The 71,696-nt window shown below is 44.8% G+C and overlaps 2 protein-coding genes across 2 annotated transcripts; both read right to left on the reverse strand.

The window, feature by feature from the left end:
- Positions 1-21,113: 21,113 nt before the first annotated feature.
- On the reverse strand, positions 21,114-54,550 carry GCC2 (GRIP and coiled-coil domain containing 2). The gene is made up of 21 exons (XM_052648939.1): positions 54,499-54,550; positions 53,360-53,424; positions 47,764-47,868; positions 44,285-46,759; positions 43,521-43,590; positions 41,277-41,377; positions 41,084-41,182; positions 36,053-36,172; positions 35,232-35,396; positions 34,809-34,913; positions 33,842-34,004; positions 30,863-30,963; positions 30,698-30,775; positions 30,073-30,210; positions 29,174-29,295; positions 25,863-26,039; positions 24,747-24,964; positions 22,810-23,004; positions 22,122-22,261; positions 21,766-21,967; positions 21,114-21,430 (listed from the first exon to the last, which is right to left on the reverse strand). The coding sequence occupies exons 1-21, from the start codon at positions 54,533-54,535 to the stop codon at positions 21,360-21,362; spliced, it is 4,947 nt and encodes a 1,648-aa protein (XP_052504899.1). The 5' UTR covers positions 54,536-54,550; the 3' UTR covers positions 21,114-21,359.
- A 5,197-nt stretch (positions 54,551-59,747) lies between these two features.
- SULT1C4 (sulfotransferase family 1C member 4) lies at positions 59,748-68,382 on the reverse strand. Its single transcript, XM_052648959.1, has 7 exons — positions 68,038-68,382; positions 65,391-65,516; positions 64,355-64,452; positions 63,939-64,065; positions 63,309-63,403; positions 61,852-62,032; positions 59,748-60,966 (listed from the first exon to the last, which is right to left on the reverse strand). Exons 1-7 carry the CDS (start codon positions 68,189-68,191, stop codon positions 60,851-60,853), a joined length of 897 nt encoding a protein of 298 aa, XP_052504919.1. The 5' UTR covers positions 68,192-68,382; the 3' UTR covers positions 59,748-60,850.
- Positions 68,383-71,696: the final 3,314 nt, after the last annotated feature.

The raw sequence follows: 71,696 nt of genomic DNA on the forward strand, positions 1-71,696 counted from the left end.
TTCTGTGTATGGGAAGATGGGAGAGTCTGGGTTCAATGAAGTCATTCCTTCGACAGTACGCTCTCTGGGGCCAGTATCCTGTGTTTTCCTCTCTTTTTTTCAAAGTCTTTATTGAATTTGTTACACTATTGTGTCTGTTTTATGTTTATGTTTTGGTTTTTTGGCTGCTAGGCATGTGGGATCTTGGCTCCCTGACCAGACATGGAACCCACCCCATCCTTCCCCTCCCCTCTTGGAAGGTGAAGTCCTAACCACTGGGCTGCCAGGGAAGTCCCTATCCTGTGTGTTCATGTCCTGAGTGTCCTCAGGGCTCACCATGGAGAGTGGCTACAGTCTGATGGCTGATGGACGGCAGGTGTTCCTTCCTTCCTGGGTGCCCTCAGGGCTCACCGGCTCACCATCCGTGATGGCTGCAATCCCTGATGACTGTGACATCCTTGTTTACTGATATGGCAGGAGACATTCCATTTCTCACTAAGGTGCACACATGCGCACTCATGCACACACGTGCACACACACACACACATGCAGATGTACATATGCACACACATGTACACATGTGCGTCCACACACGTCCACACACATGCACACACAGCTCACAAGCACGTGCAGAAGGGGATTCCAGATGCTGCAGCAAGCGCTTCACAGAATGAGTGAGCTCCACTCCACAGACGCACTTGAGGGTGGAGGGTGACAGGCTAGGTTAAAAGCAAAGTGATTTTAAATGTCAAGAGTGGAATTCCTCCTCAGAGGTCAGCACCACCATACCCTCTCACAATCTGGAGGTCAAGTCTAACTGAATACCATCCAACACTCTGCTGCAAAATAAGAGTAATGGTTGGGAAGTTATTAATAATCAATCATTCTGTGGAACAGAAGCTAATACTGATCACAGCCAATTACAATCAACTCATATTTAAAGACTGAGAAACCAGAAGGAGCTTCTTTGACTGTGCACACGAGCCCCCGGGGACCACACATTGGGTATCTCAGACACTTGGAAGCTGCCAGGGGCACTTAGCAACTCTCAGGACCAATGTCCACATTGTCCAGGAGGGTATTCATCATGGCCACGAAGGAGGGGTTTCCACCTGCACAGACTCTTAGCTGGGGCCAGTCTGGGTGTGGAGGCCAAACCACACAGGATAGCTCCCACAGGAGATGGAGCTCAGCCTCCCCAAGGGCGGGACGCAAGCACTGCGTCAGGCACCCTGGCAGCTCATTTTCCTACCGTTAAACGTGTTCCTAACAGTCTCCTCGCAGCTGATGTCAAAGGGTGTTTGCCTCAATTACCTGCTGGAGACTAAGCCCGTTTGTCACATTAAAAAAAAAAGAGAGAGAGAGAAATGCCAGAACAACAGAGGCGGTGAGGACTGTGCAAACCCAGTGGGCTCTGCTGGGCTGTCAGCAGGGAGCCCACAGCCCCAGGACAGGAAGGGCGATCACTAAGTCTGGATTACCTGCCCTGCTGGTAGGGGTCAAGAAGGCTGCAGCAAGATGTCCTCCTGCTCCTGCACGTTTCTGAGGTGTCTAACAGCCCGAGGTTACTCCTCTTTGCTGGGAAGTGTTAACAGAACAGTAAGATCTTGTATTTTACATCTCTATTTCATTAAACATTCAGCCCTTTGTTCTGTATGGGTCATTAAGAAATCGTGCTTACTGACAGAAATAAACCAGTTCTTTTTCAAACACACACAAAGTTGGGGCCCTGGACACTGGCAATCTCTTGAAGCATTTTACACTTCAAACTTGGAAACTTTAACTTACAGAAACTACCTACTCCCTGATTTTGATGAAAGAGAATAATATATATGAAACTGACAGGGTTAACTTGTATACTCCAAGTGGATAGTGTCGGAACTGAATTAAACAGCAGGGCAAACTAGTACAAATTAGGCCGCATTTCACGTCACATTCTCTTCTCATTTAGAATTACTTTCTTGGGTTTGATTTACAGAAGTGGAAGTTCTGAATTACAAGTTATAAATCATTTCAGACTTGATACATACTGCCAAATTGTCTTCCTAACAAATTTTACCCATTTATTTTCACACCTGTGATATAAGGTAACTATGTGACTAACTTTACCAGTGATACAAGGTACCTATGTTTTTAACAAGATCTGCTAATACTGTAAAACTGATAGTATCTATTTTAGTATGCATCTCTTTGATGAATCACTAATCACGCTGCAACACGTTTTGTATTTTTGTACATTAATTTTATTTCCCTGTTTCTATTTTGTTACATATTCTCCGTCCATGTTCTTTCCCCTACACACATATGAGGTGCTCATATTCTGATCAATTCATAATACTAATGCTTTCTATCTTGTTTTGTTGCAAATGTTTTTCCCAATCTTTTTTTTGTTTTTAATTTTCAGAAATTTATTCTCCTTCCAATAAACCTTTCCTTTTGGTTCTTAAAACTTCTGAATTTAAAAAGTACTTCTCATTCTAGGAATCTGGGAAACATTCCTATTACATTTTCATGTTTATCTGGCTGGGTTTTATATGTAAGTATCAAATATTATCCATCTGGAATTTCTGCTGATGTAAAATGAGACTCTAAGGCAATAAACTGGCTTTTCCCCCTAACTGCTAACAAAGGATCTCACCGTTTTATGGCCCTTTAAGGAATAAGTTTCCTCTTTTCCCCTGAAAACCTGGTCACCCCAGACTCTGTGTGATGAGCCGTGATGGGTATAGACAGACAACATGGCTCCCCCACCCTCACTTTCCTCCCTTCAGGAAGCAGCTCTCTGCTGTTCTTGCCTCTTTATTCCTCCAATGAAAGAAACATCGGGACAATTCTACCAATTTCACCAAAAGGCTCCACCTGGAATTCTGATTAACAGTACTGAAATTAAACATTAATATGGAAACTGCAGAAGTTCACAGGAAAAACTATTAACGTTTCACCCGGAAAATTTCACCTCTACCCCTGGAAGCCTCACTGGTGCGGAGTGGCACCTCCTCAGGTCAGAGAACTGTTCCTGTGCTAACCCCAAGAAGAGAGGGAGTACTGAAACACCGCACAGAGTTACTGAAATCACATGGAGTTAAAATAAGCCTTCAAATTGATCTTAACGCCTACTGAAGCCATCTTTATTAGCATTTACTCAGGAATGACATTATGGCAACATTTAAAGAGCTCTATTTCACTAAGCCAAAAAGAATACACACCAAATAAAACATGACACCATCATTTATTCATTTGACAAGTACTTCCTGAGTGCTTCCTAGAGCTCCGCACTGTCCATGGGCGCGGCATACCAGGGCTCCCTACAGCACCGGCAGCCTTTGTGGACAATGCTGCATTGTTAGAATGTAAGCTCTTTATCAAAATGCATCTAACAGACCCAACCTCAGACTTTGACTTTCATCCCCCCATTTGTTCAGCTAATCTCCAAGAATGCTTCCTCCTGGGAAGCTCAATTAGCCTGACTGTGCAGAAGAAAGCTTGACTGCTAAAAAGTTCCCAAGCCTTGTGTCCCTGGAGCTCCATCACCCACTTAATCTGCATCTGCCGAAGCCCCACATTCCAAAAACTGTCACCACAACTTCCTTCATAGAAAGTGTCTCAATGACTGAACACATCATCAGAAAGAGATTCGGGTGTAAGTTTATTTTAAAAGTCAAAAGGGCTCAAGATGGGAAAATGCTTCTTTTTAAGTCTGGTCTCACGGTCTCCAGATGACCTCTGTGGGAAAACTGAGACCTCTGAAATTTTGAGGAATTGTTGGAACTTTTTTGTCTTTTGTCACATTCAACGGACAGCTATGTAACACAGGTAAAGCATCACTTTCCACATTTCACTGCTGTCCTTTGTCATCACCAGTAAACCGGGAGGGGAAAGCATCTGAGCCATGCTGGGAGGCCCAGGTCTGAAGCAGAGAAGCAGAAGTCTCGTAGCCTGTGTACAAGTACCCATGCATACACTGTTAACAGCATCCAGAAACTGCCTCCAGCAGACATCTGCAGATGCCTTGAGCTTTGGGCAGATCTGGCAAATACCCAAAGACAAAAAGTGCTTTCATTTCCTGGTGTGAGCAGGCCAGCACTGGAAAAAAAAAAAAGGACATTAAGTCCAGAATCAGCATTAAATTATTTCAGACACTAGCCTGGCACCCAGTTCAAAGTTACGTCACTGCAATTCTGGTCTGGCCTATGAGACAGATAACCTAGTGTCCTATACGCATATATTTTCTAAGGTTTTTATATTTTTTTCATCATTATCCTCAAACATGTAAGTATAGTCAGTTGCCCGAAATGGGCTAAGTGCTAACAGAACCTTCCAGATTCTAGTCAGAGCTGAAGCTTTCTCAGACTCATTTTTGAAAACAGAGAACCAGTCTCAGCTATGTTTACAAAGAATCCACGGCTGTTACAAAAACATCACTGCCCACACTCGGAAAACAGAGTCTGCTGGTGTGCTGGGTGAGTTACTCCAGCTCAAGATTCTAATGAAGACTGCACTCCGTTCCCTCACACACGTCCCACTGTGACAAGCCCACGCCGCGTGCCAAAGAGACAGCAATTCTGGCCACAGAGCGTAAGCACCCGAGGGAAGTGTATTCCGGTGTGGGCCCCAACTAAACGGCGATGTTCCAACGCCACTTTCCCACACACTCTCTGAATGAGAAAATTAGAAAGCAGTGAGTGAATATTTACTTTGTTCTAAAATTTCCTGTTAGAACATCGGACAGAGGCATTCAACTCAAGCCTGAGGAATAAGGCTCAGTTTTTAACCTAAATTCAAACATTCGAAGAATAAACGCAATCTGGAAGGAAACCATAAGTCAGAGGCCCGAGGTCCCTTCTGTAATCCCATGCTTATTAGCAGGCTCATCTTCATCTATATCTGCATCTGCCTCCAGAAGCCCAAGGCTGAGAACTGCTTTTCGCAAGGGTGTGAGGCATGGGTGGGGGTGGGGGGCCCACAGCACCGATCTCTCACCATCGTGTTCCAAAGACGTGAGGAAGATTCGCGGGGTCATCACATCCTGCCCCGCTGTCCTCCGAGGGTGACAGGAGGATGCTGGCACCTGCCCCTGAGGGTCATCACCTGGACCTGGCCTGGCTGGGCTCAGGGTTCATGGTGGGCCTGGTCCCCACCGAGCCACTGTGGAACAGGGGAGTGGGGCTCACGTGTGACACGGACAACGTGCTTCTCCGAGCTCAGGTCTCCCATCCAGCAGGAGGCAAAGGGGCCAGGTGCTCAAGATGAAACACACACCCCAAGTTCAAGTGAAGAAGGTAACCTGACACATCTTCCAGCTGGGCCTCGAGTGTGAGATCTACAACCTCCACATTCAGAAGGAAGGACCATCTGGCAGTGAGACAATGCAGTCCCTCGTGACAGCCACACTTGGGGCGCGACTACCTACCACGTGAAGAGGACAGCCTGATAGCCAGGAGAAGCAGAAGCCTCGGCCTCATCTGAACAGGAGGGGACACGGGGGGGAGGGGACACCGGGGGAGGGGACGCAGGAAGGGGACGAGGCTGGGCATCAACCTCGGCTCATCTCACCCCAGTCCTGTGAAGCGTGGCTTGCCTGTCTCCTGCCCTGTTTCCATCTGTAAAGTGGGCATAAAAGCCCTGCCTCGAAGTGCAGCCATGTAAGATTTGTGAAATACATGTTTAACACCTTAAAGTACTTGTGTAACCACAGGTTATTAATAAAAGGTAGTTATTAGTATGAAAGTTTCCAAAAAGGCAGCCCAGTCATGAGAAGAAATAATCTAACAGGGATGGCTGAGCATCTCTGAATTTCTCTCCAGAGGTCCCTGGACGCCAAGTCTCTGCCACTGGGACGTCACACTGCAGAGTTCAGCTAAACCACGTGTGCAGGCCAGCTCCTCTCACCCCAAGTCTTATGACTTTATTGAAAGCTTGTCACAGGCATCCAGCAGAGCCGGCTGTGGACTTGTCAGTTCACTGATGACTGAAGAAAAGGAGAAATGAAGCCCATCTAAATCCAATTCATTCTTCCTTGGACATCTAACAAACCCGATGAAGATGTTCCTTTACTTCTAGAGACTATGATTTGGCAGAAAAGATTAGACACAGACACAAGTAATTACGAGGCTTCCCAAGTGGCACCAGTGGTAAAGAGCCCACCTGCTGATGCAGAAGACATAAGAGATGCGGGTTCAATCCCTGAGGCAGGAAGATCCCCTGGAGGAGGGCAGGGCAACCCACTCCAGTATTCTTGCCTGAAGAATCCCATGGACGGAGGAGCCTGGTGGGTGACTGTCCATAGGGTCACAAAGAGCTGGACATGACTGAAGTGCCTGAGCATGCACACACAAGTAACCACAACATAAAACACGAGATGGTAGTCACCCGAAGGAGGTCAAAGTGTTCTAGGAGGAAGGACATGAGCTCTGAGCCCTGAGGCTCCAGCACAACCTCAATCCATGTTTCAGGAACTCAGCATCCAAGGGCCAAGCAGCCACTCTGCTGCAATGGCCAAGAAGACACAGGAGAAGGTTTTCCAGCCACGTGAGCAGAGGCCCTGAGGTTGGGGCTGTGCAGAGTGCCTTCAGAGACAAGGGGCTGAGGGAGCCAACAACCAGCCAGAAGGCGACAAACAGCCTGAGTGCCAGGCGCGGGAGTCCGGACCTTATCTGACAGGCAGTCAGGAATCTTCTTAACAATCTGAAATGGGAGTGCTCAATGTGGTGCTCCAGGAAAACGTGGAACTGACATGAAGGAGAACACACTGAAAGATTCAGTGGGCCACGTCCCATCCCCCTTGAATCTCTGTGGCTGCACCCACCCGGCACCTAAGAACCCGCTGCTGAGTCCTCCATGTTGAGGACAACAAGGACCGGCTAGCGGCCCAGACAGCACCGTGTCCACGTGCCCACATGCCCGCTGCCCACACTCCCCAGGTGGGCCTATGCAGACAGCAACGCGCCCGGCCTCAGGAGCAAAACCAAACACATGAAACCCAACATAAGCACTACCACTCTTCCCCACAGAAGTAACCTACAATCTGTCTAAGCAGCTGCTCAGACTCGTCCCCAGACGGATGCGCCAGAAGAGGAGCCCCCCAACAGGAAGGACTGTCAGGCTGGCCCTGTGAGCACAGCGTGTGGGGTGGGAGGAGACCCTGACCTCCGGGAGAAAGTACCATGATCACTGGCACAGGGGCCTCGGAACAGCAAGTCCCCAAGGACGCACTTCACAAGTGGAATTGACTTGAAAGAGACTGACATCCAGGATTCTGTGACACAACAGCTCTGTGGTGACATAGAATAATCCATCCAGAAATATCCAGAGTTATCCTGTTAATGTGGCTCGGATACATCAAAGTCTCACCTGGGTGGGGTGTCCCAGAGCCATGACCGCAGGTACACCTGGGAAATTTGAGTGAGACCCAGGGACTGCATGGCCATTGACACTGTGACTGGGATCACGTACCACAGCTTTGCAAAATGCTGCTGCTGCTGCTAAGTCACTTCAGTCGTGTCCGACTCTGTGTGACCCCATAGACGGCAGCCCACCAGGCTCCCCCGTCCCTGGGATTCTCCAGGCAAGAACACTGGAGTGGGTTGCCATTTCCTTCTCCAATGCATGAAAGTGAAAAGTGAAAGGGAAGTCACTCAGTCGTGTCCGACTGTTAGCGACTATTGATGGGGAAACTGGGTAACGAATACACTGGTTCTTTGTATATTATTTCTTGCACCCGTGTAGGACCTTACCTGACCTCAGGCAAGTTACTTCAGTCCGGTGTGTCCCACCCCAAGCTCCCTTAAGGGCATTCATGCTTGCCCCTCCACCCTCTGCTTCCTCCCACAGGACACACTGTGCATAACCCACTGTGTTTGCAGCCTCCCAACCTGCACATCAAAAGTCACTGTGGACTCGCCAAGGCAAATAAGCTTCGACATGAAAAAGATACAGGAAAATGAACCCCCTCCCACGAGCTCCTGTGTGGAAACATCTGACGAAACAAGAGAGGAGGGGACATCTCACGAGGCGTAAGGCTGCTGGAGGGTCCACGGAATGTGGCAATGGGCACCCCAGCTCATGTTTCTCAAATAACTTACAACCTGGCCACAGGCCAGCGTGTAATGCAGAGGACATTCCTGTGGGTGGGAAACCACAGCTTAAAGCACAATTAGGAGAAATGTAAAATCGACGAATGGTTTGAGATGCTTCTCCTTCTATTTTAGTGCAGCCCTAGCTGAGAACATGACCTACACTGAGGTTTACTTAAACGACTGTCTGAAGAACAGACACAGGACTATTGAATACAGAGGCTTCCAGGGGAAAGCTTGGAGCTTCCATCATCAGCCTGGATCCGCCTCCCCCAACCTGTAGCCCCTGGGGCCTCAGGAGGGCAGGAAGATACTCCCCGCTTTGGGGAAGAAAGGGAAAGCCACCCACGTTCAGCAGGAGAAAGACCGTCCAGGAACTAGTTCAAGGCCGTCCCAAATGAAAGAGGGGTGATGACCGTGGTCCTCACATCCTAAGCCTGCAGGGCACACGACATCCTAATGGAGCCATCTTCCCTACTGCCAACTTCTCACCAGTTAAACTAAGAGCATGGTTTCCTCACACGCACACAGGCACAGGGCAGTGAAGATCTAGAAGAAACCCCACCAGGGCATCACCCCTTCATGACATACTGGCATTGTGCCCTAGAAAAATCCTTCAAAGCAAAAGCTGCTGTTCCCATAGCGGTTCTTCAAGTCCCACTAAAACTCCTCCCAAACAGAAAGCACTCACTACAACAAGGACTCGACACTCATTTCTAAGGGAACTCTTTGTAGATACTTCTTTTTAAATATCCCAAGAATCTCTACTTTCCTCCTGATTTCAGATGATGTTAACAGTGGTTCTCAAAGGGTGGTCTGGAAACCCTGGAAGGTTCCCAAGACCTTTTTAAGAAGCCTGGGGATCAAAACCGTTTTCATAATAATGCCAAGAAGCTCCTGCTTCCACTGCAGGGGTTTGATCCTTGGTTGGGGAACTAAGATCCTGTGTGCCACATGAAGCAGCCATAAATAAATGAATACATAAAAAATTAATAAAATAAAAAAACTGTTGTTGTTCTTTAGTCGCTAAGCCATGTCCAACTCTTTTGGGACCCCCTGGACTGTAGTCCACCAAGCTCCTCTGTCCATGGGATTTCCCAGGTGAGAATACTGGAGTGGGTTATCATTTCCTTCTCCAAGGGATCTGCATGGCTAAGAGATCAAACTTGTATCTCCTGCATCGCAGGGAGGATTCTTTACTGCTGAGCCACCAGGGAAACCCCGCCCCCCCAATACAATTATCTCAATAAAAGTTTCAAATAAAAAAGTACACCCATTTTCAAAGCAGCATTATTCACAATAACCAAAAGGTGGAAACAACCCAAGTGTCCACTGGAGGATGAGTAAATAAACAAATAAATGGTATAAACATACAATGGAGTATTACTCAATCTTAAAAGAAAGGAAATTCTGACACACAATACAACATGGATGAACACTGAGGATGATATGCTGTGTGAAATAAGCCAGTCACAAAAAGCAAAGACAGGATGATCCATTTACACGAGGTCCCTGGAACTGTCAAAATCAGAGACAGAAAACACAACGAGGGTGATGAGGGGCTGGAGGGAGAGGGAAATGGGAAGTTGTTTAATGGGAAGTAGTTTCACTCTTGCAAGAAAAAAGAGTTCTGGAGATAGATACTGGCAATGGTCACACAACACTACGAATGTACTTAGCACTAAAAAAAAAGAAAAGAAAAAGTAAGGGACTGCTAAAGGAAAATTCAGGATAGCAATGTGATGGGATCAGAAGATAAGCAAGGCTCTTAAAAGGACCTGCTTAGGGACTTCCCTGGTGGTCCAGTGGTTAAAACTCTGCACTTTCAATGCAGGAATGCAGAGGTGCAGTTTCGATCCCTGGTTGTGGAACTAAGATCCTACATGCTATGTGGTGCAGCCAAAGAAAATAAAGGGAGATGGTTATACTCAAGTCATATTGTATCCATTGTACTGCCATTCTTCATACCTTACATACATGTTAAATTTTGTATCCATTTAATTTTCAATAAATTTTTCTAGAAACAAAAAATTGTCCTTAATGAAGCAGTAACAATTATTGACGTTATTAAATCTCTACCTCTGACCTTCTGTTCTGTTTCTTGTGATGAATGAAGCACTTGGGTCGCTCAGCACAGTAGGACAATTGTCTGCAGGGCAAGCAAGAGGGTGACCCAGGGACCACTCAATCAGACGGTTTTTTTCATGGTCTACCGTTCTTACCAGAAAGAATAACAAACTATGGTTTTTAGACTAGTATTTGGCAGACATTTCTTGAAACTAAACAAAGCGAGTCTGTTACTTTGAAGAAAACAATTGACAAGAGTTTCCTACCAATAATAAAAATCAAGCTTCCAACTGAGAATGAGAATGTTGGAAAACTTCTTTCCACTGCCTGGAGCTTGAGAGACAGTTTCAAACCTAAAGATCTTCTAAGGAGAGGATGACAAGTGATATTAACAAATGTTACTTAGTGACACTGTATAAAGAGATGTGTCAACATTTGGAAGATCTGCCTAACTCAGTGAATCAACACTTCCAAACAAGGAACATGCCTGTTACAATCAGGAGCAAGCAGCCCCTTTGAACTTCAGGGCCCGCTGAGAATTTCAGCGTCACCGCGAGTGAAAAGCTCCCGGTGAGACTGAGGACTCCACAGCGAACTCACGTTTAAGAAACATTAAGTTACTCAGTTTTGGAGTAATAACAGAAAATACCGCAACTACGTGAAAAGCTCCCTCTTCCAACCGCATCTCTGCGTAGGAGACGGTTTTCTTCGGATTTCAAGCAAAATGGGCCGCAGCGGACTGAAGGCAGAACAGGCAGGGAAATGCACACATTTAGGAGGTTTGCAAAATGTACAAGCACGGCTCTCGTCGCACTGAATTTTTTGTTAGGAAAACGCTATTTTCATGAAGCATGCGTTACACACGTTGAGATCACAGACTCATTTTACATTTAATGAATGAGTAAATATCCTTTAAGGTCTGTTCCGTTTCTAACCCGGTAAATCTCTAGCCTTGAGCCGTCCTCGCCCTCACGGACGCCTCCTGCAACCCGAGCAGGGCTAGAAGCGCCGGGCCGGGTCGCGGTCCACTCGGGCCCCGGGCTCTGCAGGCCTGTCCGCCCGCGCCGCAGGGAGGGGCCGCCCCGGCGGCAGCACCGCCGACGTGGCTGTGGCTCCGGCTCCAGCCTCGAGCTCACCACCCGCGCGATATTACCTGTTGGTCATTCCTGACGCCACGCCCAGCATCTCCGCGGCCCCGCGAACCAGCACCGCGTCCTCGCGCCGCTCCGGTCGCTGCCGCCGAGCCGCCGCCGCTCCTCTTCGCTGCGCGCCCGGGCAGGAAGGGGCGGGCCGGGGCCGCGAAGGCTACGCCCACCAAGAAGCGGTCCCGCCCAGCCTGGCCCGCCCCCGGAACCGCCCTCCCGGATGTCGGCCCCCGCCTCCATCTAGGCCCGGGCCCTGTCCGCCTCGCTCCCGGAACTGGCGCACCTCCAGCCCGGCCCTCCGGAACCGCCCGCTCGAATCTCGACCCTGCCTCCAGATAGGCCCCGCCCCGCGCACCGAGGCCCCGCCCTCCCGGTGCAGGACACTGGCCTGGAGACCAGGGGTCCCATGCAGCAAGCCGGTTCTGGATTCGGGGTCGGTTCACCCTCCCTCGTGCTCCGCCGTCCCCACACCCCAATCTGTGGGCCGCGGAGGTGGCCGGTGTTGGTGCTGAGAAGTCAACTCTGACCAGGTCCTGGCGATGGAGTCACTCCTGGAGTCTCAGCAGCGCTGCAGACCCCTATTCTAGGATGGTTCTCAGGAAAGGCTAAAGCCCAGCGGGTAAAGCTGCTCCTTAAGGAGGAATGGGGTGGGGCAAAGCGGGCATGCCGCAGTGGTACAGAAATGGCCACAACAGTAGTACCAGGAGGGCCAATGCAGTTTTGCTTTTAAGAGCAATTCAGAAAGTTTGTTTAACCAGGACATTAAATAATTAAATAGTTTCTACCTGCAACACCTCTGTTAAAAAAAAAAAAGTCAATAAGCACATGAAAATATGCTCAACATCACTAGTCATTCAGTTCAGTGCAGTTCAGTTGCTCAGTCGTGTCCGACTCTTTGCGACCCCATGAATTGCACCACGCCAGGCTTCCCTGTCCATCACCATCTCCCGGAATTCACTCAAACTCACGTCCATTGAGTCGGTGATGCCATCCAGCCATCTCATCCTCTGTCATCCCTTTTCCTCCTGCCCCCAATCCCTCCCAGCATCAGAGTCTTTTCCAATGAGTCAACTCTTCGCATGAGGTGGCCAAAGTACTGGAGTTTCAGCTTTAGCATCATTCCTGCCAAAGAAATCCCAGGGTTGATCTCCTTCAGAATGGACTGGTTGGATCTCCTTGCAGTCCAAGGGACTCTCAAGTCTTCTCCAACACCACAGTTCAAAAGCATCAATTCTTCGGTGCTCAGCCTTCTTCACAGTCCAACTCTCACATCCATACATGACCACTGGAAAAACCATAGCCTTGACTAGACGGACCTTTGTTGGCAAAATAATGTCTCTGCTTTTGAATATGCTATCTAGGTTGGTCATAACTTATCTTCCAAGGAGTAAGTGTCTTTTAATTTCATGGCTGCAATCACCATCTGCAGTGATTTTTGGAGCCCAGAAAAATAAAGTCTGACAGTTTCCACATCTATTTCCCATGAAGTGATGGGACCAGATGCCATGATCTTCGTTTTCTGAATGTTGAGCTTTAAGCCAACTTTTTCACTCTCCTCTTTCACTTTCATCAACAGGCTTTTTAGTTCCTCTTCACTTTCTGCCATAAGGGTGGTGTCATCTGCATATCTGAGGTGATTGATATTTCTCCCATCAATCTTGATTCCAGCTTGTGCTTCTTCCAGCCCAGTGTTTCTCATGATGTATTCTGCATATAAGTTAAATAAGCAGGGTGACAATATACAGCCTTGACGTACTCCTTTTCCTATTTGGAACCAGTCTGTTGTTCCATGTCCAGTTCTAACTGTTGCTTCCTGACCTGCATACAGGTTTCTCAAGAGGCAGGTCAGGTGGTCTGGTATTCCCATCTCTTTCAGAATTTTCCACAGTTTATTGTGATCCACACAGTCAAAGGCTTTGGCATAGTCAATAAAGCAGAAATAGATGTTTTTCTGGAACTCTCTTGCTTTTTCCATGATCCAGCGGATGTTGGCAATTTGATCTCTGGTTCCTCTGCCTTTTCTAAAACCAGCTTGAACTAGTCATTAGGGAAATGCAAATCAGAACCACCTTATTGTCCAGGAGGAAAGTGAAGTGAAAGCATTAGTTATTCAGTGGTGCCCAACTCTGCAAACCCATGGACTGTAATCCACCAGGCTCCTCTGTCCATGGGATTCTCCAGCTAAGAATACTGGAGCGGGTTGCCATTCCCTCCTCCAGGGAATCTTCCCCACCCAGGGATCAAACTCAGGTCTCCTGCATTGCAGGTGGATTCTTTACTGTATGAGCCACCAGGGAAACCTGTCCAGGGCGATGCTGCTGTCAACATGTGCTGACCAAGATGTTGTTTTGGTGGAGAAATTGAGGCCCTCGTGTACTTTTGGTGGCAGTGTAAGTTGCTGCAGCCACTGTGGCAAAGGGTATGAAAGCTCAAGAAAACTAAAAATGGAACTACTATATGATCCAGCAGTCCCATTCCTGAGTATATATCCAAAAAAACTGAAAGCAGACATCTGAAGAGTTGGAGAGATATTTGTACATCCATGTTCATTCCCAACATTGTTCACAATAGCCAAAAGTGGAGACAGGTCCATGGATGGAGAAATGGATACACAAAATGGAGTCCATCCACAGAAGGGAATATCATGCAGCCTTAAAAAGCAAGGAAATTCTGATGTATGCTACAACACAGATGAACCTTGAGGACACTATGCTGAGCGAAATAAGTCAGATGAAAAAGGACAAATACTGGGTCCCCACAGGCGTCAAACTCAGAGACAGAAAGTAGATGGTGGGGGTCAGGGGCTGGGGGTAGGGGAAGTCAGGAGTTCTAATTGACAGATACACTTGTAGTTTTGCAAGATGAAAAAGCCCTGGAGGTTGTACAACAATGTGAATATACTTGATGCTACTGAACTGCACACTTGAAAATGTTTAAGGTCAATTTTATGTATATGTCACAACAGTTAAATAAGACAGATGATTTGTAGTAATAAAGAATGACTTCTATGACTTTAGCAACTGAACAACCACCTCCAAGATATATTTTAAGTTAGGAAATAAAACAAGGGGGGAAGTTTGTTTAGTATGCTGCCATTTGAGGGAAGAGAAAAGCTTATCAGGGCTTATGCTGGTCTCCTAGAATAATTTGGAGAACATTTCCTTTCTTATTGCCTGAGTAAACCAATAGGGACAGTTATTACTTCAAAGTTTGACGGAACATGACTGCAAACCCATTTGGACTTTGTGTTTTCTTCTTGAGAAGATTTTAAGCACCATTTCAATTTCTATTCCAGTTACAGGATTTTTCAAGCTTTTAAATTCTACACAATTATCATAGGTTAACAGTATATCGAGTAAATGTCAAGTTTTAAAGAAATTAGTTTATCTCCAAAGTTTCAAAATCATTTCACATAATTGTTTAGTCTATCTTTTAAAGTTTTACTTTATCTGTTATATATGTGCCTGCCCAGTACCTCAGTTGTGTCTCACTGTTTGCAACACCGTGGACTGTGGCCCGCTAGGGTCCCCTGTCCGTGGGATTTCCCAGGGAAGGATACTGGAGTGGGTTGCCATTTCCTCCTCCAGGGTGTCTTCTGCATTGGCAGGCAGGTTCTCTACCAACTGCGCCACCTGGGAAGCCTCCATCTGTTATATGTCTCCTGTTTATTAATGAGATTATTTATATATGTGTCATCTTTCTCCTACTCTTGGTCACTCCTGCCAGAACTTTTCTGGTTTTTTTAGCTGTCTCAAAGAAACAAGTTATTTTCCTATGCCTTTAAAATCTGGTGTGTATTTTATACTTACAATATATCCCAGTTTGGAATAACTACAGTTCAGTCTTTCAATATCCACATGTGAATAGTGACTACTCTATTAGAGCAGTTCTAGAATAGAGGAGCTCCTTTTAAAATATTTCAAAGTTGTCGTCTGTAAGGTAGTTTGAAAGCTGATCTGAATGATTTCTTTTCCAGGAAAGGAAGCAGAAATAGTACAGTCATGAAATTAAGTTAGTTGCACATTTTATGGGTCCCAGGAGAAACGTGCAAGGCCAGAGAGTGATCTCAGTCAGAAACTCAGAATGAATCATAGGAATTAAACATTGGACACCATCCAGTGCTGAACATGAGTTTTCAGCTTACAATAGGATCACTTTATATCACAAAATGTAGAGCTTTACTAATTATGCTTGATGTAGAAAGTATATTGATTGTTCCACAGACTGCTACAGATTCAAACTTTGTGAAAACCTGTATTTCACTCTTTGGAAAGAGTGTCTTATAATCTTAAACTGCACTGAAATAAACTGTTAGACTGCTCAGAATGGGTCTTAATTCTAATCTCTACTTTGGTCATAAGAGAAATAATAAAAAGCATGCTTCTGTGTACAAATAAGATATTGAAGGCAATATCTTAACTGTGATTAACAAACAATGCTCTTAGCAGATGCGACTCTTTGTAGAACCTGACATGGTACAGGTACTATTTTTCATATTTATAAATTTTAATTAAAAAAAAAAATCCCTTTCTCTGAAAGCCTGTGGTGTCTTGTTTTCTTCTGTCTGCTCCACCAGACTTTCGTCCTCATCCTCCCCTCCTCGGTGCAGTGAGTCACACAATTACACCTAAGCTCAAACAAAGCAACCGGAAAATACATTCCAAGATAATGGAGATTTTTCTGAAGCCTGGTAGGTCAGGCTTCATGCACAGACCCATTCCCTCAGGGAAGTTAGTGAGAATAAAGACTGAAGTTGAAACAGAAGGGTTGTCCAGGGAGTGTGGCCTTCTGGTAGCCAGGTGGGGTGAAAAAAAAGGAACAGGAAGCCATGGCCAGTTCTCAAGAGCCCCTCAAGGAAAGCACACCCTGTATCTATAGCAAACAGGTTAAGAAACAGCATCAACTCTTTAAAGTTGATAAAAAACCAAATGCCTGTTTTCTTCTAAGTTACCAAGAAAGATACAAGAAATATGGCTAGCTGAAACTGTAATATTCTGGATAAAAGTGAAAGCATTAGTCACTCAGTTGTGTCTGCCTCTGTGACCCCGTGAACTGTAGCCCGCCAGGCTCCTCTGTCCATTGGATTTCCAGGGAGAGATACTGAAGTGTGTTGCTGTTACCTTCTCCAGGGGATTTTCCCAACTCAGGGATCGAACCTGGGTCTCCTGCATTGCAGGCAGATTCTTAATCATCTGAGCCACCAGGGAAGCCTGAATTACACATGTGAAGTGGAAAATAAAACCATCTAACACTTATTGTATATGTCTTACATTTTTAATTGCTTTAAAAAATAAAAGATGGCTTTTGCTAATTAGGAAAGGAGTAGCCAGAATGACCCAAATGTCATTGATGTTAGCATATTTAATTTTGCATTTAGAATTCAGTACATCCCTCAGAAAAAGATTTATAGCCATGACGACTTCACTGGTAACAGTGATGTTAATCTCCTTGGTAGTGACAGCAACCAGAATGCACTGAAACTGGTTGGTGATTACACATGTGATGTGTGTATATGTGCTCAGCTGTATCTGATTCTCTGCGACTCTATGGGCTGTAGCCCACCAGGCTCCTCTGCCCATGGGATTTCCCAGCAAAACTACTGGAGTGGGTTGCCATTTTCTACTGCAGGGGATGTTGCTGACCCAGGGATTGAACCTGCATCTTTTGTGTCTCTTGCACTGCCAGGCAGATTCTTTTACCACTGCACTACCTGGGAAGCTTTAATTATACATGTGAAGTAGGAATTAAAACCATCTAACATTTATCATATGTGTCCTACATACCAGACACTGCTGAGTCAGCCTCTTACTGTATAATTTCATTTAATCTTACCTGGTTATTATTTGGAGATTAGGAACAAATTAGTTGCAATGTAATAGGCATTACACAAACAGGCAAATCTACAGACAGATAGCAGATCAGTGGCTGTCAAAGGTGGGAGGGTTAGTGGCGGAGAGGCTGCCCATAGGTAAGGAGTTTATTTCTGGAATGATAAAATTTTCTAACATGGAGATGGTTTCACAACACTATGACTACAGTAAAGCCACTCAGTTGTACACTTTAAACAATGAATTGTGTGGCACGTAAACTATAGTCAAAGCTCTGGTCAAACGTCTGGTTCTTCCAGTTGTCATATACAGGTGTGAGTTGGACCATAAAAAAGGCAGAGCGCCAAAGAATTGATGCTTTTGAGCTGAGGTGCTGGAGAAGACTCCTGAGAGTCCCTTGGACTACAAGATTAAACCAATCAATCCGAAAGGAAATCAACCTTGAATATTCATTAGAAAGACTGATGCTGAAGCTCCAATACTTTGGCCACCTGATGGGAAGAGCCAATTTGTTAGAAAAGATCCTGATGCTGGGAAAGACTGAAGGCACGAGGAGAAGGGGACAACAGAGGATGAGATGGTTTGATGGGATCACTGACTCGACGGACGTGAGTTTGAGCAAGCTCCGGGAGATAGTGAAGGGCAGGGGAGCATGGTATGCAGCAGTCCGTGGGGTTGCAGAGTCAGACACTGACTGGTTTACCTAGGGTGGAACCCTGCATCTGGGTCCAAATAACTATGGCTGGGCTTCCTTGCCTTTTTACAGGGGGGTGGCCTCTGTCCCCAGATAGGAGGGTGAGGGCAGACTCACGTGGTAGGGGCACCACGTGGGTGGGAGTGGGCCCATCCTCCACGGGAGACCAGGCAGTCACCTGCACTGTCTGACTGAAATCACATTTCCACACCATATTCAGTGTTCAACTCACAGTTCAGTTCAGTTCAGTTGCTCAGTCGTGTCCGACTCTTTGCGACCCCATGAATCGCAGCACGCCAGGCCTCCCTGTCCATCACCATCTCCCGGAGTTCACTCAGACTCATGTCCATTGAGTCCGTGATGCCATCCAGCCATCTCATCCTCAGTTGTCCCTTTCTCCTACTGCCCCCAATCCCTCCCAGCATCAGAGTCTTTTCCAATGAGTCAACTTTTCGCATGAGGTGGCCAAAGTATTGGAGTTTCAGCTTTAGCATCATTCCCTCCAAAGAAATCCCAGGGTTGATCTTCAAAATGGACTGGTTGGATCTCCTTGCAGTTCAAGGGACTCTCAAGAGTCTTCTCCAACACCACAGTTCAAAAGCATCAATTCTTCGGCGCTCAGCCTTCTTCACAGTCAACTCACAAGAGCCTATTATTTAACAGTAACAACTCACTGTCAGGACTTGGTTCTTTTTCCCATGTAATCACATTTTGCAGGCAGGTGAACCGATACATAAACACCCAAATGCTCTTCATCACCTACTGGTGAATCAGCTGGAAGGCACTGCCAGTTCTATCAGGCTGTGCTCCTGAACAGTCGGCTGTTCTCTTCTGAAGCCACAGCTGACCCAGTGGCATGGGGTGTGTGCACTCAGTCACATTTCACTCTCTCTTCTGCCACCCCACCAACTGTAGGGCTTCCCTGGTAGCTCATCCGGTAAAGAATCCGCCTGCAACGCATGAGACCCCAGTTCAACTCCTGGGTCAGGAAGATCCCCTGGAGGCAGCACAGCCACCCATTCCAGTGTTCTTGGGCTTCCCCGATGGCTCACCTGGCAGAGAATCTACGCACAATGCAGGAGACCTGGGTTCGATACCTGTGTTGGGAAGATCCCCTGGAGAAGGCAACGGCTATCAACTCCAGTATTCTAGGCTTGAGAATTCCATGGTCTATACAGTCCATGGGGTCGCAAAGAGTCAGACGTGACTGAGTGAGTTTCACTTGACTGCAGCCCGCCAGGCTCCTCTGTCCATACGATTTTCCAGGCAAAAATACTGGAGTGAGTTGCCATTTCCTTCTCCAGAGGATCTTCCCGACCCAGGGATCGAACCTGCATCTCTTGCACTGGTAGGCAGGTTCTTTACCACTGAGCCACCAGGGAAGCCCTGCCACAGCTGATTTCCAGACATGAAAGCTTCTGGACATGAAACAAAAGTCTTGCACCAAGTGCCACTGCCAAGCTCCTACTAACCACATGCGAGTATTTTCATGTGCTCTGTTCACTGAACACCAAAGCCATGTCTCCATGGGACCTCTCGCTCTCATCATTAGCTACCAGGGGGTACAGGACCCCTGCTCTGCTGGTGAGTGGTTCACTTCTGTTTAAAGGAACGTAAGCCTCCATGTACACTGTCTGGAATGTAAGCAGAGCTCGTAGTATGGGAGACCCTCACACCACAGAGGGCAGAACTTGAGAAGCACCCACGGAAGGGCCAGGTGGTCTCCAGCTTCAGCCAGAAGGCGGGTGTCGGACGCACAGATGCGCAGGACCCTGAGGCAACCTGAGGCCCCCTGAGCTGAGCACCGGGGTAGGGGCGGGGTCCAAGGTCCTAACTGGTCAAGACGGCAGAGAAGGAACCCAAAATCCATTTCATAAACCAACTCAAGACCCTTAGGAAGCCGAGGCTAACATAATAGAAGAATAGGTGTTAACAATATGATATACAGTCCAACACATTTAATAGAAATATTAAAATAATCATTACACTTCCTCTCATTGTGGAAACCAGGGAGGGGGATCCCTTCTGTAATTGAAGTAATAATTTCTGATCATACAAGGCATTTTTGTTATTATGTCCATAGGTAGAGCCCCTATTTCAAAACAGGTTGATAGCCTGGACTTAGAGAGAAAGTGAGATTTATTTAAATATTCTAACAGTTACCTCGTATGCTTCTGGCATACTCATATTCACAGTTTATCAAGTAAAAAAACTAAATTCTTAGAAGTCAGCTCTGAAATAGAAGCATTTTCATTAATACATTCACTAGTTAGGTCTGTTCTTCTGAAACAAGAGGAAAGTCAGATATTGAGATTATTTGTTAAAGAACAAACTGAACATGTCAGCAGCAAATTTCAGTTAAAGTAAACTGGAAACCAATGTTCCCATAACCGTAATACAAAGTCAGTTCACCAGCTGAGACCGAAGACCACTGGGTGGACTAGAAGCCGAAACAACTTCATAGAGCAAGCATATTGAGGTGATTTTTAACAAATAGACATTAAAAATAGAGTTTTCACATTGATGATTTAAGAACACGTTTTTGACGCAGTCCACAGAACATTCAGAGGCATCAAGTCAAGTACCACCACCACCACCAGGAGCTATACCCCGGGGCCCCCCGCAGCACACGAGTGACCAGTGCGCTGGGACTTGTGAGCACCAGCTTGCCTCTGGACAGGAAGCCAAGTGACACAGCCAGGGCACTGGAAAGTTTCTCTGGACAAACTGAGCAAATTCCCCAGACAGACTCCGGTGTAGAGGCTGCCGAAGCTCAAAAGGAATATGGGCAGACCCCCCAGGAGTGCCCCATCAGGGAGCATGGTGACCAGGGCTTGCGACCACAGAACCAGTCTGAGATAACGTACTTTGGAGAAAACAGAACAGCTCATCATTTGGTCCGAAACTGTGTGTGTCCACACACTGCATGTGTCAGATGGACTGTAAGAGGCTCAGTCCACGGTGAACGTCCAGCAGTGGAGTGGGGCCCTCTCCATTGCCCCCAGCCCCAGGAGTTTTAAAGGAAATAAAGACACAGTCACATGTTAACTTAGACTTGGGGGTGGACTGCAGCACATTTACTTGATGTTCCTTCATAAACACGTCCGCTTTACCAGGAAAGCGTCTTCCTTCACACTCTAACTCACAAGTTTTCTGTAACAATTTGTCCAGGATAACAATCACCCTGCCAGTCTGATCTTGTGATAAATGGTCTTACAACATTCTTTTAAAAGTCTAAATTCTAGCTGGTATGGTACCAAAATTTGTTTAACTTCAGAATTCACAGGACAGCCCTGACCCAGGCAGCCTGAGAGTCCAGAGGAGGGCAGGGCGTTGCTCCTGGGTATGGAGGCAATGGAGAGGGACAGAGTCTCAGGGCCACGGCCGTGTCCACACTCCAGCTGCTGGGCATTCACCATGGGCTGAGCCCCTCTTCAATTCACCTGACACATGCGTGGATACACGCACAGAGATGTGAATTACATACACATGGTTTTAGACCACAATGACAGTGACATACATGAGCCTTTTTTTGCCAGACTATTTGGTTCATAAACAGCGCTCTCCCGTCAGTCTACCGGAGTCCAGACCAGCTGTGCAGGTAGGATGCCCAGCCCGAGGAGCGGGACCCGCTCTCCTCCTCACCTGTGGGGCGAAACAGAAGGTTACTCTCTACGCTGCACACCTGCCTGTCCTTAGGCCTACAGTGCCCACTGTCCTCCTCTCTGAGGGTCAGAGCGAGGACGTCTGACACATGACACACAGCACGGCACAGAAGGAAACCAAATTCACGGGGAGAACCCAAACTAGGGTCACAAGTCCAGTTTCAAGGAACTGGAGATCACACTGGACACTGCACGCTCCCTTCTACGTGGAAGGGATGCACACATGGTGCCGTCCCCAGGAAGCAGAGCCAGCGTTTCCTACCAAGCACAGGACATACTGGTCCACAGCACAACCCCGTCTGGTGCCCTGCCCACCTTGGGCGGCGGCTGCCAGCCGGGTCTTCTCCTCAGGGCTGAGCTGCAGCATGGTGTCCACCACAGGCAACAGCCGCGCCCGCTCGCTGCCCGGCTTCAGCAGGATGAACTGCAGCAGCACGTTCTTCAGGTACTCCAGGTTGGCTGCTGACTTCTCCCGCTCCTGGTTCCGCTCCAGCCGCCTGACTTCACTCTTCAGAAGCTGGTGTCAGAGAAGCGAGGCGAAAGGGGTTAACATGAAAGATGAACGCTGTGTCTCCTTCTTTTCCCCCGAAACGCCCTTAAAAATGACAACAAAGGTGCGGCGAGGACGCACAAGCTAGTGCGGAGGGCTTCCTGGAGGCAGTGTCCCCCACCTTAATCTGCTCCATAAGGATGGCGTTGGTGGCTTCTGTTTCCCGAAGCAGGCCGTTTAAGTGGTCGGCACTCTTGGTGGTGGAATTGAGCTTCTGAACCAACTCTTCTTTGGTGAATTCGTTGTGCCACGCAGGTGGCTCTGCAAGTAATCGTCCAACGTTAATTCCCAAAATGAGGGGTCACGAGTGAAAATTTTAACAGATAAGCAAGAAAACACCCTAGAATGGCCACTTGGCTCTGCAGGTCCACCCCCATGCCCTAGTTACAAGGCTGCATGTGACAAAGGAAAACAGACTGCTGTGGAGCAGGCTGCTAGCCTGGAAGCTGTGAGGCCACCAGGTCAGCACCAGCTCACCCTCCTGCATCTGTTCACGTCCTGGGAGCTGGTGTCACTTTGCTCATAAGGGAGGAAATACCAGCAGTTACTGGGAGACAGTAATTTCAGTGGTCTTCCATGAGGATTTCATACAAGGTGAGGGGGGCATTATTACTTAAATAATACATGAAGGAACAGGCTCAAAGTCAACAAGCCAAAAACAGAAAGCCAAATCTGACCATAGCCAAAATTTCCATTTGTAACATAGGAGAATACTGAAAATTTTTTTTCCGAGAGTAGCTCAAAAGAGCACGTATAAATCAGAGTGACGTTAATTAGACAGGATGACAGAATCAGACAGAGGCGCGCACCAAGCCTGGCTTCAGGAGAACTGAGCAGCTGCTCCAGCGACTGTGCAGGGGTGCTGGTGGGAGAGCCGCGCTCCAGGTCCGTGGTCTCCATCCCCTCCCCCTCCTCCCGGGCCGTGACCTGCACATCCAGGAACGAGAGGTCTGCACTTCTCCTCTCTCGAAGGCTCCTCAAAGGTTGCTGGGAAGAAGCTGGGCCTGTTACAAGATTTTTAAACAGTAAGTGGGACATGCTCAGACTCATGGACTCGGTACCAGCAGAGACATTCAAGCCAAGATAACATGACTCAGGATGACCAATGGCATGGCAGGGAACCTGAATAACTGAAAAGACAAGGAAAGATGCAGAAAGAGGCAACTTTAAGACCACCCTAACCAGCCAGTTACTGAACTCTAACCATAAAGTCCACTCACCACCAGAGGCAGCACTTGCTCCCTGAGTTAGTGTAAACTATTGGACAGTAAAACGTAGAGGCCTGGCTGCTCTAGAAACCCTCCAACAGACTCTGCCTGTCAGGGGATGGGTGTTTCCAGCACTGCAAACCCTGGAACACCATACCCTTGCTGAGGGCAGCTCTGAGCTCGCTGACCGTGGGCCTCATACCCCACCCTGAGGGTTCTGGCCATCACCCACTCCATCATCAGCGTGCAGGCAAGAAGAGTCCTGAATCCAGGGTGGGTTGACCCATCCCACTGCCTGGGCTGGGCGCTGCGCTCGCTGGCCACCAGCCCAGCGTACAACCAGGAGAGTCATAAAATGCTTCGAAGGAGTTCCTTTATGAACCCCAAGAAAGCTCAAGATCGGAGCAATTACACGGCCTGGTCCGAGGAGTCAGAGCCTGTTCCAGCCAGGCCTGTCAACCTCACCTCTCGCTTGGGCCGCTTCAGTTCCCTCTGTGGAAGCGCCTGCCCGGGTCTCTGACCGTTTGCTCACTGCTTGTTCCACTGCTGACCCCTGACTCCAGTGTTCCCTGGTTAGTCACTTCTGATAGTTCTCAGTTTACATTACATTGTCTGGAAGCTGGCTTGGTCCTGAGGAGTGACCCGTCGCTGCCAACACCCTGGTGATGAGGGATCAGTACTGAACATGAAGCTGATGCTCTGCACTGAGATGTGGCCTCGTTCCGGCTGATGGGCTCTCATCGCTTCCAGGAAGCAGAATGAAGTCGTGTGTGTGGCTGAACAAAAGCTCCACTAATTAGAAAGTTGGAAGGGAAAATGCTGTGTTTGACCAAACAATCCTACAATTTCAGCATTCTCTAGAATGTCTGAGTAAAAAAAAATGTGTTTGAAACAACGCTGCTGCTGCTAAGTCGCTTCAGTTGTGTCCGACTCTGTGCGACCCCAGAGACGGCAGCCCACAGGCTCCCCTGTCCCTGGGATTCTCCAGGCAAGAACACTAAAGCGGGTTGCCATTTCTTTCTCCAATGCATGAAAGTGAAAAGTGAAAGTGAAGTCACTCAGTCATCCGAGTCTTAGCGACCCCATGGACTGCAGCCTACCAGGCTCCTCCGTCCATGGGATTTTCCAGGCAAGAGTATTGGAGTGGGTTGCCATTGCCTTCTCCATTGAAAAAATGTTAAAGAACACTAAATGAATGCAGTGGACGCTGTATTTGTACACGGGGGCTTAAGACCGCGTTTGCATCAAAGAGGAAAACCCAACCGCGTGAAGTCGGTACCCTATGGGAGGGTCATGGGCTGCTGCAAGAGCAGCAGGGGGTTCAGCGTCCAAGGCTCCACTCAGCAAGCAGACACCATGTCGCCGACCACAACAGCCACTGTCTGGTCACCGTGTGTGTGTGAGGGGAGGTGGCTAGACATCACGCCCCTATCACACATACGTGCTCCATGTGTGTCCCCATCGCATGTACACACTCCATGCGTGCATTCCCACTGCATGTATGCACTCTGTGCACGTGTCCCATCGCAAATACGTACTCCGCGTGGCCGGCTCGCTGCGGGGCTCCAGAAGCTGGGCCTCTAGCCGGCACAGCTGCTGCTGTAGCGTCTCCACCGTCCTCCGGTGCTCCTCTTGCAGCTGCCGCACTTGCTCCCGGAAGCCGCCGCGTAGGGCCTCGTGCTGGGCCGTGAGCTGATCGACAGTCTGCGTGTGCTCAGCCTTCAAGGCGGAGTTCTCCGACTGCACAGAGCACAGCCTGGGGAGAGACCATGCCACTTAAGCGTCCACTCCACATTGGCTCAACCAAGACAGGGACCAGACATAGCCCTGGGGAACTTAGGCAGGAGGCAGAGGGGGACCTGGATGAGCCAACTGGAGGCCGTCTACCCCGACATTTCAAGCGAAGAGTTAACGGCAGGAGCAGAGGGAAATGAAGCTCTGCTGGACTGAAGGACAAGGTGACACTCCTGCTATTCTCCAGGTTAGGTGACACCCCTCCCCTGCACATGTGCAGACACTTCTCGGGATTTGGAAGTGGAGGGCGGGGGTGAGGGGTGGCGGGGTGCGATCCTGTAATAAGTGCTGTCCACTTTCGAGACCCCGCACTGGACTCCACCTCGGCTGAAGGATGCGCAAGCATATCAGGAGGGCCCTGGGTCAGGTCAGGGTGGGAAATGGAGCAAGACGAGCACCGGAGGAAGAGAGAGACTGGAAGATGGCGTCTACATAAGCAATTCCACCCCTGGGCACTCCCCGTCGGCAAGGACGCCCATGCCCTGGGCAGGGAGCACAGCTCTGCCTCTGTGCTCCCCAATACACTGTGCTTCTAGTAAACTCTGTCCTACAGCGAGGGCTTGCTGTAAATTCTTGTTTCCAAAGAAAGCAAGGGCTCCATCAGCAGCTGCCAGAATGTCCTCCAAAGAGAAGGAGAAGCGCTGGCCTCCAATGCAAGGCCAGGAGGGCACAATGGACAGAATGGTGGGTGAGCAGGTAAAGCCAAGTACAGACACAGCAGGAGGGGGCACTCTGAGGCAGAAGCAGCCACCAACGTGTGGACACCCTACTCCAAACTTCAGCCCACACCCTCCCAAGGGTGCCCAGCTGGAGCGCCAACAAGCCCACTTGTTGCCCGTGTGCCAGCGCCGCTGGCTTACTTCTCGCGGAGCTCAGCCTCCTTGCCCACGGCCTCCTGCAGCACCCTATTGTGCCTCTCCAGCAGGGCGCAGTGTTCACACTGCAGGGCCTGCAGCTCAGAGGCGCTGATCTGTAAGCTGTTCTGGGTATCTTGTAACTTGAGCTTCAGTTGGTCAATCAGCATTTCTAGATGTTCTCTGAAACACAAATAGTTCAAAAAATGTTTTTGAAAGATGTAAACCTGATTTTGTGATTTCAAATAAATTTTACTTTAATCATTTAATCTTTCAATTCCATACTCTTGCCATTATTATGGATGATTCCAAAGGAAATAAAACAATCTGAGGAATTTGGAGAACAGGGTTAAGTGTGAAACAAAACACTACAGTCAGACTTTAGATGTCAGACACCACACATTTACAAAAGTCTGAATTTACAGATTTCACATTCAAATGGAGCAGACCATGCAATGTGTCAAACAGTCTATTTTATGTTATAGGACTATGACATTAGTTGGGGGAAAAAACAGAAATCATACTGTTCTAAGCTAACCATTCTGAGATCAGCTTGTTACACCAAGTTAGAGCGAAGGAAAGTCTTTGGAGAAAAAGTTAAAAACTATATTTCTACCACAACTGGTATAATACATTATTTCTTTTTTAAAAAAGTATTTAATATATAAGAAAGTAGAAGAAACTTAAAACATTTACATTAAAATAATTTTAACTCAAAACTGTCATAATCAAAGCTGACTCTTAGATATGTGGTATTTTTATATTAAATGTGTCAGTATTCAACTTCAGCTTTTAAGACAAGCAATTCATAGAAAAAACATCTCATCAGTTTTTAGCCTAGAGTTATCTATTTACTAAATGCTTAAAAAGCAATACAACCGTAAGATTACAAAATTAATATACAGAAATCTGCTGTATTTCAATACAGTAACAATGAAAGATCAGAAAGAGAAATTCAAGCAATAATTCCATTTACCATTGCATCAAAAAGAATAAAATACCTAGAAATAAACCTACCTCAGAGACAAAAAACTTGTACTCTAGCGACTATTAAGATGCTGATGAAAAAAAGAAGAAATAAACGATGAATAGATACACCATGTTCATGGATTGGAAGAATCAATATTGTGAAAATGACTATACTGTCCAAGACAATCTACAGATTCAATGAAATCCCTATCAAATTACCAATGGCTTTTTTCACAAAACTAGAACAAAAAATCTCAAACGACAGAAATGGTCCTGAATAGCCAAAGCAATCCTGAGAAAAAAAAAAAAAAAGGAACTGAAGGAATCATGCCCCCTGACTTCAGGCCTATATATAAACCTATAGTCATCAAAACAGTATGGTACTGGCACATAGACAGAAATATAGACCAACGAGAACAGGATAGAAAACCCAGAAATAAGTCCACGCACCTATGGTCAATTAATCTATGACAAAGGAGGCAAGACTACACAATGTTGGAAAGACAGTCTCTTCAGCAAATGCTGATGGGAAAACTGGACAGGCACATGTTAAAAAATAAAGTTGGATCACTCTTTAACTTCATACACAAAAATAAGCCCAAAATGGATTAAAGACCTAAAACTGGATTAAAGACCTGAAACTGAGACTGGACACTAAGAAACTCCTGGAGGAAACACAGGCAAAACACTCTTTGAGATAAATCACAGCAACATCTTTTTCAATCCACATTCCAGAATAATGGAAATAAAAACAAAAATAAACAAACAGGACCTACTCAAAAGCTTCTGCAAAGCAAAGGAAACAATAAACAAAGTGAAAAGACAATTCAAATTGGGAGAAAATATTTGCAAATGATCTAACTGATAAGGGATTAGTCTCCAAAATTTACAAAGAGCTCATGATGCTAAACAGCATCAAAACAACCCACCCATTCAAAAAATGGGCAGAAAACCTAGAGAGACATTTCTCCAAAGACGACACACAGATGGCCAAGAGGCACATGAAAAGATGTTCATCATTGCTAATTATTAGAGAAATGCAAAATCAAAACTACAATGAGACAGCATCTCACGCCAGCTAAAAAGGCTATCATCAAAAAATCCACAAACAACAAATGCTGGAGAGGGGGTGGAGAGAAGGGAAGCCTCCTGGAATGCAAATTGGTACAGCCACCATGGAGAACAGTATGGTAGTGTTAGTCACTCAGTCGTGTCCCACTCTTTTCGACCCCATGGACTGTGGCCCGCCAGGCTCCTTTGTCCATGGGATTCTCCAGGCAGGAATACTGGAATGGACTGCCATGCCCTTCTCCAGAGGATCTTCCTGACCCAGGGATTAAACCTGGGTCTCCTGCATTGCAGGCAGATTCTTAACCTTTAAAACTAAAAAACTGAAAATAGAGCTATCATATGACCCTGCAATCCCACTCCTGGACATATATCCAGAGAAAAACATTATTCAAAAGGATACACTCACCCCAATCTTCATTGCAGTACTGTTTACAATAGCCACATGGAAGCAATCTAAATGTCCATCAACCGAGGAGTGGATAAAGATGTGGTACATACATACAATGGAACATCACTCAGACATGAAAAAGAATGAAGTAACACCATTTGTAGCAAATGGATGGACCCAGTGAGGGTCATACTAGTGAAATAAATCAGATAAAGAAAGAGAAATATTGTATGACATCCCTTATATGTGGAATCTAAAAGGAAATAATACAAATGAACTTATTTATGAAACAAAGAGACTCACAGAGTTAGGAAACAAACTTATGGCTGCCAGGGAGTTTGGGATGGATGTACACACTATTACATTTAAAACGGATAACCAACAAGGTCCTACTGTACAGCACAGGGAACTCTACTTAATGTTATGTGGCAGCCTGACTGGGAGGCGGGGTTTGGGGAAGAATGGATACACGTCTATGTATGGCTGAGTCCCTTTGCTGTTCACCTGAAACTATCACAACACTGTTGGTCAGCTACACCCCAATACAAAATAAAAAGTTCAAGAAAAAGTAACGCATAAATACACGAACTCTGCAGGATATTTACTCCTACTGAGAATAGTAAGAGCCAGATGTAAAATTGTTCTGAACACCAGGCTTCTCCCAATAAAAGGAAAGCACAGATGCTGTAGAATGCCACAGCAAGCTTTCATTCCTAGTATATTTTTGAATTCACAAGAGCGATATGTAGGGTAATTTTTAAGAAGTATTAAACAACATATTATTCAAACACTGGTGGTAACTAGTGGTTATGTGTAAACCTCACTGTCCAAAGGCAATGGGAGCAGGAGTTCCCAACCCCGTGGGTGCTCCCCATCCTGAAGACCTCACCTTTCTTGTTTGGCCCCCTCAGCCTCAGTCTGAGACACAGACTTATTTTTCTGCTGTTTTAAAACATTGTGGACCCGGACCTTGTAGCTCTCAAATTCAGAGGCAACTGCAGCTTGTTCTGCCTGTAATGGTTCAGAAAGAGAGAAGTCTGAGCACTGCATTTTCTAGCTCATGTGGTCCTCCTGTTTTCTCTCCAATTGTGAATGAAGATGAAAACCTTTCTCTGAAGATGAGTAATGCCTTTGACACTCCTTAGTCCCTCAATGAACTTTCCCTAAATAGCGTACTTCTATTGGCCTTACACTTTTTTAAGGTCTTTGAATGACATATTTTGTCTGACAGGAGGTATATTTCTACCTGTTTTCATCCTGGTAGATTACTGCCTATATTATTATAATAGCACTATTTAGAATGATTTTCACTTACGATATTTCCTGTTTTCATAAATACATGAAAAATTAATTCGAAGAGGTGAGGCTAGTTGCACTTTGGTTTTCAAGAGAGTGGGAAAAGTGTAATTCTAGGTCCTGGGTTTCCTGAAGCGCCCTGTGACCTCTCAGCCCTACTGCCCAGGATGCTTAGAAAGAGCCATGACTGTAACAAGTCAATTGCAGGGGTCTGTTCTGTACATTGAAGACAGTAGTGCTTCTATTAGAATACGATTTCATAGTCATTTAGCCCTTGGAGAGGACTCTAACCTTTCTAACGAAAAAACTTTTAAAAGATTTATTTACACACAGAACCTGCAAAACAAGGTTAAAATGGAAACAATGTATACCTGTCTTTCCTTTTAGCAGAAACAAGTTGTGCTAGTAAGGGTCTGGGTTGGCTGCGCTGGGGTCAGGTGGAGGGCTCGAACTGCTGGGAGCCTATCCCCACCCCACAACAGGAGGACGCACCCTGGCCTCGCGGCATTCCTCCTGCAGGGCTGATACCCGCTGCTGGTAGGCACCCAGTGTGCGCTGGTGCTGGTCCGCCGATGCCTTCAGGTGCTCATGGGCTTTGTGCTTCTCTGCCGTCACTTCCGCCAGCTGAATCTGGGGGCAGAGGCTCTCGGTGAGGAGCGAGGGAACCAGATCTTTGCTGGTTAAACAGACCTCCCTTAAATGTCAACTTGGGGTTTGAAAGGGGACTATGTAAGAGACATAAGAGTAGGAATTTTAACTTATGATTATTCAAAGAATGGAGCCAACATGAGTAGCATATTTTCTCAATAAATTAATTTGGTTTTCCTTAAATCATCAAATAATTAATCATGAAAAAATTTCAGAACACATGTTACAGTTCAATGTTTAATTAAATACCTCAAGCTGTTATACATAAACATAATGGATACTGAAATAAACTATTGCTTCTACTTTCTTAAAATGCTGGCTGATGAAGGATATTTAGGGGGAAGAAATGTGTGTGCGCAAACGTGTATTTTGTGTGTGTGTGTGTGTGTGTGTGTATAAAACCCCCCATGTGGCAGCTTACTTCTACACAGAAATTTCTAAAAGCTTTTAACAGTAAAAAGAATCTTACTTTATAGACTTCTACTTGCTGCTGGCTGGCCTCCAGTTCACCCTTTAAAGATGCCTGAAGCTTTAAGTGATCAGTCTCCTGCAGAACAAGAAACCTGGTTAAATTAAATAACGATGTTATTCATAAATACTTGGATTCAAAGACAGAACTCAGGAATGCGCATACCGCTTGCCTCACATCTGCCAGTTCTTTCTTGGTTTTCACAAGTAGCTGTTTGATCTTGGTATTCTTTTCCTCATACTGCTGTACCACAGCCTGCAGCGAAGCTAGTGGGAAAGATCATTTCAGGAGAAAGGTTTATCAGTGGATGTAAGTAACGGAACAAGACTCTTTTCTTTGTATTAGCCTATCTCTGAAAGGAACCCATCTTAGCTTTTTATTACAAACTACTTTAAACATATATAACACTAGGGATAATAATATAGTAAATCCCACTGTATCTGTGACCACCTTTAATGACCACCAACAGAGGCCGATCTCATCCCACCAAGCGAGGTGTCAGGCCTGCACGCACCGTGGCTGCTGCCTGCTTCTGGGAACAGGCTATTTACACACTGCTTACGGCTGCTTTAGTGCAGGAGGAACAGGACAGAGACCTCAGGGTCCGCAACGCAGAGGACACATGGGTCCTTGCCCTTTACTGCAACTCAGATTCACCTGCTGACCCAACTCCTGTGCCGCACAGGTAACCCCCACCCCTGAAATACACTTGTCTGTAAGTATTTTAGCATGCATCTTTGAAATAAAGGCAGATTCTTACTGCGTATCTAAAAGCTAAAGACTTTACAATAAGAAATACCCCAAAAGACGTGCTGTGTTTCCAATCACCTGGTCTGATTTTGTGACACTAATTGTCTTGTAGGACAAAGTTCAATAAAGGAAGACTGAAATGTGATCAAAACAAAACACTTTTATGTAACAGAGGTAAAGAGGAAGCCAGTATCAAACAGGAGTAAGTGGATGCACTTTCCAGATCACAGGACCACCCAAAGAAGCAGGCCAACCCGGCCACAGCCATCGTGAAGCAAATACAGAGCATCTGACAGAGATCGTAACCTGGTTCTTGACAGAACAAGTAATACGCGGGGCCGTGTGACTGCAGCTAGAAGGCCCCAAGAGCAACGACTACCGCCATGAAGCTAAATCCACACACACTGCCTACATCACTCAGTAAACAAGAGCAGGTGTTCTGTAAGAATACACCTTGACTTGCCTTTATGATGCGTCACCACCAGTAACTTCCTGGCAACTATTTGCCCAGTCCTGCAAAGACTGTACAAGGCACACATTACGTATAAAGCCTTTAAGTGCTCCAGGAATCATGACAGAGTAAGTTCCTGACCTTTAAGAACACAGACTGAAATTAAGGATACATCTCTAGATATTGTGATGATGTAAAGCAAAATAGAAATTCAGCAGAAATAAAAAGGCTGTGGGGACCCACATGGACTAACGGTCACAGCCAGGTTACATTTGCATGGGACAAGGAAGGCTTGTGGGGACAGCAGACACTGGAGACAGAGAAGGACTCCAAAAGGTGCTCACGGGGTAGGAAGGTGAGGGCACAGCGAATGAATGACAAGGCTGTGGAAAAGCAGGTGCCATGTTTCAGAAGAGGAAGGGCCGCTGAGCCCGAGGTGAGGAGGGTGAGTGAGGAGCCAGATGGGCCCTGCAGAGGGGCAGGGCTGGGATTGCAACACATGGCAGAGTGAGCTGGCTGACAGTTTTGTGTGGATACTTTCCAACATGTCCCCATTCTCCTCCCCATCCAGTCACAGCCCCGAGCTCAGGCCTCAGGGCCCCTGCCACCCGGGGTGCCTGCATTTCCCAGACCCCACAATGTGCTGAATCATCAAAAAGGCCCAAGTCCACTCTGTGTTCAGGTCCCTCCTGAACGGATCAAGGAGATCTTCCAAGCATTCTTGACTTCTCCCTCACAGGTCAAGCCCTTTCCTCCAACTTGTAAAGACTTCCACACTATGCTACTCCTTTCCATTTCTGCTCCTAACTATGGCTGCAGAAAGGACTGCTGCTGCTGCTGCTAAGTCGCTTCAGTCATGTCCGACTCTGTGCGACCCCATAGATGGCAGCCCACCAGGCTCCGCCATCCCTGGGATTCTCCAGGCAGGAACACTGGAGTGGGTTGCCATTTCTTTCTCCAATGCATGAAAGTGAAAAGTGAAAGTGAAGTCACTGAGTTGTGTCCAACTCTCAGCGACCCCATGGACTGCAGCCTCCCAGGCTCCTCCATTCATGGGATTTTCCAGGCAAGAGTACTGGAGTGGGGTGCCATTACCTTCTCTGGCAGAAAGGACTGCCCTGTCCCAATTCGCTCTTTCTCTCCAACTCCTAAGACTCAACACAAGCCCCAACCCCCAACCATTCATCCACAGAAGCTTCTCCCTCTGCACTCTTGACACCCACTGCCTGGACCTCTAGTGTCTGCACTGACTCACCAGCGAGAGGTGCTGGCCTGAATAAGCAGCTCTTTTGAAGTTTTCCCAAGACCTGAGCCTCTTTTTCAGCTAGCTGGCTAACTCACAAAGTCAAATGTCTGCAAGTGTTTGTGACCGGGAGCCCCAGCTACCCAGTATGCACAAGAACACAGCTGGAAGACGGGCGCGTGCACAGGGAAGGGCCCAGACAAACCAAGCACAGAAAGTATCTGAAAACCCCGTTAATTATTTAGGAATGAAAAAAAAAACCCATGGGTCAAAGAAGAGATTTAAAGAAAATTTAAAACATCTCAAGCTGAATTAAAACAAAAACACAACATACCTGCTTGTTAGCTGAAGGACTGCCTAAGAGACAGTCACAGCTCTAGTGCTTACATTGAAAATTATTTCACAGATAAAATGGGACAGAAACACCTCAGAAAGATTCCATGGCCATTACAACCATCCTGCTCTGCGGACAACAGGACCCCTGAGAAATGTTTATAGGACTGAATGTACACAAGGGCACAGTGGGTAGTCTTAGAGCCCCCCTCTTTAGCCCCCAGTCACGGTCCCTACTGTGAGAATGACTGGGCTGCCAAGGGCTGGTCAAGGGAACCATCAGCACTGGCCCCCACCCCCCACCCCCCACCCCCCACTTCTGCTGAAGACAGTGACCATGAGTTGCAGTGGGTTCTGTTTCACTCACTCATTTCTTCTTGCAGGGTCTCTTGTTTCTGTTTTTGGATTTTTATCTCCTGTTCCAAATCTTCTATCTTGCTGTTTTTATTAGCTAACTTCTGATTCAGCTCTCTCATCAAGCGCTCGTAATCAGCAATTTCCATGTTCATTAGCGTGGTCTGCTGGGCATCCTGCACAGGTTACAATGAGAGGTCCACATGACAGTGGATGAGCTAACTGTGTCTAGGGATTTCTCAAAGGATCAAGGATCGCAGCACCCCTGCTCTAGGATGCTTTTCTGTAGCACAGAGACTTCACGTGTTAATGAAGATGCTGGGGTACTTCCTAGATTGTAATTTCATAAAATAGATCACTTTCGTAAATAGTTTAACTTTCTCAATTTCATTGTATGTTATAATTTTCATTAGCTACAACTGGTCAACTCTTATCTATAAAATATTCCTATTTTAAGCAGCTCTTATAGTACCTTTATTTTTGCTCCCATCTTTGGAAGAGCAGAGAAAAATTCACCAAAGTTCTCAGCGTAATACAAACTTCAGTTTCTGACATTAACTAAATTTTCATGTGTCACAGAATAATCATGTACAAAAAATAAAACAGCAAACCAAGCCTAAATTCTTCCAGAGAGATGGGCACTGGACAACTAAGTTAAATTTTCCATATTCTGAGGCAAATAATTTATAAAGGAGTACTTCAGTATCACAAATAACCTTGTTTTTGAAATATTACTTTTCAGGGTCTATAGGATAGTTTAAAAATGAGAACATTGCTATTTTAAGTCTACTGTTTCATTTTAGCTTTCTGAAAGTTAAAGTCACTCAGTGGTTTCCAACTCCTTGCGACCCCACGGACTATACAGTCCGTAGAATTCTCTAGGCCAGAATACTGGAGTGGGTAGCCATTCCCTTCTCCAGGGGATCTTCCCAACCCAGAGATGGAACCCAGGTCACCTGCATTTCAGGCAGATTCTTTACCTTTCTAACCAGCTCTAATTCTTGCATGGTTTTCTGAAGCTGTTTCTTTTCCTTTTGAAGCTGTAACTGAAGTTCTTCTAGTTCATTTACGGAACTGGCATGCTCCTAAAATTAAAAATAGAAACACTGGGACCCCTAAGCCAACCAATGTTTAAAAAAAAAAAAGCATTCATAAAGGATTATAAAATAAATCTGACATTAATATAAAGTACAGAATTTGGAAATCTTTCCATATTTAAAAAACATACACCCAAAAATCGTACTGTGGATTCTCAACTTCACAGTTGGAATTAATTAACTTTAATTCCACATTAAGGAATTTATTTAACAAATGCTCCTCATTAGCAAGTCTTCTCTTCACTGAAGTACTGCAATAAAAACACCACTGTGTGAAATGAATTCACCCCACAGAACTGTTTTGACCTTTATTTTCTGTTCTTTCTGAAGTTTTTCAGCTTCCAGCTCTTTGTCTGCCATAGCCTTGGCTTTCTGGACTTCTAAAATCTGCACTTCCAATAAGCAGGCGTTAGACTGCAGTGTCTCGATACGGGCCAGGAAATCTTCATTATCTGAGGTTAATTTCTCACACTACAATGACAAATGATTCACTACTGTAAACACACAGAAAATACACACAGGAGAGGAAGAATAAAATGGAACATAATGAGAATACTGGCACAGTATAAAAAAATGAAGATGTCAGAATCGAGTCCACGAAAGGAAAATGCAAAAATCAAGAGTAAGTTTAAACCACAGTCACTGTCGATGTTAATTTGGAAAACATTTCAAGAGACCAGGAGCACTAACAGAGGAAAAGGCAAAAAATGAAAAAAACAAAAACAGAAAACCTCAGGGGAGCTGAGTTTACAGCTGTAAGTAAGACAGGATGGTTGCCAGTTTTCTGGTCATATTCTTCTCTCAACATTGGGAAAAAGAAAATAAAATTAAGTTTCTATGTATTAATTTTAATTTTTGTGCAAAAAATATTTGAACTGAAACACACTTATTACAATTTTCACATATGAAAGTGTCAGTCACTCAGTCATGTCTGACTCTTGGTGACCGTATGGACTGTAGCCTGTCAGGCTCCTCTGTCCATGGGATTCTCCAGGCAAGAATATTGGAGCATGCCATTCCCTTCTTAGGGGGACCTTCCCAACCCAGGGATTGAACCTGGGTCTCCTGCATTGCAGGTAGATTCTTTACCATCTGAGTCACCATGAATTTACTCAATTTAAAGTTACCTGAAAAGTCAAACTCCTTAATTGTCTTGTAAGGTCTTCTACTTGATGCTCAAAGTTATTGGCACGTTCTTTCTCTGCATCCAACTGCTCTGACTGCTTATCATATTCTGATAAAAGATTCTTCAACAAAAGACAAAAGGACTTATCTTCAGGATATTATCATACACTCAACTCCTCAGACTGTATGACTGGGCCATCTTAACACAAGCCGTAAGTGTTCATTCTGGAAGCCTGAAATACTTACCTAGACTCAACATTTGACAGACTACCCCGTGGCATCATACAATAAGATTAGCATAATCTAGATGCCTTTTAGTATGAGGTGGTCTCAAAGGCTCAAAGAGGATTTAAAACATATACAATGCAATATCTCCAAGTTATCTATCTAGTCATCAAAAATAAACTTCTGAAACATGAACAACATTTAAGCAGGCAGGAGAAAAAGTTTACCCTTGTCACCCGTTACCTCCACCTAGAGTCTTGCTGAGGACAGTCTTGGGCCTGGCCCAGATGAAGCAGAGGTGCTCAAGGAATATGAGAGGACACCACACACAGCCTCACACTCTGCAGCAGAACGTTCACGATTTTCCAAAGACCCTAAAACCACGTGATTTTTTCCTTTGATGTTCCTAGTCAGGCCTGCTCAGGAGAGAACCCCAGCACCGACCTCTGCGATCCACACCAGCCAGCGAGGACATCCTCCAATGTGCAGTGAAACTCAACTCTTCCCTGTAGCCTGTGTTTCCTCTCCCCTTTCTGATAAATCCTGTTTGCCCCTTGTTCCTGGTCAACTACTGACTGTTCTTCACAAAAATGCAGCCCTGTACAAAATAACTAACACATATCTCTGGCTTTCCCTGAAAGTGGCCTCAAGGAAGCACAGCTGGGCTGTCCTGCATGGACTGTGCCTTTAGAATTGTGTCCAACATGACTGTTTCTGACAACAGAGAGGAGCTGACTCTACCTGGGGTCTGATTCTAGGCTCTTTGTTCCACTGCTATCTGTTCATTCTTTCACCACCACCACTCCCAAATCCTGACTGTTGCAGCTCCACACTAAGTCTCGCAGTAGGGCAGGGCTAATCCTCCCATTCTGTTCTTCCCCAATACTGTGTTGACCCTTTGAGGTCTGACCTGTATTATCTTTCTTCTTTCTAAAGAACTCGTATTAAAAATTTTTTTTTTGGTGGGGGGTGGGGTGCTGCACTGGGTCTTCTCTGCTTTGCAGGGGCTTTTCTCTAGTTGTGGCATGGGGGCTACTCTTCCTTGTGATGCACAGGCTTTTCTTGTTGCAAAGCATTGGGCTCTATGGGCAACGGACTCCGGAGTTGTGGAGCACGACCTTAGTTGCTTCTCAACAAGTGGAATCTTCTTGGACCAGGGATTGAACTTGTGTTCCCTCCACTGGCAGGCAGATTCTTATCTACCACACCACCAAGGAAGTCCTAAAGAACTTCTTTTAACATTTATTGACAGGCATGTCTACTGGCAACAAATGCCCTCAATTTCTAAGAAACTCTATTGCTCCTTCATTTCTAGTGCAAAGCATTCTAGGTTGGTGGGTTTTTTTCTCTCAACACCTTAAGCAATGCATTTTACACTCTTCTCTTCTGTATGGCTCCCCGTAAGTTTGATGTAATCCTCTATAAGTGAAGTGAAGTGAAGTTGCTCAGTCGTGTCCGACTCTTTGTGACCTCATGGACTACAGCCTACCGGACTCCTCCGTCCATGGGATTTTCCAGGCAAGAATACTGGAGTGGGTTGCCATTTCCTTCTCCAGGGGAACTTCCCGACCTAGGAATCGAACCCGGGTCTCCCGCACTGTAGGCAGATGCTTTACCGTCTGAGCCACATAAGGTGTTTTTTTCTGTGGCTTCTTTCAGGACTTTCATCTTTGATTTTCTGTAATCTGAAAATGACATGCCATGGTGCACCTCTTCTGGTTGTGCTATATGTGGTGTTCTCTGAACTTCCTTCCCAGGTCTGTTAACTGGGTAATCAGTCTTCCCTGTGCCAAGTATTTCCGTGTTCCTTTCTCTCTCTTCTCCAATGGCATTCATATTGCACACATGCTATACATTTGTAGCTGCCCCACAGTTCTTGGATGTTCTACATTTTCCCCCACCTTGGTCCTTTAAAATATATATTTTAAAGAAGTAAATTGGTATGCTTGGTCTACCTTTACAGGAAAATAAATTAGATTATATGGTTCTCAAAATGTAAAGAAGCAAGCTCCTAATGACTCATAAAAGACAGATAAACCCATATATAAATTTCAAATAAGCATTTTTTTTTAAATGAATGAGATATCTTTATGTTAAGGATACTAATCCCTTGTCATATTTTCACTTGTTAGTTTTATCTAGTTCAGTCTCTTTCCCCTTGTAACTTCTTAAGTTTAGAAAAGTATTTTGCATCTAGAGATCACACGATCAAGTATTTTAAGGATTTTATTCTAATTTTTAAAAATCACTCATTTTTGACGAAACCTCAGAATTCATTTTGGAGAGGGGAACTAGATTTTCCTGAAGTAGTTTTCTGATTCCTCCTCTCCTGGTTTCTCTGTTTTCAGGTCTCACTGGCACAGCACAGCTCATTTACTTGCTGGAAGAAGAGATCTGGAACCAAATGCTTGAACCTAACCCCTGCTCCACTGGCTTCTTGCTCTGTGACCTGACTCCTTGCTGCTAAACCAGGAACGTTAATAACATGCTTATCACACACACACATCACGTGTGACAGGACATGTCAAGCACTGAGAAGACTGCCTGGCTTACAGTGCTTGTTGTTACACAGAAGTCACCCCACCCACCTTAACTTTCCTACACACTATTTCTTTGTCTGTCTGCTCTTACTGCCTTTGGGACTAAGGCCAGGCTGGCAGAAACTCCACCTACCTGGTTGACCACCGTCTTCCTAGTACTCAGGCTCAGCCTGGCTGTAGAAATACATGAATGCATAAAGAAACAAAATGGCAAATTCTTCTGTTTTATTTTTTCATCTTCCTATAATAGTGTCTCATGTTATTTAGGCTGATGAGCAGTAATACCTCCAAATAGTGTTTTCACATTTGTGTTAGACATGTCTGCTGCTGCTGCTGCTAAGTCACTTCAGTCATGTCCGACTCTGTGCAACCCCACAGATGGCAGGCCACCAGGCTCCCCTGTCCCAGGGATTCTCCAGGCAAGAACACACATGTCTAACTTTCACATTTCCTTGGCCAGAGGACTGTAATAATAGCCATCTTTGTTTATTACTGATTTTATTAGGAAATTCCAAACAGAAATGGTAGTCTTAAAAAACAATACCTTAAAGGCATATTTAAACCCTAGCTGGGGAAACAGTGGAAACAGTGTCAGACTTTATTTTGGGGGGGCTCCAAAATCACTGCAGATGGTGACTGCAGCCATGAAATTAAAAGACGCTTACTCCTTGGAAGGAAAGTTATGACCAACCTAGATAACATATTCAAAAGCAGAGGCATTACTTTGCCGTCTAAGGTCCGTCTAGTCAAGGCTATGGTTTTTCCTGTGGTCAGGTATGGATGTGAGAGTTGGACTCTGAAGAAGGCTGAGCGCCGAAGAATTGATGCGTTTCAACTGTGGTGTTGGAGAAGACTCTTGAGAGTCCCTTGGACTGCAAGGAGATCCAACCAGTCCATTCTGAAGGAGATCAGCCCTAGGATTTCTTTGGAAGGAATGATGCTAAAGCTGAAACGCCAGTACTTTGGCCACCTCATGCGAAGAGTTGACTCATTGGAAAAGACTCTGATGCTGGGAGGGATTGGGGGCAGGAGGAGAAGGGGACGACAGAGGATGAGATGGCTGGATGGCATCACTGACTCAATGGACGTGAGTCTGAGTGAACTCCGGGAGTTGGTGATGGACAGGGAGGCCTGGAGTGCTGCGATTCATGCAGTCGCAAAGAGTCGGACACGACTGAGCGACTGAACTGGAACTGGAAACCCTAGCCACTTAAAACCTTGACACTAGGATGACACATTACACACACACAGAAATAGTGCAAACCTTTACTAAAACATACAAGGTGACTATGTTATGGACAAGAGTTTTCATTATCAGAGAAATGCAAATCAAAATCACAATGAGGTACCATCTCACGCCAGTCAGAACGGCTGCTATCAAAAAGTCTACAAACAACAAATACTGGAGAGGGTGTGGAGAAAAGGGAAACCTCTTACACTGTTGGTGGGAATGCAAACTAGTACAGCCACTGTGGAGAACAGTGTGGAGATTCCTTAAAAAACTGGAAATAGAACTGCCTTATGACCCAGCAATCCCACTGCTGGGCATACACACCGAGGAAACCAGAACTGAAAGAGACACGTGTACCCCAGTGTTCATCGCAGCACTGTTTACAATAGCCAGGACATGGAAGCAACCTAGATGTCCATCAGCAGACGAATAGATAAGAAAGCTGTGGTATATATACACAATGGAATGTTACTCAGACATTGAAAAGAATGTATTTGAGTCAGTTCTAATAAGGTGGATGAAACTGGAGCCTATTATACAGAGTGAAGTTAAGTCAGAAAGAAAAATACCAATACAGTATACTAACGCATATATATGGAACTTAGAAACATGGCAACGATGACCCTGTATGTGAGACAGCGAAAGAGACACACAGATATAAAGAACAGGCTTTTTGACTCTGTGGGAGAAGGCAAGGGTGGGATGATTTGAGAGAATAGCATTGAAACATGTATATTATCATATGTGAAACAGATCACCAGTCCAGGTTCAATGCATGAGACAGGGTGCTTAGGGCTTGTGCACTGGGACAACCCTGAGGGATGGAATGACAGGGGATGCGGGAGGGGGTTCAGGATGGGGAACACGTGTACACCCATGGCTGATTCATGTTAATGTATGGCAAAAACCACTACAATATTGTAAAGTAATTAGCCTCCAATTAAAATAAATAAACAAAAAAAAAGTTCTATATTTCAAGTACATTTCTTAACTTACAAGTCACAAATGTAACTTGTTATTAATGTAACTATTTTTACCTTATAGTTTTCAGCTCCTTGAATGAGATCTCTCATGGAAGTAGACAACTGATCCCTTTCTGAGCGAACAGATTCAAGTTCCTCCTGGAGCGTCTGGGCCTATTTTAAATATATGATAGTTTTTTAATGCACAGAAAAACTTGATTTTCTAAAAGGTAAGGTTCACAAATCTTGGATTTTTAAGTCAACTTACTTCTTTCCTGCTAGAATCTAGTTCTTTCTTTGCTTTCACAGCAACTAGTTTTAACTTACTTATTTTCTCCTCTTTCTCTTTGGCTTCTTTTTCCAAGTATCCTAAAAACATAAAATGAAACAATTATACATAAACTCAAATGAAAACTAGGGGAAAATATTAGAATTACTCACATAGTCCTAGAAATGAAACTTTAATCTAGTACACAAAATATACAATTTGAAATTAAAATAAATAGCAAAGTATCTATTTTTAAGTAAAAGCTTAATTATGGATTTTCTAGGCAAGGCAAACAATGAACAGAATTCTCATTTTCTTCAGTCTTCCAGAACAGCCCATCTCCTCAGTGTCCATACATGGAGAGGCCATTCGGACCCCTGAACAGCAGAGGACCTCCTGGAAATGCAGGTATGCTGGGCTCCTTGGTGGTGACAGCCAATCAGGATGAAGCAGAGATGTCAGACGCTCTTCACTGTTCATGATCCACAGATGCCTCCGGTAGGTGGGTCTGATTTTTTCCAGCTGGACTTCGGTATGTCCAGTGTGACTCTCCCTGAATCTCTCTGGCCGTTTCCCTGACGTAAACTCCATGCTCCAGATCTTACTTCTCTTGTCTCTGATGAACTTCGGTAATGATCTGAACTTCTACACTTGCTGATTCATTGAGTTGTGCCTTTCTTCACCACTGCCTTCCTCGGCTGTGACAGGGGCACCGTCTGTGTGTGTAACACAGGCCAACTCTTCCACTTTTGTGTCTCACCCCACACCCCCTCACCTACTCGGGCCATCAGTGCACAATTCTCCCCTCTCTTGTGCAGCAAAACCCACTCTCTAATGGCTTCACCCCAACAGTTGACAGACATGCAACAAGAGAAATACCACCAAGAGCTTAAGGTCAGGAACAAAGGGTGGAAGCAGCCAAAGAGGGGAGGGGAGGGTCATGAGAAGACAGGTGAGACTTAATTCACACACACACACACACACACACACACACACACACACACACACACACACCCCACCCCCCACCCCTCTGGACTCTGTCCCATCTCTTCCTTCTGAACATGGTCTGTGTCTGTTCTCACATTTCTCTCCCCTATTTTCTCCCTGAATCCGTTCCAGTCATTCTCTTGCATACCATGGCAACTGTTATCAAGTTACCAATGACCTTGATGCGGCCTAGCTCAGGCTGGGCCCGAGTACTAAAGTGGCCTTTCTTCCCTCCTCAACACTTCCTCCGAATGCACTTCACTGGTCTTAGCTTCCAAGACATCTTATGCTCTGGGTATTTCTAACCCTCCAGTTCTTTCTTTTCACTCTTTTGCCATTTCTATCTTTCTGACTTTTACTCGACAGAGAACTGTTTCTGGTCCTTGTCTTTCTTCTACACTCACTTCCTTGGTGATCTCCACCTCAGGGCTTCTAATGCTAATGACGCAGAGAAGTGGCTTACCTGGTCAGCCCTCTACCAGTCACCCCAACCATTCCAACCATCCATCACAGAAGACTGTGGGTCACTCTAGATTGTTTCCACTACTCCCGCAACAACTGGGCAGTAAAATGAGGAATTACAGGTACTTCACACAACCCCATCTTGGTTACTCTGACGGATAAGCAGGAGTGATGAAGCCGGACTCCTCCACACATCACACCAGCCCTGCTGGGAGTGGCCTCTCCCACTCTAGAACCTCCCAGGAGGACCCCCGGATGTCAGCAGTGTGAACATACCAGCACCTGCCGTCTCCTCTTACTACAGTATCCTCCTTCTTGGGTTACATTACTCACTCTTTAAGACAAGGACAGCCTGTCCTGTGATGTTTCTCCCAACTCAACAAGCAGTTAATCACATCTTCCTGCACTGCCACCAGCAGAACCTGTCCACACCCCAAACTCTGGGAGGAACAGCCCTCTCTTGCAGTGTGTTCTTGAAGACAAAGACTGCATCTTAGCCACCTTCCTATCACCAGTGCCTAAGTAGCTGGCCTTTCAAGCCAAGTTTGCTAAATGAATGAAAAACCCCAAAACAATCATGGCACTTTTTATAAAAGGAATCACAACAGTCCTCTGGATGAAACAACAGAAAGTGAGAGTTCTGAAAGTGAAGGCGAGCAGAAGGCAGAGGCCATCAGAAGAAGAGTGATACTATGCTTTTAACACCTCATTAACTGGAGAGAGAACTTCCCATTCTGTTCTAACTCTAAGAATCTGTTCAATTAACCATAAAAACATACGCAAAACCATAGTTACCTATTTTTTCTTCAAACTCTTTTACCGAAGGTTGATCACTTTCTACAGAAGGTGATTTCTTGAAGGAATCCTAGATTTTATAGGAAAAACAAAGACAATCACTGCATTCCCCATGATGAACTGGCTGTTATGCTAAGCATGAAAAAAAATATATTATTGAAGAGAATTCATACAGAGAGCAATCACCTGAACAGACTTTCTCTTCCCTTTAGAGACCCAGTAATTCTGATCTCATCATGCACATAGCATTTACTACTAAAAACAATAGCAGCCAAACCCAAGATGACCCACCCAATGGATATCAAATACATGATGTAATAAGGAAGAGATTAAATGATGACCATAGTTTATCCTGCCACAATCTTGGGAGGAAAATCTGAAGTTTTGGCTAAAATGAAATATTGCTTTAGCGTATTTTCTTTTTGCTTAACTGTGCTTTAAGGTAATGTGTGTATCACACAAGGATAAAATTAAAAATTTTTCACATTTAGTTGTAGTTTTGCTGGTGACTACTTTTGACCAACATTTAACCCCCTGGCCACTTAATCTTCTGTAAAATCAAGATTCCAAAATAATCTAAAACCAACAGTAATCAGTATGATTAAGTGTGATATGAATATGTTTAATGTACTTTTCAAAAATTTGCATTTGAGCTTAAATGCTAAAAATTTGACTTCAAAGTGTAAAAATGGTAATCTTTATATTGTCTAGAGCTTGTGACTAGAACTAAGAATTTACTTAAATAAAATTCACATTAATATTACCTTTAATGATATTAACTCTGCTTTCACATCTTGCAATTCAGATTCTTTCTGTTCCAATAATGGCCTTAGGTTTTCAAGTTCTTTTATAAAATCTTTTTCTTTTTCGTGATGGTTTTCATTTTCTCTACACAGTTTTTGAGACATTTCTTCAACCTGAATTAGGAGATTCTGATTTTCAAACCTTGTTTGTTCACTGGCATTCTTCATCTCCAGAAGGTCAGACTGCAGGGCCTCCTTTTCCAAGAGGGCTTCTTCTAACTCTTTCCTTAGGACAACTTTCTCTTGCTCATAATCTCTTAGTAGAGACCTAAGTTCCTCACACTGAACCATATGCTCTTCTTGAAGGAGCTTAATCTCTTTTTCTAACTCTACTTTTCTCTCATCATACTGAAAAGCCAAGTTGTATTTTTCTTCATTTATTTTATCTAAGGATTCACCCATGGCTTGTAGGATATTTACAACATCCTGTTCTTCCCTTTCTTGTGAAACCTTTAACTCCATCTGTTCAAGAAAACCACACAACTGAGCTTTGACAAACGACTTCTGAACTTGCTCGTTTTCCAAAAGTTTATTCAAATTATCCCTTTCTCTGACAGCTAATTGAAGTTCCTCTTCTAATTCAGAGAGCTGCTTCTGAAGTGCAACATCTCCTTCCTTTTGAGACAGGAGGGCTTCCAGATCCCTGCTCAGCAGGTTCTTCTCTGAACTCAGTCTGCTATTTTCTTCATGAAGAGACCTCACTTCCAATGACATGGCTTCCTGGTCTTCGGAGAGAGTTTTCAACTGAGCTGTAAGCTTTTCCAGTTTTTGGTTCTTTTCATCCTTTTCTTTTAAAGTTTCTTCTAGTCCTGCTGTTAATTCATTCACCTTCTGTTCTAGTTCACTGTTGTACTGGGCAGTCTGATCCACTTTTTCCCTAAGTTCTACAGTCAACCTTTCTTCCCTTTCACATTTTTTGTGAAGATTATCCATCTCTTCATGAGAACTTTTCACCTTACTTATGAAATCATATTTTTCCTCAGTAAGAGAACTTATCTTTGCTTCAAATTCTTGTAACATGGTATCTCTCTGACTGAGACTAACTAGATACAGTTCATTCTTCTCTTGAAGATTCTTTATGGTATTTTCAAGTTCTGGTACACATTCCTGCTGTGACCGTAAGTTATCATTTTCTCTCTGGAGACAATTCACAGTTTCAAGAAGAGCATCTTTTTCATTAAACGCAGTTTGGAGCTTCTGCTGAAGTTCATTAATATTAAATGCTTGTTGTTGCTTCATTGATTCAAACTCTTGACTTATTTTTTCAGCAGATTCCCCCAGCTCTGTCTGTAAAATTTCCATAATCTCTCGTAAACCCTCGTAGTTTAACATTGCTTCTTGCTTTTCTTGTTGTAGTTTTTCACACTGTTCCTTAAGACCCTGTATTTCAAACATTAATGTTAACTTTTCTTTTTCTGAATCTGACAAAAATGTCTCATTTAGTTCTGTTATTTCTTTTTGATGCTGTTTCTTCAGACTCTGTACTTCCTTGTTATGTTGTTCGATGGTACAGCAAAACCGTTTATTTGCATCTTCTAGCTCAGATTTTAATTTCTCGATTATATATCCCTGTTCTTCTTTAGCTAGTAATAATTCATTAATTTTAAACTCTAAATCTTCCCGTTCATGAAAAAACTCATCCTTTATATGTTGGGCGTCAATTTCAAGTTTTAATTTTAGATTATTCATGTAAGTTAACTCGTCTTTTAAGATGCTATGTTGAGACTCCAGTTCTTTTAGGGCATCTTCTAAGTGTCTAACTTTTTCATTCACTGCTTGTTCTATAAGAGAATCTTCCTGTAAGAGCAAAGAGCACACCTGATTTTCTTGGTCTGCATCTGAGGCTTTCCCTTCATTTTCTAATTCACATTTATACTTCTCCTGAATGTTCATCTCACCTGCCTCACACTTCCTGACTAAGTTATCCTTTAGCTGGATCAAATAATTTACTTCTGCTTCGTGTTCTTTGGCAGATGTTTCAATTTGGCACATCAATTCTTTTACCTCTTCTTGGTGTGTAGATTTCAACTGTACAAGTTCTTCTTGCAAACTATTAATATCTTTTTGGTACTGCTGACAATTAGCCTCAATCACTCCTTGGAGGTGAGTAATTTCTTGCTCCTTTTTATTTGTGGCAATTTCTAACTGCTTTTGCAGACATAAAATTTGATCCTCAAAGACTAGCTTAATTTTCTGAATCTCTTCTTGCAGCTTTTTAACATTATCTTCAGAATCACTCTGAAATCTGAGCTGTTCTGAAAGCTCTAATTGTTTTTTTGCTGCTTCTTCCACTTCCTTTTGCCAATCAGCTTTATCATTACTGTATTTGGAATGTACTGTTGTTAATTCATTTCTCAAATTTTCTATTTCTTTTCCATAGCTTCTTTGTGATTGTTCCAACTCTTTCTGCACATCTTCCAACTTAGTTACAAAATCCTATAAACGTAAAAAGCACACAAAAATTATTTAAGACGAAACCTCTGCCTTAAGAAAAATAAGAGACACAGTCTCATAAGGAGGAAACAAGCAGCAGTGTACACAGAGAAATATGATCCTTAGATTCCAAAAATTCTGCTTAGAAGCTCTGACCACCTTAATAATAATGATGATATCCACCAGTAGTACTAATGTCTTACTCAAAGCAAGGAAATCTCTGAGTTTAATTTTGTTTTAAGTGGTAATAAATTACATAAGTTCTATTAAGTTACAGGCTTTAATGAACATCTCCTGAACAGAGTGATAAAAGTTTTGGGGAGAAAAGTAGCACAGACCCAATGGTAGGCAAGTATCTGAGAAGTGAGCAAGCAACAGTATGTACAGTATGTGAGACAATCAACATTTAAATTGGTAGTGTCTCATAAAACAGATATTTCATAAAATAGGTATCTTTCCCATTTTATTAAAAAATGATACTACAGCTAAAAAGATTAAACATTAAAATGAACAGGTAAATGTTAGCTGTATCTCTCCGTGTAGCTCAGTGATTTCAGTTATCCTTCTTTTAAAATATCAGTCTGTTTCCTTATCTGCAAATATTATAGTTAAAATAAGATGAGACGCTTTTTTTTCCCTTAGTATTTTTTTAGTCTTATTTATATTTATTTATCTTTGGCTGTGCTGGGTCTTCATTGCTACTCAGGCTTTCCTCTAACTGTGGTGAGCAGGGGCTTCTCACTGCAGCGCCTTCTCCTATTGCACAGCTTAGTCTCTAGGGCATGTGGTCTCAGTAGTTGTGGTGCACTGGCTTAGTTGCTCTGCGGCATGTGGGATCTTCCCGGGTCAGGGATTGAACTTGTGTCTCCTGCATTGGCAGGCAGATTCTTTACCACTGAGCCATCAGGGAAGACCAATGAGATGCTTTTTAAGATCCTGGTTCTAAAATTTACAACTATATTATATAAGTTAATAAAAATAAATAAATAAATAAAATCCTGCCTTACCTCAACCTCTTGCTTCATTTTAATATTTTCCTTCTTCAGAGAAACACAGTGTTGCTCAGTCTCTGCTTTTTCCAAAAGAACAGCATCCAGACGTTCTGTCAAGGCCTGTTTTGGAACAGGACAATTTGTTTGAGGTTAAAAACAATGGATTGACTTTACCCATAATTATCTCCTCACCTCTCCAAACCATGCTAAAGTAAGCATATTTAAAAGGCTATACACAAGAACCAAGAGAAAAGGAGAAAAGACATGCAGATATGAGAAATTTCAATACAACTTTGAAAAACTGACAGTGGAGGAGGTAGAGGAAGTGAATTAGAAAGAAGCAGCAAGCTAGAACCTGAGGGCTCACACGGAGAAACATACAAGCAGCTGGCAAACACTCACTAGAAAACCAAACGCTCAGGAATGGAGGCAGCAGATACTGCTGAGGCGGGTACAGGAAGTACGTTCTAGTTGGGACTGACAGTCATGATCAGGAGTACTTGGAACAATGGGCAAGCAAACCCCCAGTGTCCCTCCCACCCCCAGAAAAGGTACATACACTGAAGAGATGAAATAAGAGAGGAACTCAATGAAGTGGAAACCAAACAAGCTAAGAGTCAGTTTCTTGAAAACAAAGCTAACAAAGCAGACCTCTTATGAGACTGATCAAGAAAAGACGGAAGTCACAAACATAGTGAACAGAAAGAGAACCTATCCATATATAAACTACAGATTAAATAGTTAAGAAGAATATTATGATCAATTATTAACCTGCCAATACTGAAAAGTAAAATGGTACAGATAAAAATTCCTAGAAAAATGTAACGCTCACACACACACACACACACACACACACAAATCAATACTGTAACTACTTAAAAATTAAACTAGAGGTTGAAAATGGTCTACCAAAGACACAGGAGGAAAAGAGAGCTTTGCAGGTGAGTTCTATCAAGTTTTTAAACAACAGATTATCCCAATTACATATGAGTTTCTTCAGAGAAAATAAAAAGCAAGAAGAATTCTCAAGTTATTCTCACAACTGGCATAACTTGATAACAATATCCAATGACTTTACAATACAAGATAACCATGGACCCATTTCACTGTGAATTTAGTCAATTGTAAACCTTAAAACCTAGATAAAATCCTAAACAACAGTAATCAACTATCACCCTAGAACTGCCTCTGAATTTCTGAATGTGAAACAAAGAAAAACAAAAATATAAAAACAAAGCAGATGTAGAAAAAATTAAGAGTTCTATACAAGTTATAAACACTACTTATAAACATGAGAGTAGAATACAGCCACTTTTCAATACAAGATGATAACAATCTTCCTCCTATGCCTCTGTTCTTAGGAACCTGGAGAAGAACATGGTCTACAGAACGAGAAGATTAACCAGAAAAGTAAATGACATTCCACCCAGCAAGTGGGGTGGAGGTGCAGGGCTGAAGCAGAAAGCAGGACAGATATTCACTGGATCATGGCACAAGGCTGGCTCCAGGAAAACCACAGCAGACCTAGAGACAACCAGACCAAATGAGCACAGGACACAAGGCTTGAGGAGGCAGGTCTCCAGGAAAAAGTATATAAACGATTATTTGATCTGTTTAACCATTTGGAAAGTAGGCATCATTGTGAAAGATAGCTAAGTTTTCATCAGTTATAACAGGAAGTTAATAGCTAAATGTCTCACCAAGGAATAAATCAAAGAATAGCAGGATAAATATATTATTTAGAAACATAATTTCCATCAACTATTTAGTATTATAGTTATTAGTTGTTAGCACTATTTCTAAATGTGCATACATTATTTTTGTTAAAACAATTTTAGTTTTAAAACTAGTTTTTTTCACACTACATGGTATTGCAATGTAAACTTTTTGATAAATTATCAGGGGAAGCCTGAAAACAATAATTTTAGGAGATATACAGAGGGCATTATCTGAAAACAGCTATAAATATCCTTAGAGATCAGAGGCACAAAATGGACAGTCATTCCCAGGAAATGCAAATTCCAGCAACAAGAAAACAAGAGGGATATGTACAAGAAACTTCACATCCTAATTTGTAATCTTTCCCTTCCTGTGCATTTGGAAGCAGCATATAAGCTCACTGTAATACCACACACCTCTCAGTTTGACATGGAAAATATGGATTTTTTTTAAAAAAGTCAAATATGTCAGGTTCACAATACAACTTCAGATGTATTTCAATGTACTAAAAGATGACTATCACAAATTTAATAATTGAAACTTGTAAAAATGTTAAAGTGTTAATTACTCAGTTGTGTCTGTCTCTTTGTGACCCCATGGACTGTAGCCTGTCAGGCTCCTCTGTTCATAGAATTCTCCAGGCAACAGTACTGGAGTGAGTTGCCATTTGTTTCTCCAGGGGATCTTCCTAACCCAGGGACTGAACCCAGGCATCCTGTATCTCTGGCACTGGCAGGTGGGTTCTTTATCACTAGTACCACCTGGGAAGCCCCCAGAAAGCCATACATTTTTATGAAGAACAGAAAACTTCGCATTCAAAGTCATGTTTTTCCAGTGTACTTTCTCCCAATGAAGGAATAAAACTGCAATCTGTGATTTTTCTAAAACAGAAAACTCAAAGCAGCTGATTAACTGATGCTCAAGCTCCTCCAATCACTCTCCAGTGGAATCTTCTCATTAGGAATGGAAATCAAAAGATTTCATTCTCATTTAATTTTCAGTTCAGTCGCTCAGTCGTGTCTGACTCTTTACAACCTCATGGACTGCTGCACGCCAGGCTTCCCTGTCCATCACCAGCTCCCAGAGCTTACTCAAACTCATGTCCATTGAGTCAGTGATGCCATCCAATTATCTCATCTGCTGCTGTCCCCTCCTCCTCCTGCCTTCAGTCGTTCCAAGCATCAGGGTCTAAGGAGTCAGTTCTTTGAATCAGATGGCCAGAGTACTGGAACTTCAGCATCAGTCCTTCCAATGAATATTCAGGACTAATTTCCTTTAGGATTGACTGGTTGGATCTTGCAGTCCAAGGGACTCTCAAGAGTTTTCTCCACCACCACAGTTCAAAAACATCAGTTCTTCAGCACTCAGTTTTCTTTATGGCCCAACTCTCACACCCTTACATGACTACTGGAAAAACCGAGCTTTGACTAAATAGACCTTTGTTAGCAAAGTGATGTCTTTGCTTTTTAATATGCCGTCTACGTTGATCATAGCTTTTCTTCCAAGGAGCAAATGTGTTTTAATTTCATGGCTGCAGTCACCATCTGTAGTGATTTTGGAGCCCAAGAAAATAAAGTCTATCACTGTTTCCCCATCTATTTGCCATGAAGTGATGGGATGGGATACCATGATCTTAGTTTTCTGAATGTTGAGCTTTAAGCCAACTTTTTCACTGTCCTCTTTCACTTTCATCAAGAGGCTTTTCAGTTCCTCTTCGCTTTCTGCCATAAGGGTGGTGTCATCTGCATATCGATATTATTGATATTTCACCAGGCAATCTTGATTTAATTTTACCAAACTATTACTTTCTGAGACTTGAGTGGTCAGGGTATTAAATTAATAAACTGAAAGGTAAACTTAGCTAACTTAAGATAAATTTTTACCCTCATTTTTAAGAGTAGTTTTGACAGAACAGGAGAATACATCAACAAGGAGGAAACAAGGGACACATATTTAATATTTAAATATTCTGCAATGTAAGTGTATGGAAAATATTTTAAGGGCTAAGAGTTCACTGACACAATGGCATCTGCAATGTTCTTTTCAGATACAAAAACGTGCTTTTTAGTGTGTGGGTGAGCATGTATGTATATATGCATACATATATGTATACAATATCTCCTACAAATAAACTACGGTAATAACAAAATCACTGAGTACCTATGGGACAGATCCAGCTCTCTGTACTGTGTGTACTGACTCTAGGAAAGCAGGTCTTATTATTCGTTATTCTCTCTAGTCTCCAGTGGAAGAGTCACAGAGACGTTAGGAAACATAGCCGTGGTCACATAGCCTGCTTGTGGCAGAGCAGGGTCTCAAGAGCGGAATCAGGCAGTCTGGCTCTAGAGTCAGGTTCTTTAATTAATTACTGTGCTTAGTCACTCAGTCTTGTCCGACTCTTTGCAACCCTATGGACTGTAGCCTGCCAGGTACTTCTGTCCATGGGGATTCTCCAGGCAAGAATATGGGAGTGGGTTGCCATGCCCTCCTCCAGGGGATCTTCCCAACCTAGGGATCAAATCCAGGTCTCGGGTATTGCAAGAGGATTCTTTACCATCTGAGCCACCAGGAAAGCCCTAATTAATTACTAGGTTGGCCACAAAGTTTGTTCGGGCTTTTCTTTAAGGTGTTATGAAAAACTGGAATGAATTTTGTGGCCAACCTTGGCTATTACTAATCAGGAAAATATGTAATGATCAAATAAAATCATTATGATTCAGAAATGCTTAAACCAATCTGTACATTACAAATCCAAATGTTATTTGTGCACACCATTCAGAATTCATATACTGTTTTGACTAAATAAAGAACAAAATGGCAGTATAAGGTGTACACAGGGATTTAAAGACTCCTTGAAATAACTTCCTGGGAGACCCTCGATTGTCCACTGCTCCCAAGCTGGGAGAATAAGACAATATATAATCAAAGACTAGACAGACAGCAAGACTCAAATTACAAACATGGAAAAGCAAGAAAAAAAATTACTGCAGAGCTTTCAGAAGCAAAGAAACTTTAAAGACGGCCAGGCCAAGTGGGGGAAGGAAAAGCATTTAAATAGCGTTAAGGGCACGTGAGGGCTTCCCTAGTGACTCAGTGGTAAAGAAACCTGCTGCCAATGCAGAGGCCTCAGGTTTGATCCCTGATCCAGAAAGGTCCCACATGCTTTGGAGCAACTATACCCCTAGGCCACAACCAATGATCCATGAGTCCATGTGCTGCAACTACTGAAGTCCACACACTACAGAATCCATGCTCTGCAACAAGAGAAGCCCCTGCAACGAGAACTGTGTACGTAACAACAAAGAGTAGATCCAGTTCACAGCTAGAGAAAGCCTGAACAGCAACAAAGACCCAGCACAGTCAAAAATGAACAGATAGATTTTAAAAGTTATTTTTAAAATAAGGGCCTGTGAGTAAGAATAAGCAACTCAGGTTTTTAAACAGGAAGTAACAAGATAAAAAGAGTATTCTGTGATCTGTCAAGAGTATGTAGAACTAAGAAGAGAGAGCAAGTCTAGTTACAGGGTCATCAAGGTAGGTGTGCTTCACAAGGATGACATGAAGTGCTTCACAAAGAGCCCTGGAAATGGAGAGACTCCTCAAAGTCCTGCTCGGGGCTGGGTTCCTCACGGGCAAGGGAAGAGCAGGACTGAGACCGAGGCAGCAAGCATTAAGGACAGAGTGAGTGGGATGCAGAGGACAGAAAGCGACACTAGGTCAGAACAGAAAGGGCAGAAGCGCTCATCCACCTCTCTCCACACACTCAACCAGAGAGATGGAGCATGTAACCTTGGGTGGGAGCAGCTGACAGCCCTCAGGAAATCTGAATTATCATCGGGCATCTCATCTAAGAAAAACAAAAATCAAAGTGACACTCACAATGTGTCCTTACCTTAATGATGTCAGCTCCTCCAGCAACCAGCTTTGACCTCAATTCTTCAACTTCCTTCTCCAACTCTAAACAATTATGAAAAAATTAAAAAAAGATACTAGTTCAGGAATGAAAAAGGAATTACTGGCTAAAGTGAGAAGTACATTCTTTAAAAAAAAAAAAACCCACTATAAATTGTAATACTTTTTTAAGAAACAGCACATATTTTTGAGAAAGCATTAAGTTCACCTAGCATTTCATTTCCCTTTTTATCATGGAAAACTACAAATTAAAAAAACTAGAGAGAATAGTATGATTAACCTCTACGCTCCATCATCTTGGTTTAATACTGACTAAATGAGCAATATTATTTTATCCCAACCTGTCTTTACTTCCTCTTTTCCCTCTTATGCATCTTGACATTTCTGAAGCAAATCTCAGACATTATTTCAGCTGTAAATAACTTCTTTCTGTATAACCTTAGAGCAACAACTAATCTCATATTAAACGTACACATTAATCTATTTCGTCAATTCATGTCCAGATCTGGTGCCTACACATTTCCAAATAAATTACTCTCTTTATCATAAGTGGATCCAACCTTTGAAAACTTTGGCTTTCAGACTGGGCAGTAACTGAAAAGAGCTCACCCACACATATTACAACAGGAAACTAACACCTAATCTTTGTGGAATATAAAGAAATAGAAACTGAATAGGGAATCAAGCAACTTCAGTAAATATGGTTCAGAAATCCAGGAAAAGAAGTCTTTTATTGCTTTATTTAAGGCCTTTTTAAAAACTTGTTTGGGCTCAGAACCTCACATCTCTAACATATCAACTGCCAACTTTAGGAAAAAATGCCTTACTCAGAAGAATATACAATCCACGGGAGGTTAAAAAAAATGTGCTTAACTTTAACACACTATTTCTTAAAATCCTCCTCCCTGACCTTTTTTATTAACTCAAAGATAACTGCCATTTAGGCTTATGGGATAATAAAAAATATCAAAGCAAGTGGTTAGAATATTAAGTAAGATTCCACTACTCTAATATTATTGGATTCATTGATAAAACAAGCCAGTGTACTATTAAAAAACTAGTATTTGCAACCATGACTAAACAAGATTGTGGTCAAGATGAGTATTTTCAACCTGATACCTGTACATCTCAATTTTGTTTTCTGTATTAGCATCATCTGCTTCTTGGCAAACTTGATAAGATCTTCCTTGGGCAAGGCTTCCAGCTGGAAGATGCAGAGACATTACCAACTTAGTATAATTCATGTTTCTACTATACCACAAAAAAGAAACATAAAGTCTGCCTAAATATTAAAAAAAAAAAAATCCTACTGAATATTTACATCAACCAAATACCATATTTTTTAATATTCACTTCAGTTCAGCCCATCAGTCATGTCTGACTCTTTGCAACCCCATGGACTGCAGCACACCAGGCCTCCCTGTCCATCACCAACTCCCAGAATTTACTCAGACTCATGTCCATTTAGTTAGTGATGCCATTCAACCATCTCATCCTCTGTCGTCCCCTTCTCCTGCTTTCAATCTTTCCTAGCATTAGGGTCTTTCCTAATGAGTCAGTTCTTTGGTTCAGCTTCAGCATCAGTCCTATCAATGAATATTCAGGACTGATTTCCTTTAGGATGGACTGGCTGGATCTCCTGTCCAAGGGACTCTCAAAAGTCTTCTCCATAATAACAGTTCAAAAGCATCAATTCTTCGGCACTCAACTTTTACAGTCCAACTCTCACATCCATACATGACTACTGGAAAAACCATAGCTTTGACTAGATAGACCTTTGTTTTTTAATATCAGCAAATGCAAGTTTAACTAAGTGATTATTAGTTAAACAACTACAATGAAATGTAAAAAAACCGCACACACCCTCTTGCTACAGAATATTCTTGTTACAGGTTAAGACATTTTCTTTGATTTAATTTCTTTAACTGCAAAATCAAGGAACTGGGACTAACTCTACTTAAAGTTCCTTAGTTGTGTGAAACTTTAGTCCTATTCAAGGCTGAAAGACGCCTCTGGCCACAGGAAAACACTTTAAGCCCTAATTACAGCAACAAGATGAATCAGGGCGCATTTAGGATTTAAATGAAAAATGAGGGAAAGTTACTTAGCGTCTATGGGCTCAGTATTCTAATGGGTAAAGCTGGGATCACAGGAGTATTTAACTCCGGGTCACCGTGAAGCTTCCGGGAACACACAGTTTGGACGACTGTCTGAAACTCAGCCGTAGCAGGAAACCTCGGCAGCAAGTCCCCATCTCTGGACCGACCCCCGCCCATGCCACGGGGGTGACCTGTGTCCACCTGAGGAGGCGCCGGCAGGACCGAGCCCCGGACGCCGCCCACCCGCCCGTCAGGCTTGGTCCGGTCGCCGTTCGGACCTCAGAAACCAGACTGTTTCGTTGAACGTTTGGAAACTGCGGAATCTCGAGGCACGCTGATCCGGGGCAGCAAGGAAAGCCAGGCTTCACCCCAGCAAAGTCAGAGGAAACCCCTGACCGCTCAGACCCAGACCCCGAGGAAAGCTGTCCCCGAGGCGGTCCCCTCCCGGTGGGACCCGCCTCTCAGACGTCTCTTCACCTTGGACTTCCCGGTCCCGGGAGCGGCCGGCGAGGCCACCCCGTCGTGAACAGGCTCCTGCAAAACACAACGAAAGCCGGCCGGTCACGGGCGGCCATGCAGACGGGGAGGTGATCCATCGGTCCCCAACCCCTCGCGTTACCTCCATGGCCGCCGGCAGCCTGCACTTCCACCCAGCACCTCCCACGGACCGCCGCTTCGGGTTAAAGGTCGCGCTTCTCCGCCGGCCCCGCCCCCGCGTCTCCACGGCCACGGCCCCGCGGCGCTCGCGCTTCCGCTTCCGCCTCGGGAGGTGGCTTCCCGCGAGCCCCGCCCCGCCCCGCCCCGCCCCGCCCCGCCCCGCCCCGCCCCGCCCCACCGCCCCCTCGAGGAGGCGGGGCGGGGTGGGCGGTCCTCAGGGCGGGGCGGGGCGCACCCGGGGGCGGGACCCTGTGCTCTGCGAGGGTGTTGGGGCGTGAGGCTCTCCTGGGAGGGTCAGGCACTGTGCAGCTCGGCCGGGGGCGGCCGCCCTAGTCACATTTCCTTCATTTGTTCCCATTCCTGTCCTCCTCTCCCATGTCCTGTCCCTTCTCCTGCCCGAACTTCTGTCCACTTTCCTGTCCGTTGTCTGTCCCATCACCTGTTCTCATGCCGTGTTCCCTCACCTGTCGCATCTCCTGTCCCCTCACCTGTCCCCATTTTTGTTCTGATTCCTGTCCCTCTTCTCTCTCATCTCCTGTCTTCTCAGCTGTCCCATATCCTGTCTCCTCTCTCATCTGCTGTCCCCTCACCTGTCCCCGTTCCTATCCGTCTCCTGTCCCATCTCCTGTCCCCTCAGCTGTCCCTATTCCTGTCCCTCTCTTGTCCCCTTTCCTGTCCAATCTCTGGTCCCCTCTCTTCTCCCATGTTCTCTCTCCTCCCCTGATTCAGATGCTATTACTTTTCGAAGCAGGCAACATTTGCTTGGTTGCAGAACTTTACTTATGGCCCTCTGTGAAGACTGAAAAATCATATTAAAATCTCAGGAGTATATGCCTATCCCTTAGATAATTATCTTTAACCCATCGAATTCTACACATATCTCAGAGTGCATTGTTCACAGTCCCTAAAGACTTCTTGTTTCCATTCACATGGAATAAACCAGACACAGAGACATTTGTCCAGCTGAAAGAACTTATAAGAAACCACAGCTATAGTCTCATTTCTTTACCCATTGCAGGTTGAGTTTTAGGTCTCATTTCAGATGATTTATTATTATAGGACTGAATTTGGGTGGGGTTCAGAATAAGGGGACTGGTGTGTTTAGGTGGCTTCATCTCTAATGTGTCAGAAAAGCAGTGGCCTCAGGACCTTCTCCTGCTACTTGAGAATATGGTGTTTTGTTTTTTTTTAAGCATCATCTGAAGCCTGAGACTTCCCGGGTGGCACCAGTGGTAAAGAATCTGCCTGCCAATGCAGGAGACAAAGGAGATGTGGGTTCAATCCCTGGGTGAGGAAGATCCCCTGGAGGAGGGCATGGCAACACACTCCAATATTCTCACTTAGAGAATCCCATGGACAGAGGAGCCTGGCAGGCTATGGTTCATGGGGTCGCAAGGAGTCAGACATGACTGAAGCAACTTAGCACATACACAGGAACCCTCGGACACAGAGGAGTCAGGTGATCGAGGCCAGGGTCTGTTAGGTACAGTTGGTCCCTCTCTGCCTATTTCCCGATAACTGGCAAAGAAACTGGGCACAGGTAATTCAAGCACAAGGGAAGATTCCAGACACCATGGTCCCTAGGCAGAGTGGTTCCTCTGGGCGAGGATAGCAGGTGAAAACCGCCATGTGCTAGACTGGCCAGTAGAGGGGGCAAGGAGGTCAGCATGGCGCTTCCCGCTTGCTGAGAGACCAAGGAGGTCATCCTGTAGTCCTAGTTAGTTGTTCCAGACTTTGGGTTGGGCTAGAACAGGAACAGTGAAATGTGTGTGTGCGTGTTGGGGGTGCAGGCTGATGCTGTGTCCTGGCTCATTCATTCCGCACAGTAACAGAGCATCTTCTGTGCACCCAGTTCTCTGCTGGGGGAAGTACAACTGTAACTAAGACAACAAAGGTCTCCTTGCTGGACTAGTGGTAGAGACAGACGATAAGCATGGAAACCGTTAATTTAACAGAGGTATGAGTTATGGAGAAAGTAATGCCATGTTACATAACAGGATCTGTTTCATTTTCATTTAAAAGTTTTACTTTCTAACAATAATTGTATATATTTAATTGTGTATCTTTATGGTGTACAGGGCTTCCCTGGTGGCCCAGATGGTAGAGAATCTGCCTGCAATGCAGGACACCTGAGTTCGACACCTCAGTCGGGAAGATCCCCTGGAGTAGGAAATGGCAACCCACTCCAGTATTCTTGCCTGGAGAATTCCATAGACAGAGAAGCATGTTGGGCTATAGTCCATGGGGTCACAAACAGTCAGAGATGAGTGGACAACTTTCACTTACTTTACTTATAAAGTATACATGATGATTTGATATATGTATACACAGCAGAGTGATTACTACTGCAGCTAATTAACGTCTTCTCCACGTATTTTACATGTATGATGGGAGTATCTGAAATGTACTCTCTTAGCATTTCCAGTTTTCAGTACTTTTTTTTGGCTGTGCAGTGAGGGTTGCTGGATGTTAATTCCCCAACCAGGGATCGAACCCAGACTGACAGCAGCAAAACAGAGTCCTAACCACTGGACCACCAGGGAGTTCCCAGCACAGTCTTATTAACTATAGTTATCATGCTGGACGCCAGATCTCTAGATTACTTGTCCTACATAACTGCAGCTTTATGCCCTTTGACCCATATTCCTATACCCCCCCCCCCCCACCTCCAGTCCCCAGTAGCCACAGTTCTGCTTTCTGCCTCTACATATTCAACTTTTAAATTTATTTTCAATTTTTTTAAAATGTGTGTTTATTATTTTCATTTAAATATTTCAGTGTAATAGTCTAAGCATTTAAAAATGTAATTCTTTTGAAAACAATATAATTTATTTATGTAAACCCAAGGTTATAAACTGAAAATGACCAGATTTTTATTTTTTTAATTGAAGTATAGTTGACCTACAATATTGTATTAGTTTCAGGTGTTCTGTGCAATGATTTGACATTTATATACATTGAGGATTGATCACAATAAGTCTAGTAACCATGTTACCTTATAAAATTATTGCAATATTATTGACTATATTCCCTATGCTGTATATTACAGTCTGTACCTGAGTCTGTTTCTGTTTTTTAGATTCTACATGTAAGTGAAACAATGTGGTTTTTGTCTTTGATTATTTCACTTAATCTTCTAGGTCCATCCATGTTGTCACAAATGACAAGATCGCATTTTTTATGCCTGAGTAATATTTCATCACACACAGACACACACACACACATGCCGAATCTTATTTATCCATTCATCTGTCAATGGACATTTAGGTTTCTGTGTCTTGGCTATTGTGAATGGTGCTGCTATGAACACCGGGGTACAGGTGTCTTTTCAAATTTTAAATAATTTAAGTAACTACGTGCAACTAGTGGCTAACACAGTAAACTCTAGAAGATAACCGGTATAGGACTACTTAGAATATAAGAAGTTGGCTTTTTAGATTTCCTTGACTGATAAGAGTATTTCAGTTACTTAGTTCTCAGTTTTTGCCGTTTGGTGTGCATTGAAGTATTTAGCAACATCCTTCTCTTGGAGAAGAAATGAGCAAATGAAAATTTAAATAAGCACAAAAGAGACAATACAGACCTCTAAGAGATTTAATGATACACTTTAATCTTAATCACATAAGAATTATGTGTGAAAGACTTCCAAAGAGCAGATGGTCCTTCAGGTTGCAGTATTGGCAGGAAGATGGGAGGCCTGTGCTGGTTAGTGAACTTGCTATGTATGATTTAAACTGGTGGGGAGAAAGGAAAGGAAACGTCTGGAGAAGGTGGGATGAGAGTAAAGCTAGTTGGGGAGGGGAGGAGCCTGCGAGACGCGCTTGGACCCAGCAAGGTGGCTCTCTGCTGGAGTTAGGAGGGGGTTTGGCAGCACGAAACCCAGCTGGCAGGCGGTTTGGAAGGTAAGTCACCCATGTCATAAGGTAAGTCACCCATGTAGCTGCCTTTGAATCGATGGCTAAAAATGCTTGGGATGTACCTTGTAGGCAGCAAACATTCAGAATCATCTAAAGATTCTGAGCTAAAGAGAAATGTAATGAGTCTTGTTGTGGAAAAAGAAGTTTGGCAGATGTATAATGAACAGAGAAACAAGTTATGTAGCCTATAGGCAAGGGAGAGGCTTCTGAACCAGAAGGGTGGCTGCAGAGGTAAGACATCCTGGAAATACACTGACAGGTGTTGCTGATGGATTAGAACACAGTTGAGGAGGGGCTAGAGAGAGGTGGGTCAAGGTGCAAGTCTGGGAGGGGTTGGCTGGGAGTGGGAGGGGAGTCCAGGGAAGTACAGAGGCAGAGGTGAGGGACAGGGGTAGAGGCACTGAAGGAAGAAGCCTGGAGTGAATGAGAACGTTTCAGGGGAAAATAGTCACCTGCAAGAAATAGTAACTATTGACACATTTTAGTGCTATATTTACAAATTTGCTTAAATCAACACTGAATCTGAAAACTTGAGTATATTCTTATGTGATGACCAGAGCATACTTAACGTGTTCACACGCGTGTGGTCTGTAGAAAACTGACACATCACGATCATTAGTAAGGATGCCAGGGTTGCAAGTCTCCGCCTTCCACCTGGCCCCAACCGCTGTTAGCTCCATCTTTTTTTAGGGTGAACAAAAGCAGACACAAGAAGCACTAGTCCCTCCACCTGAATTCAATATCACGAGGTCAGGGCAATCAACTTTTATACCAATTAAATCTGGTGCTTTTTCTTCCTTAAGAGAATCGAAAGTGGAGAGTTAGAGTGGTGTCAGCCATGTTCTTCCTGTAATCATCATCAAATCTCTCGTTCTGGGCCACGGTGAAGTGGTTCTTCCAATCCCCGATGACCCCTGAAACAGTCATGGTAGGGAGTCAGTACTGTAGTGGGAGTGGGGTCGGGGGGTGTAGGGGAGGGGTGGTTCTCTGTTCTCCTGCTCTTGTATGTTCTAACCCCTGCCCCGGAGACATTCCCCTGGCTGGCCCAGCAGGGTCTCCTCCAGGAGGGAGGAAGGATCACCTGTCTGGTTTGTGGGTCGGGAGATGGCAAGGTTGTGTGAGCAGCAGGGCTGAGGGCCACTCTTGTGTGTCCTTCCTGCACATCAAAGCAAGGTCTGTGCCAACATGATGTTGCCCGCAGAACAAGCAGGGCCTGCTATTGGAGGGACTGCACGTGCCATTTTGAGAAAGGAAGATGCTCCCCAGTTCTCCAGTTGCAATCCCTGTTACCTTTCCCAGGCTGGTTTTTCTCCATACTGTCATCTATTATCCTGCATGTTTTTTCATTTGCTTCCTTGTTTACGGCTAGATATAATATAATTTCCATGAGGGCTGGAGCTTTCCTGTGCTTTGTTCACTGCTCTGAACATTACCCAGAACAGAGCCTGGCACATAGTAGCCACTTGGAAAGTAGTTTTGAATGAATGACCCTTTCTGACAGCCTGGAACTCTCTATAACGTGGATCTTTTGCTCCATCTGACTTGATTCTGTATCTTTTCAGCTTATCAGCCAGAACTCCAGAGGGAACAGGAGGATACGCAGTTAGACCTAGACACCAAATCTCACTTTCCACTTGTGGCTGAATGTTAATTTCATCTGTGGTTTCTTAAATTGTTCTTTTCCCAGAATCCTTCATTATCAATCTTATTTTTCTTTTCTATAGAAAGGAAACTCCCCAGAGACTATGAAATATTGGACAGTTCCTTTAGGATTATGGCCAAAAGGAAACACTGAAAACCTTTTCTAATGAATGGAGAAATCGACTGGTTCATGAATTCAGCCGGAATCGACGTGTAGTTTGCCATCGGGTTCTGCTTCATGACGCTAAATGAAGTGTGGTGAACAATTTTATCCAGAACTTTATCATCTAAGCTCTTTCCAATAAATTCTGCCAGCTTCTGAATTTCATGCTTTGGGTTCTACGAGCAGAGTCAAAAGAAAAGACTTGGTATAAGATAATGTTTATCAATGAATAATAGTCTTAAAAGAATATTGAAATGAATTAATAATAGTAATCAGTAACATGCCACGAGTTAAAATTTTTAAAAATCATATCTCACAAATGTTCAGCTTTTCAGAAATGACTTATTTAGATGTGGTGACTCATACTGTTCTCTGTATTGCTGCTGCTGCTGCTGCTAAGTCGCTTCAGTCCAACTTAGCGACTCTTTGCAACCCCATGGACTGCAGCCCACCAGGCCCCCCGATTCCTGGGATTCTTCAGGCAAGAACACTGGAGTGGGTTGCCATTTCCTTCTCTGGTTCTCTGTATTAACTGGAGTCTTTACACTGTTCTTGCTCTAACATGTCAACTGGGTCATGTTGGTAAGATGCTTGAAACACAGTGACCTGGAGTGCGTGGGACATGCTCCATGGAGCAGTATGTCCAGGGTCAGGTCCAAAAGTCCTGCTCCAGCCCGTCCGATAAATGCCCCCAGGGGAGGCACTGAACTGGTGCTGAGAGCAGATGTCACAGTGGCTTCGGGGACCCAGCCACAGCGGCCTGTTTCCTGCTTCTGTCTGTGATGTACCTTTCAAAAATCAGGCTGTCAGTTACAAATCCAAGGACAGAGATTGTCATTCTGTACAGACCCAGTGGAGTCACAAAAGTGCTGGGTAGATGACCATTTACCATCAACTCTCATGACACCACCTCCTTCAGTCCTGATAGCATCTCTTGGAGTGTATATTACTATCTCCTCTCTAGTGACTTCTAACATCAAAATTCCTAGACGTCAAACATCTTCACAAAGAAGAATTGCCAGCAAGCAGTAAGCCAGAACTTGGGTTCGAGAATCCATACTGTTTCCCACTGCACCAAATTTCTTAAACTGTTTCTTGAAATTCTGTCATTCCTCTAGCACTAATAAAAAAACCCCAAAATGTACTAGAAAGTTTTTTTCCTTCTAACGGGAATTTCAAAATACACACTGCAAGGGGGGAGAAAAAGCATCACTCATGTTTGCCATCCTCTGCCTGTAAGGAAAAGGTATCCCGCAGCTCAGAGTTCTAGGTGAGACTGTGATATGGAAACTCATGACGTGCCAGGGGCGCTGTGATGGGTGGATGGGGCAGCCAGCAAAACACAGCATCTCCTGTGCCCGACTGCAATCTGAGGGTCACCGATGGGGTGCACACATTGCAACTGAAGCATGTATGGTCAAATGGGGACTTGGTAGGTGGCCTGGTCCTCACCTCCCTCATGTCCTCGTAGAAGAGGTAGAGGATGCGGTGCTGGTCCTTGGCGTGCCACCAGCCCTTCACGTGGTCATACCAGGAGCCCCAGCACACTGCAGGATGGGACCAGAGCAGGGCAGTGAGTCACAGAAACCCAGTGACAAGTACACCCCCCCATCCCCACCCCCGCCCTGGGAGGAGGATCCTGAAGGGAGGCAGGAGGTCACCCTGGTGATTCCTTCACGGTAAAGCCAGCCAAGGGAAATCAGTCCTGAATATTCATTGGAAGGACTGATGTTGAAGCTGAAACTCCAATACTTTGGCCGATACTGATGTGAAGAGCTGACTCATTTGAAAAGACCCCGATGCTGGGAAAGATTGAAGGCAGGAAGAGAAGGGGCTGACAGAGGATGAGATGTTTGGATGGCATCACTGGACTCAATGGGCATGAGTCTGAGTAAACTCTGGGAGTAGGTGATGGGTAGGGAGGCCTGGTGTGCGGCAGTCCATGGGGTCGCTAAGAGTCAGATACAACTGAGTGACTGAACTGAACTGCAAGCCAGCAGAGCCCCTGCTGTTCTCAGAAACTGACACCTTTTTTGTAGACTGCTTGAGGATTTTGAGACAGGATGGAAACCAAGCGCTCACCTTTCCCAGTCAGAAAACTCTCAAAGTATTCTTCCCAGGTGCCTGGAGCAGGAAGGTTTCTATTCATCCTGTGGAAGTGGTAATAAGATACCATGTTGTCCTTGGGATTCCTGGCTACATAGATCATCTAGGAGTGGAGAGAGGAAGGGGAGAAGCAAAACCAGGATTAGAACAGCAGACAATGACGTGAGGGTGGGCGTATTCCACACAGGTGGGTATTCCTGATGCTGTGTTTCTGTGCTGTGGCTTTTGTGGGAGATGGAAAGGATTCATGTCAATCTGCGTATTGATGACATGTGACCAGTGGACTTTTTGTTTCTGTTTTTAATTTAACAAGTGACGTGTTTTAAGAGGAAATTGAAGACCAGTCTGAGTTCCTTCTAAGGGGCCAAATCTGCATTCCTTTGGCTCCCTACCTTACAGTTTTTCTCCAGGAAAGATGGTGGCAGCAAGTGGAAGGGGAGATGTGTCTTCAACATCCGGGATGAGGTCATTGCATTCGCTTGTTCCAAGCCTGTGAAATTAGTTTTCAACAACTTTCCATTATTTTTCTCCATTTGCTTCAGAAACTTGCTGCCCCATTTTTACTACATTAGGAACACTCCAGACCACCTGTAACTCTCTGTGGCTTTCATATGAGAGAATGGGGTTTTTGGCTAGAGCAGTTTTTGTTTTTGCCACATAGTTTCTGGGATTCTAGTTCCCCAGCCAGGATTGAACTCATGCTCCCTGCAGTGAGAGCATCATCTTAACCACTGGCCACCAGCAAAGTCTCTAGAACAGCTTTTAACCATACAATAAACCAAATAAATAAGAACCTAAAAAATTCAAAGCCTTCCACCATAAAATTATCTTACCTAGGCTCATCTTTGTGGAATGAGTTTAATTTCTAATTGGAGAATCAAAACTTACTTTATTTTTTAAAATTTTAATATTTATTTTTATTTTAATATTTATTTATATTTATTTGGCTGCACCAGGTCTTAATTGTGGCATGTGCATTCTATTTTCCCTGACCAGGGATTGAACCCAGGTCCCTTGCATTGAGAGCTCAGAATCTTAGCCACTGGACCACCGTTGAGTCCCTTAACTTACTTTTGTATGAACAGAAACTCAGTTAGAAAATGTCTGAAGTATAGCCATGGCCAGACAGTGAAAAAGAGTCCTGAAGTCCATTGATGGTGGTTTCAACACCTGGGATTCTGAAAGGGCTGCTGTGCTTAGTCACTCAGTCATGTCCACCAGGCTCTTCTGTCTATGGAATTCTCTAGACAAGAATACTGCAGTGGGTTGCCATTTCCTTCTCTAGGAGATCTTCCCAACCCAAGGATGGAACCCACGTCTCCTGCATTTGCAGGTGGATTCTTTACCACAGAACCACCTGGGAAGCCTGAGAGGGCTGCTGGCTAATACGTCTAGACCTGGGGTCAGGTGCAGCCGTGATGTACTCACCAGATCCTAGGGAAGGGATTATCCACTCGATGAAGGGAAATCGCTCATGTGTGGGTGCCCTCCGGCTTTGGTTGACATCACCCCCGTTTTGTATCAAGTCCACAATCTCCTGCGTCCACGTTGTTCCTTGTTCCATGGGTAAGAATAGGAGGCACAGACATTATCTCCTGCATTTCTTAGGATGTGAGCAAATACTCGTTACAGCAGCTGTGTGAACACTGAAGCCTGCTTTATAGTGGAATTCAGAAAACATCCTTGTTTGTTTACATCTTGTGTTATCATAATATGGATTTTTAGGCAAACACTCCAGTTTGGAGTGGACATAAGATTCATAAATAGACAGTTCTTCTTTTCTCTGTCACAACCGTTCATTAGGATTGTCATGCTACTGAGTTGGTGGCATTGTTCCTTAGAAAGGTGGAGTGGAAGTCTTTCTCTCCCAGCTGTGATGTGGGGTCGTCCCTGTGTGATCTTCAGACTGTTTCCCAAGTGCGCAGCCTGAGGTTTCCCAAGTGCAAAGCCAGGAGGCTTTGTTGTGTGTTGGCTAAATGGGCGAGTGATTAGGGCTTAGTCTCCGCGTTCACACTGTCCTGTTTTCCCTGAAGGCTAGAAAGTGCATTTCCTAGGCTCCTTTGCCACTGAGATTCTGAATACCCTGAGACTGATTAACCTTCTGTTAGTTAAAGGAAGGAGACAGAGGTCTCAGGGTGGCCCCACCGGGTACAAGATGTGTAGAAGCCACTCCACACATCTGGATCAAGCTCGGAGCTCGATCCGGAAGCTGCACCCCCACGACCCCTGGAGGAGGGCTTCCGTCTCCAGTTTCGGTCACTTCTATGGGCGCCATCCTGACTAGTGTGGGGGCTACTGCCTATTTTGCAGCCTTGAAGACCTGTTGAACCAGATGTCTGACCATGTCTATGACAGGAGGAGATTGAATAGCAGTGGTGTTTTATTTCCTAGATGAGTTGGTCTCTAATATTATCTGGCACCAACTCTTCATTACGGGTTAAAGGACCAATATTTCTTTAGCTATCAACTCAAAGGAAGTTAGAGTCATTTGTACTAGTTTTGTGTGTTTACTATGAATTTCGGCGGCTTTCTAGGTGGCTCAGTGACAAAGAATCAGCCTTCCAAGAAGGAGATGTGGGTTTAATCCCTGGGTTGGGAAGATCCCCTAGAGTAGGAAATGGCAACCCATTCCAGTATTCTTGCCTGGAGAATTCCATGGACAAAGGAGCCTAGTGGGCTATAGTCCATGGGGTTTCAGAGTCAGACATGACTTGGTGACTAAACAACAACTCTGAATTTATAGCCAAGGGCTAACATTGGGGCAGGTTCCAGTGCAGCTGGAGGTTCAAAGTCAGCTGGTCCTTGGGTCAGAGGTCAGTGATTCTACAATGTGTGTATCTCTGTTCAGTCACAGAGTGTTTATTCTGTTAAAAATCTAGGTGAAAACTTTTACATCATCTGAGGTTGTTTCTTGTTCCCTTTTATCAATACAGCCTTTATTAGCATATACAGTTTTCATGACTGATTAAATACTGCATTAGCTGGTAAGTGCTTTTATTTCTATTGTTATTAGATTGTAACCCCTAACCCATGAAAATTCTAAATGAACCAAACTTTAATGCTCACTTTTGGTAGGTGGAAAAAGATGAACGATTAAGCATTGTACTGAAATTATGGTGATAGAGTAGAATTGTGAGTGAAATAAGGCAGTGAGATGTGATTCCCCACCAGTGGTTACTTTCAGAAACTCACATTGAGAAAATTTTAATTCTGAACAAACTCATGAGAAGTAATCAGAAAGTCAGGGCTGATTTGAAATCAGTTGATACATGAGTCTAAGGCCCCATCTGCCTGCAAAGCCTTTTATCAAATCAATACAGATAAAGTCAAAGGGTGGGTGGAGTGTATGTGTGTGTGCCCATGAGTGAATGTAGCAGAAATTATTGACAGTTATTGATTTTGCAAAGAGCAAATGTGTGTGCAGTTGGGGTATGAGCTGAGTACTGTGTTTTGGTCTAACTGTAGATGCACACAAATAGCTGCAGAGAACTCCTCGTCCCAGCTCACCCCCAAATTTACATGACACAGTGGCTGAGCTGAAGTTTGTCCTGTTTCTACAGTAACTTTGTTAAACTGATTATATTGAAATAAGAAAGCAGGCTCACAACATACCACCGGGAGGGTGGAGATGCAGAGAGTAGGCCTGGGACCCTGAGCAGGGGGACTTATGAGTTCAGCCTTGCAGAACATAAGCCCCCTTCTCCGCTCCCCTGCTCCCCCCACCAGGTGGGGGTGCCCAGTCTGGCTCTGCTGTAAGGGCCTGCCCTGGTAACAAGTAAATCAACAAGTCTGGCCCCTTCATTTCAGACTGTTTGATTTACTCTCTTGCAGCAAGTAAACAACATGTACTTCATGGGGAGTATTAAATTCTTAAGACGTGTAGGTCATTTTAACGGCTTTTGTGTGGTTCCCCCCGCCCCGCCCCCGTGATTTGTGTTGGCCGTATCCCGCTGCCCACTCAATGGTTTTCTGCTCAAACCCTGGTGGGTTTCTCAACATCCTCAGTGCTGTGTCTTGCTTGCTTCTGTCCCTGCTCCTCCTCCCACCTCCCCTGTCCCTTGTCCCTCCCGCCTACCTGCTTTCGGGTAGGTAGAGATGAGCAGATCGTCAGGCCTGGCTTGGAAGCTCCAGATCTGATCCCAGGTGTCACAAGTGGGCATGGGCTGCAGGATGCCTTCCACATAGTCCACAGCAACGCGATTCACACCCTCAGATTCCAAAGCCTCCATCTTGTTCAAGGCCAATGTCAGGGGTCAGAAATTTCAGCTCGGGAAAGTGTTACCCTCAGACAGCTCAAAGCTGCGTGCTTGGTGGCTTACAGACAGGGCAGGGCTGAGACCTCAGGCCCTGCCTGGAGTTGCCCGTCGAGGGGCAGCTGGCCTGGCCAGGGAGCAGCAACTCTGGCTTAGGACTTTGCACACAGCACTTCCAACGAGCTGTAGCCGCCTCCGGGAGGGGCAGTGACGCAGCTGCCTAGCCCTCTGCTCTGGGCTGCACCGCGACCGTGGTTCCGGCTCCCCGCCCCCGGCCGTGTCCCTTGTGCCTTCAGCCGCTCTTCTGGGCCCTTAGCGATGGTCAGGGCCACCTCATTTGCAGTCCTCCTCTGCATTCACGAAGTAATTCACAGATCTCTTTAATTCTTTCTTCTGGGAATTTTAAGCTCGTTACAACGTGGCAGGAAATCTGCAGGTGGTCTGACAAGTTGTGGCCGAGGCTCACTTCCTTGCAAGGCTGGGAGGAAGTTTCTGTGCTGGCAACAGTGAGAGCTTAGACCCAACCTCCCAGCGCAGATGTGGGGGTGGGGGATCAGCAGTGTTATTTTTAAGACTGAAATAGAGGAGGCTCCAATAGGAATGATTCTCTTTCTGTTGTAGGCTGTTTAGTGTCAGTATCAGCCCTGGTCTGTTCACAGACAATAAAACATGTTTGTCCCTTAGAAGCCAAGTGGATAGGAAAGCCACAGAGTTACAGAAGGCACATCCTCTGACTTTTTCTTCCTGGAGTTCACTATTGAGGCTCATGCCGGATCCCACCCCACCCCAACAACGCCTTCCCCGCAACCCCCGTGAGGCCCCTTGTTTTCCTAAAAGCCCTAGTGTTTATTTACGCTGCTTGTTCCCTTCCTTGGAATCATTCCTGGCTCCTGCGGTTTTGTTTTCTTTTCCCCCTCCTGTTTCCACCACAACCCTTCTTGGCTGACAGTTGCAAAAACAAGAGCAATCATAACCACAGCGAGGTACCATCTCATGTCGGTCAGGATGGCTGCCGTCAAAAAGTCTACAAACAACAAATGCTGGAGAGGGTGTGGAGAAAAGGGAACCCTCTTACACTGTTGGTGGGAATGCAAACTAGTGCAGCCACTGTTCACTAAAGAGAACAGTGTGGAGATTCCTTAAAAAGCTGGAAATAGACCTGCCATACAATCCAGCAATCCCACTGCTGGGCATACACACTGAGAAAAGCAGAATTGAAAGAGATCCGTGCACCCCAATGTTCGTTGAAGCACTGTTTGCAATAGCTAGGACATGGAAGCAACCTGAATGTCCATCAGCAGATGAATGGGTAAGAAAGCTGTGGAACATATACACACGATGGAATATTACTCAGCTATTAAAAAGAATGCATTTGAGTCAGTTCTAATGATGTGAATGAAACATGAAACTGGAGCCTATTATACAGAGTGAAGTAAGTCAGAAAGAAAAACACCAATACAGTATATTAATGCATATATATGGAATTTAAACAGATGGTAACGATAACCCTATATGCAAGACAGTAAGAGACACAGATGTAAAGAACAGTCTTTTGGACTCTGGGAGAAGGCGAGGGTGGGATGATTTGAGAGAATAGCATTGAAAAATGTACATTACCATATGTGAAGTAGATGACCAGTCCAAGTTTGATGCATGAAACAGGGCACTCAAAGCCGGTGCACTGGGACAACCCAGAGGGATGGGATGGGGATGTTGGGACACATGTACACTGTGGCTGATTCATGTCAATGTATGGCAAAAACCACCACAATATTGTAAAGCGAAAGCGAAGTCGCTCAGTCGTGTCCAACTGTTAGTGACCCCATGGACTGCAGCCTACCAGGCTCCTTCATCCACAGGATTTTCCAAGCAAGAGTATTGGAATGGGTTGCCTAAATTAACCTCCAATTAAAATTAATTAATTGAATAAAAAAAAAAAACTCGTGAAAAAAAAAAGCAAAGCAAGAGCAGACCCACCCAGCTCTCCTGCTTCTCCTTGCGGTATTATCAAGTACAGCTGGTCTTTGTTTCTAGTTCCTGGTGCTGTGTCCCAAAAACCCTTGGGAGTTCCTCAGCAGTTGGAGCCTTTGGCTGTTTGTGTTGAGTCCCTGTGGACCCCACCTGGGTTGTCAGGGAGATCACACCTGCTGAACATGTGGATGCTTTCTGGGAGGGGCTGCCTGGAGGCTTCCTGAGGATGAGGGACAGGGCACAACAGCTCTGCCCCTTCTTACCCGAGAGCCTGACCCCTGCACATGTAGCATTCACCTGTCCCGATCTGTGTTGTCCATGTACGACACAACTGTAATTGTAGGTGTAGCACTTTCAGTGAGTTCTATTTATCATCATGGAACCTATAGGGGCATGGGGATGCTCCCCCAGCCCCAACTTAGAGCAGGCTGATTAGCAGCACAGATGGTCCACAAGGCTTGTGCTTGCATGTGAAGGGTGATGGGGGTATCTTGTGAAAGATTTTACCCTTGACCTGCAGGTCTGTGCTAACCCTGGGTCATCAGTGTCAAGACAGAATTGAGTTGAATGGACAGAGAACTTCCCTGGGATGCCTCCCCTCCCCCCAGCAGCTCCAGATGCTGTTCCTGTAGCAGGAGTCTCACTTCTTGCTTCAATCCCTTCCCACCCAGAGCTTCACAGCATCCCATGGGGGCTTCTAGGTGGGGACTTCTGTGGTACCCAGGACCTCAGGCCATGCACATTCCCTGCTCTGCAAGGCCAATGCCCTGTGCCCCCTTCAGTTCTTCTCTAATGTCCTCCCCAAAGTGCCCCCTTTGGAGAGCCTTTCCTTGATCTTGGGTGTCTCCCACGTGCCTGATGGTGGCCCCTTCCTGTCCTTTGGGGCTATGGTTTGAACTCAGTCCTGTGTCCTCCACTGCCCATGTCCATGCTGTGGGCAGCTCTGTGTCTGGTACGTGTGTCCTGGGCAGAAGGAAAGAGTGAAACTAACTGGAGAACCGAGGGTGAGGTCTATAGGCCGCAACCATGGCAAGAGGGGGAGGTTCAGGTGAGCCTGTGTCTTCGGCCGGTCTCTGTGATGACAGCCAGACGTGGACGCCTGCCCCGAGCCCTGCACCAGCCCCCTCAGCCGAGGGCCAGACACAGGGTGCTGACTGCTCTGCCCCCACATCCCAACTTTCCTTTGTGAAAACAGGAATCGTAACAGCCCCTGACCCTGTGAGTGACAGAGTATGTTTACTGCTGGGCAACGGGGAGGGAGTGTGGTCAACAACCTTAACTGTGAGTAGCGTCCCATGACTGTGACCTCGGGGGTTCCTGGGCCCTCCTTGCCCCTCAGCCTCCCTGTTGGCTGTTGGGAGATGGAGGGACACTTGGGATCAAGATTACCAGGTGGAATTCCTGGCCCTAGCATGCATTTGAAAAGACTTAGAAAAATCATCTATAATTTTTGGTTTAATTTCTCCTCTGGTCTTCATAGTCTGTGTGCCAGCAGCATAGAGAACTGGAG

The sequence above is a fragment of the Budorcas taxicolor genome, chromosome 11 (genome assembly GCF_023091745.1).
Source record: "Budorcas taxicolor isolate Tak-1 chromosome 11, Takin1.1, whole genome shotgun sequence".
Taxonomy (NCBI): Eukaryota; Metazoa; Chordata; class Mammalia; order Artiodactyla; family Bovidae; genus Budorcas; species Budorcas taxicolor.

Bases quoted from the DNA above. Each gene is read 5' to 3' on its own strand.
- GCC2 (XM_052648939.1), bottom strand. From the start codon at position 54,535: ATGATGCTAATACAGAAAACAAAATTGAGATGTACAG. The intron at 35,397-36,052 runs GTAACTTTAAAT...TTGTCATTGTAG, and splicing joins TAAGGAGTTTGACTTTTCAG to TGTGAGAAATTAACCTCAGA. The intron at 21,968-22,121 runs GTGGGGGACACT...CTCTGACACCAG, and splicing joins TCCTTATGGAGCAGATTAAG to CTTCTGAAGAGTGAAGTCAG.
- SULT1C4 (XM_052648959.1), bottom strand. From the start codon at position 68,191: ATGGAGGCTTTGGAATCTGAGGGTGTGAATCGCGTTGCTGTGGACTAT. The intron at 64,066-64,354 runs GTAGGGAGCCAA...CTCCACTCCTAG, and splicing joins TCCTGGAGAAAAACTGTAAG to ATGATCTATGTAGCCAGGAA. The intron at 63,404-63,938 runs GTGAGCGCTTGG...CCCATCCTGCAG, and splicing joins GAGTTTTCTGACTGGGAAAG to TGTGCTGGGGCTCCTGGTAT.